The sequence below is a fragment of the Orcinus orca genome, chromosome 17 (assembly GCF_937001465.1).
Source record: "Orcinus orca chromosome 17, mOrcOrc1.1, whole genome shotgun sequence".
Classification (NCBI taxonomy): Eukaryota; Metazoa; Chordata; class Mammalia; order Artiodactyla; family Delphinidae; genus Orcinus; species Orcinus orca.
The window spans coordinates 36,090,316-36,162,404 of record NC_064575.1 but is presented as its reverse complement, the minus strand read 5'-3'; the positions used below and the strand labels follow the sequence as shown (position 1 = coordinate 36,162,404).

General features: G+C 37.7%; 1 long non-coding RNA gene across 3 annotated transcripts; it reads left to right on the top strand.

The window, feature by feature from the left end:
* The first annotated feature begins 16,195 nt into the window (after positions 1-16,195).
* Positions 16,196-36,767, top strand: LOC125961841 (uncharacterized). 3 transcript variants are annotated; one of them, XR_007472915.1, is made up of 4 exons: positions 16,196-16,546; positions 23,119-23,209; positions 25,115-25,162; positions 25,628-25,684. It is a non-coding gene; the product is annotated as an uncharacterized LOC125961841 (long non-coding RNA). The 3 variants fall into 3 exon arrangements; XR_007472917.1 differs by lacking the exons at positions 25,115-25,162; positions 25,628-25,684 and adding an exon at positions 36,723-36,767 and having other exon boundaries at positions 16,198-16,546; XR_007472916.1 differs by lacking the exons at positions 25,115-25,162; positions 25,628-25,684 and adding an exon at positions 34,778-34,848 and having other exon boundaries at positions 16,198-16,546.
* Positions 36,768-72,089: the final 35,322 nt, after the last annotated feature.

The following is a 72,089-nucleotide window of genomic DNA, read 5'->3' as shown; positions in this document are numbered from 1 at the left end:
AAAGCACAAATTATTCTTGATAAACATGCAGTTTATGTGGTGGTGGCAGAAATGGGAGAGTATTAGACCATAATTTAGTATCCTGGTGCAGTCCTTTGTTGATGAACCTATGTTTTAAGTCTTGCAAAGAAAATTGGGATTCTTAGTTAACCCAATAGGTTAGTTAAATTGAGACCAGTTAAAAGGGCTTCTCCCATGTTTACACACATTTTATATAATCATATCAATCATGCATGTATTTTGTATTTCTTTTCTTTTGTCTTTTAGCTTGGTTGAATTCAGTAGCCTTCTGGAGCCCCTTCTCCTGGACACCTACTCAACTATGTGTTGGGAAGACCAAGGTGAATAAGGACTGGACTCTGAATGCAGTGAGGGTCTAAAAGGGAGATAACAAACACTCATCCATGTTTTACGTAGTAAATCCCACCAAGCACAAAAACTAAAAGTACATCGTTTCACATATTAAAAATAGGCCCCTATGTCATTTATTCTTATGCCAGTTTTTCTTCAGTATTTTATGTAAAATTTTACTTGATAATTTAGATCAAGTTTTAAAGATGTAAAAATATCTGGATAAAAGTATGTGCCCTTATCACTAATTGTCAGTCTACATCAGCTACTATTTATTTTAAAGTACTTCATTCCAGTGTGAGGAGGGTTACATTTAAATATTTCTCAGTCTCCTGTGATTTCTGATTCATATATGTAGCTCTGAAATACTGTGAGCAGGGTGCCATTCAATGCTTTTATGGAGTTTTTTTTTTTTTTTTTTTTGCTCGTGAACTGCTATGTGCCAGATGCCCCATTCATAACATCTCTTAACTCTGATAATGAGTAGATGTCATTATTTTGCCTTCCAGCACTTCTGATCAATATCAGGCTAATATTATTTTCTCTCTGATTTTCCTTCATATTTTCAAAATTTATAGCAAACACAAAATGAAGTAATTATTTAATGTTTAACACAGTACAGTTTTTTTTTTGACTGCCCTCTAAGTCCTTGCAACTAGGATCGACTTTATTACAAGTTTAAAAAATTATGAAAATATTTTAGCATAAATATTTATTTAGTGGTACCCTTAACAGTGAATTTATGAGTTTTTTAGGCCACTTTTCAAACTCATTTTAGTTTCAATTAAGATTTGGTGGAATATTTTTTAAACTCATATAGGAAAATATAAGGCTTAAAAAGGAAATGTAAGTCACATTCTTTAGAATTATCTTTCTGTTTATACCTAGTATTTCTTAGTTATCAGAATAAAATTGTGAGCCCAGTGCCTAACACATATTTGGCACTCAGAAAAGTGTATTAAATGAATGCATTCAAACTGAAATAACGTAACTGCTTAGTTAAGGCTTCTCTTGTTTTAGGTGTTTTTTTACAAGATTCTTTTCATTTTAAAAGAGATAATAGAGACTTTAGAAACTGAAAGGTAATGTTAATAGGAATCATAGCAATTATCTCGTCTATCTTCTCCAATTTTCAGATGGAGCTGACAAAGCAATTAAGTGATTTAACCAATGGTAAGTTAAATAGACTTCAAACTTTCAGATGTATTATTAAGCCATGTAGTTAATTTGGTTCAAAGTTTTGATTTTACCAACATGTATTAAGTATGTGTAATGATGAAGGCACTCTAATGAGCGCCAAGCTTAAAAAAAAAAAAAAGAAACACGAAATTCCTACCCAAAGTTTGTAAACTACGGACTAGTATTTGGGAACCACTGAAATTTGATTCTTAGGCTCAGGACTGGAGTCTGGGCGGGAGTTACTGATTTGAGAGTCATTAGTATACACTTGTAATTGAACGCATGCAGTGAATGAGATCACACAAGAAGAGGAAATAAAACAAAAGAAATAGTAGAACTAGTGGATTCCTGGTGAAGACGTATTTATAAGATGATACAAAGAGAATCAAGGGGGAAAAGAGACATGTAAAAGGAGTGAGAATCAGATGATAAATGGTTCCTTGAAAATCAAGGGACAAAGAGAACCAGGTAGTAAATGATGGGAGGTTTCTTGTACCTTGCAGAAAACTCAATTATGATGAAGACTTAAAAGACACTATTAAAATCAGACATTCAGCATCACTGGGGATTCTTGCAAAAGTGCTTTGCTACAAAGGGAGTAACATATGAGCCACAATGAAGATTGCAAATTCTTGGAAAGAAGGAAAGAGGAGGAAAGAAATAACACAAATAAAAGACCAGCATTTTCCAGAATGAGTTCTGCTATCTTCACAGGTTTTAGTAGCTATTACTTGAAAAATATAAAGGAGAGCGTTGGGGTAGAGAGTTCACTTGTGAGATATCTTGAGGAAACAATTTAAAAAGTTAATTTTGCTGCAGGATTTCAGAAAATTTATTTGGCAAATGGGAATGGAGAATATCCAAAAGAGGGTATATTTGGTCATCTATTTTCTTTAAAAAAAAAAAACACTTTTTGGGATTACTATTATATATTAGTCACTTGGGAAATTTTGCTTTGGAATAAAAAGAAAAAGCCAAGATATTTAACACTAATAGAAAAAGAAAGAAGGGAAAGAAACAACAGGGATTCAAAAAAAATTCTCCAGCTTTATTAAGATATAATTGACATATAACATTGTGTAAGTTTAAGGTATACAATATGTTGATATGATACATTTATATATTGCAAAATGATCACTACCATAGTACTAGCTGACACCTCCATCATGTCACGTAACTACCATTTCTTTTTTGTGGTGAGAACATTTAAGGTCTACTCTTAGCAACTTTCAAGTATATTAAACAGTTTTATTAGCTAAAATCACCATAAAGTAATTAGACCCAGAGAACTTATTCATCTTAAAACTGGAAGTTTGTACTCTTTGGCTGACATCTCCTGATTACCCCCAACCCCCTGCCTCTAGTAACCACCATTCTAGTCTCTGTTTCTATGAATTTGACTTCTTAAAAATTCCACATATAAGTGATATCCTACAGAATTTGTCTTTCTCCAACTTACTTCAGTTAGCATGATGCCCTCAAAGTCCACCCATGTGACAGGTTGAAAGAAACCTTGTTTGTGTTGAGGTGTGAATCCCTTCTACTCCAGGATAAGTTTGATTAGATTTGAAAGCCCAAATATTGGAATTTCAATATGTTTAAAGGTTCAGTGCAAATAAAGACCTTCTGAAGTCAAGTGTACACTCAGATAGTGACAGAGCCATGCAACAGAATTTCTATTTGTTTGGGTTTTCTTCACAAAGACATCCAGGAAAGATGCATCAAAGGGAAAACCTAGCAGAAAATCTTAAACCAAAATAATTGGTAAGGCTGATTAAGAGAGGAGAAAGCATGAAGCAAAGAAACTTAGTACTTTTTTCCAGCTTTATTTCGATATAAATGATATATAACATTGGGCAAATTTAGGGTGTACAACATGTTGATTTGATACACGTATATATTGCAAAGTAATTACTACCATAACATTAGCTAATACCTGAATCATGTAGCATGATTTCGATTTATTTTTTGTGGTGAGAATATTTAAGATATACTCTCTTAGCAACTTTCAAGTATATAATACAGTATTATTAACGTAAATTACTATACTGTACATTAGATTCCCCAGAACCTATTTATCTTATAACAAGAAGTTTATAACCTTTGACCAACATATCACTTCTCTGCCACCTCCCAGCTCCTGGTAACCACCCTTTTTTTCTCTGTTTCTACAAGTTTTATGAATTTTGGGTTTTGTTTGTTTGGTTTTTTTTAGATTCCATATGTAAATGAGATCATACAATATTTGTCTTTCAGTGTCAGGCTTATTTCATTTAGCATAGTGCCCTCAAGTTCTATCCATGTTGTCACAAATGGCAAGGTGTCTTTCTCATGGCTGAATAATATGTACGTATGTATATACACCCCCCCACCTCATCTTTATTCATTCATCTGCTGAGGAACACTTAGGTTGTTTCCATATCTTGGTTATTGTGAATAATGCTGCAATGAACATGAGAGTGCAGATATCTCTCCCACGATCCTGTTCTCATTTCCTTTGTATGTATAGCCAGAAATGGGATTGCTGGATCGTGTAGTAGTTTTATTTTTAATGTTTTGAGGAACCCTCTTAATTTTCCATAGTGGCTGCACCAAGTTACATTCTCACCAATGGTGCAGGAGAGTTCCTTTTCTCTACATCTTCGCCAACACTTGTTGTTTCTCGTCTTTCTGATAATAGTCATTTTGACAGGTATGAGATGGTATCTCATTGTGGTTTTGCATTTTTCCGGTGATTACTGATGTTGAGGACTTTTTCAGGTACCTGTTTGACTGTCTTCTTTGAAAAAAATAAAGAAGATTGAAATCATATCAAAAGCCTTTTCGCACCACAGTTGCATAAAACTAAAAGTTTTCCTAGTTTCCTAGTTTCTCCTAGTTTACCAGGAGAAAACTGAAAAATTAACCAATATGCGGAGATTAAACAGCATGCTACTGAACAACCAGTGGGTCAAGGAAGAAATCAAAACCATTTCTTGAGACAAATAAAAATGAACATACAATATACCAAAACTTATCAAATGCATCTAAAGCAGTTCTAAGAGGGAAGTTTTTCGTGATAAATACCTACATGAAGAAAAAAGAAAGATCTCAAATAAACAACCTAATTTTACAACTCAAAGAGCTAGAAAAAGAAGAACAAACTATGACCAAAGTTAGTGGGAGGAAAGAAATAAAGATCAGAGCAGAAATGAATGAATGAGAGACTAAAAAGAAAATAGAAAAGATCCCTGAAACTTGAGTTTTTTTGAAAAGATAAACAAAACACACAGACCTTTAGCTAGACTTATCAAGAAAATAAAAGAGGATTCAAATAAACAAAATTATAAATGAAAGAGGGTACATTACACCTAGATACCACACAAATGGAAAGGAATATGAGAAACTACTATGAACAATTATGCACCAACAAATGGACAAACTAGAAGAGATGAACACATTCTTAGTAAGTACTTCTACTGGTCTTACATTCCTGCTCATTTTCTGGCATTCCAAAATCTTATTTGAAATTTTGGACATAAACATTCTTAGAAGAATCCACTGGTTAACAAAGAAAATTTTGTTTCATACTTAAAATTTTCTTTTCAATTCATAACTGGTTTTCTGTATGTGAGACATATTGTTTTCTTATACCAAGTGAATGCTGTCGGGAGTGATCTTCCATCACTTGTTCCTGTTTCTGGAACGTGGCTTGCTCTGTGGCTTGGCATTTTGGAGCTGTCCCTTTTAGACAAGTCTTGAATAAACCATCTTCTCACATAATTTGGCAGAAGCAAAATGGCATCCTCATGTAAAATGTCACCTGCTCTAGATTGGCATTATTCTTGAGATTATAAGTATTCGAATAATGCTCTAAGATTCCTCTCTGTTTATCTCAGAAATATTACTCCCTGATGGTTTCTAAGAGGATAGATTTGGTTATTTTATTAGGTCAAACTTTAATCCTTGATAGAGAGCAAAATATTGTAAAAACGGAGCCTAGGACAGATAAAGTTTGATTTAGTAATTAAACATTAGAGCTGGAAAGGAAAATAGAGTTCATTGAATTCAGTGATTAGTGAGATGACTCTAGAAGAATTTCTGTTTCAGTACCATTGTGGAGAAAGAAGGTAAGCTAAATTAGGGTTTTTGGTTCCTTGGTTTTCTCCCCTCATAGCATTTCTTTGAGTTTCTTTTTACATTGTGTTCTTCTTTAGTAGATTAACATTTTATTTTAAAACAATAATTTAATATAAATATTTCATATTGAAAAGTTGGAAAATTAGTTTTTAAGGGATTAAATGATTTTCCCAGGTCATAACTCTACTAAAAGATACAATGGGAACTAGGACCATGGTTTCTTGTGTTTTAGTGCTTTTTGATTTTTATTTCATGTTTTTGTTCTATTAAAGATCTAAGAACCCAATTGGAATTCCATAATAGGACATGATGGCTTAAAAAAAATAGAAAGAATGAAAGAAAAGAGTTATAAAGAGAATTAAAATCATCGATAATTATTCTTGCCTACTGCATTTTTCCTTCAAATAATTATTTCTTCACCTGTTTATATTCTTCATACTGTATGTGATAAAGAATTTAAATAATAAAATAAAAATTTCCCCAAAATGTATTCATCTCGATCAGGGTTTCTCAACCTCAGCACTAAAATTTTGGAGTGACACATTTTTTTGTTGTTTGCTGTCCTATGCATTGTATAACGTTTAGCAGCATCCTTGGCCTCAACCCACCAGATACATGGAGATATGACAGTCTTTTACTCAGTCATGATAATCAGAAATGTCTCAGAGAATGCCAAATATCCACCAGAGACAATACTACCCCTGGTTGAGAACGATTGATCTAAATAATGTACAGTCTAGATCCAAACTGAGACACCAAACTGAAGATAATCTTACCATATGTTAGCTATTGTGAGTAGACATTTGTTCCAAGATTTTAAGCAGTCCATTGTGATATTTTAGAAATTCTAAGGAAAACAATCATGGCTGTAAGAAGTGAGGCAGGTGTGGGAGTCAAGCCTTAATGCAAGCAGGTGAAGTGGGCTGCATGAGCTTTGACTATGTGCTTGGTGGGTGTGGAGAGTCCACAAAAATATTTAATATTCTAATATAATTGAACTCAGTTCTTGTTAACTTTTTGTATTATGTGACCCTACATGTAATAGGCAAAAAGAGTTAAATATTTGTCTTTGATGGCTGGACAAGGCAGTCAGACTCTAGAGTAGAGTATGGTGATGGTGATGGGGATTTTAAGCTTGCCACTTTGATGTCCAGATGTGTCTTAGAATGGAAGATGGAAAAAGTCATGAAGAAAGGGCTATCTTGAGGACTAGCTTTCCCTAGTTACAATACAAGGGAATTATTTTTTGTTTTTTTGTTGTTTTTTTTACTTTGTATTAGTGAACAGCTATTAATCCCAGTGTGGAATTGTTCCTCTATCACCCACATAGTTCTCTTGAGTCTCTCAGCACAGTGTCTGATCACTTCCTGGTGTAAAGCATGACTCAGCTTTGCCCAACTAGATTACTTTCATGCTATTTTCTGTACTTGTTCTATGGTCATTGGCATAGAGGTAACTATTACTTTAGCATTTTGACCTGTAATGATTTTATAAAGTAGCTGGGACAGTGATTATCTTGCCTGTCAATGCAAAGAGCCTAGCCACAACAGGAGAGAACTAAGCCACCAAGCAAAAAGATACAAAGGCAAACAGACCCTGAACAATAAAGCACCTCAAGACTTCTTTAATCACCTGGATCCAGCCGTATCTGAAGCTCAGTTGCCCCTTGGACATCGAGCTACATGAGTCAACAAAGTAACTTTTTTTTTTTTTTTTTGGCTTCATCTAGTTTGTGTTAGGTTTCCATCACTTACAGTTGAAAGAGGTCTGCTGAGTATGGAGAATATTCCCATTGAGCAAATGTGAGCAAGGAATTGCAAATGCATAGAAATAAAATGACAGCTATACAGATGAAAGACTAACACGAAACAACAAGAAAAGCCCCTTGAACTTTAATGCAGGAATAATGAACAAATAAAGAGTATGTGTGAGCTATCTCACAAAAACCTGTTCTTCAAGGAGAAGCAAGGCATCAGAGAAAAATGACCTCATAACAGATTGAAATAGAGATGATAATGGAGGAAGAAAATGTCCAGCATCAAACCAGAGAGTGTGTCCTTCTATTCACATACTGTTTGCAAATTCTAATGATGGAGGACCAGTAATTGAGCTCACCTGTGTAAGAACTGTATAATTCATTTATTCAGCCAACATTTACAAATTATCAACCAAGAGGGAAGGATTCCAAGTTGTTAAACACCAAGTCTCTGAACTTCAGTCTTTATCCGAGATGTAAGTCTAGGGAGGGGAAAAAAAATTCAAGAAACCATGAATAGTATAAAAGCTATTGTAGGCAAGTGCAGAGTGAGACAGACAATTCACTCTATTACTTATGGCTTCTTCAATTGTAAGTGACAGAAAAAGGAATTCAAACTAGCTTAAGTAGGAAAAAAAATTTGCATGAGGTTGCATTCAGGGTTGAACTCCTGAGTCCATGCACAGCTGGACTCAGGAGTTCAAACCATGGCACCTGAATTCTATCTCCTTCTCTACCTCTTAATTTTGTTTGCTTCTGAGTTGTCTTTCCACATTGTTGCAAAGAAGACAATTAGCAGATCTGGGTTAATGTCATTAGAGGTCATGACTCCAAAGGTAAAGTTACCTCTTTTCCTCACATGACATTTATTGACTCTACTTTAGTCTTAGGCCCATTTGTGGAGCAATCTCTGTATCTAAGAGGATGTGCCTCAGCCTTGTCCATGTACCACTTCTGCAGCTGGGTGCTGGGACCATGATACTGACAGACCCACCAAGATAAGGTGAAGTGAGAATTACTGAAAGGAAAAGAAGCTATGTAGTCAGTATCATTTATGATGATGATGGTTATGATGATAACCTTCATCATCATTATTCTAGACGACATTCAGTCTCCTAACACATCCTGGGTGGGACCTAGAAGTTGTCATGTCACATCTGAGCTAACTATTAAAGAGTAAGTATTTGTATGACTACTGTTGGTTAGGATGAAAAACAAGAGGATGCATTAGTGTAGAGGATTCAGTGTAATTATGCAGGCATGCTTTAGCAAAATTCACTAATGTCCAAATATACACAAATTGTCATCTACCATTTATTGAGTACTGATTATGTGCCAGGCATTTGCTAAGTAAGCTCTTTAATTTGATCATCTCATTTAATTCTCCCAAATTTTACAAGGTGAATATTACTCTCTTTCTCAAATTGCAAATAATGCTCAGCGAGGTGAAATAATTTACTTAATTAGCAAGTGGTAGAGTTTGGATTGAAACACAGGAAGTGTGAAACAAGAGCTTGGATATTTAATACGACTTTGTACTTAGGGGGACCATACATCTCAGTTTATGCCTCTTGTCCTGATACAATTGTTAATTGCATCCCCTTCTACTTCAAAACATGTTCAGATTTTGACAATAAATTATATAACATGAACACTGCCTCCTTCATGGATATGTTTGAACTCCCATGTATTTTATATACTTGTCTTTCATTCAGAATGATTTTAATAATCTTTTATTTTAGGAGAAGAGCTTCATATTTACAAAGAAGGTGCAAAGATAGTACAGAGAGTTCTGATATCCCCACACCCACTTTCCCTTATTATTAGCACCTTATATTAATTTGTCACAATTAATGACAATATTGATACATTATTATTAACTAAAGTTCATACTTTATTCATATTTCCTTAGTTTTCACTTAGTGTATTTTTTCTGTTACAGGATCCCATCCAGGATATCACATTATGTTTAGTCATCATGTCTCCTTAGGCTCCTCTTAACTGTGACAGTTTCTCAAGCTTTCCTTGTTTTTGATGACATTGGCCCTTTTGCGAAGTACTGGCCAGGTGTTTTGTAGAATGTCTCCCAACTGGGATTTCTCTGATGTTTTCCTCACAATTATAATGGGGTTATGGGTTTGGGGGAGGAGATCACAGAGGTAAAGTGCCAATTTTATCACATAACATCAAGGGTATATACTATCAATGTGGCTTATCATTGTTGATATTAACCTGGATCTCCTGGCTGAGGTAGTGTTTGACGTGTTTCTCCATTGTAAAGTTACTCTTGTAAAATGGTTGTTAACCTTTTCAAATTATGTTTATATGGAGAACATGCACACATTTTAAGTGTGTGAATCCATGACTTTTGACAGATATATTTACCCGTGTAACCACTATCTCTTTCAAGATGTAGAACATTTCTGTCGGCCTTCTAAAGTTGTTTTAACTTGTCTTAATTTAATCTTTTGATTTCATAGAGTCCCTAAAGAATCCTTTCAGTTATGATTGAGTCAGAAGTGCCCCAACTCTTAGCAGACATATCACAATTTTGAGCTGCTCTCAAAATAAATAACCAGATTCTTAACTATGTTTGACTCTATCAGGTTACCTTTTATAGACTGGCCATCTCTCCATATATCTTTCCTGACTGGAATAACTAGGTAATGCAGACTTACCATCCCATGGACTTGAAACCTTGTCCTATAGGTAAGAACACCAGGATGAACAAGCCTCAGAAAGGGAGACTTAACGAAAAATCACAAGGAACCAATCTTTATAACTGCTAAAGTGTGACAGGATGTGAAGAAGGCTGACATGACTGTGACAAATCTGGCTTAAAGAAGACTATTGTGGATAATATCATGGGATACCACCGCATTTTATATTCAGAGATTTCTAAGAGTGGACCTGAAGTAGGAGCAAGACAGGTATGGTCTTAACATCCTAAGTAAGACATTATCAGTATTCGAAAGAGGTTTCTAAAGCACTTTTATCAATTCCTTTTTTAAAGTATTAGTTATAATATTAATCACTGTTGGATTTATAGGGAAATAATGTTTTACAAGAAGCAACATAAATATAAGTGTAAAAGTTCATGAGGCGGCATCATGCAAGTTATTTTATCAAAACTTATATAAAAATCATGGCATATAATTAGAGCTGAAAGAAATGTTAAATCTCAGAGAGCCACAAAAAAAAAAAACTCTTCAGTTTATAGATAATAAAAATGGATGAGTTGAAAAATTTGCCCAGATAATTGGATCTTAACCTTATATATAAACTTTATTGTGGTATAGTTTACATAAACAAAAGTATATGCATATTAAATATATGATTGATGAGCTTATAAAATATAAACTAAGCATAAAACTTTATATACTAAAAACCACCACAAATTAGATATATAACATTTTCATCACCCTGGAAAGGTACCTTATACCCCTGTTTACTCAATCCATCCCCTATTCTCAGACCCAGGCTGATCTGCTCTCACTACATATTAACTTTGACTTTTCTAGAATTTCATATAAAAGATGTCATATTGCATACACTGTCTTTTGTCTTTCTTCCTTTACTTCCTATAACATTTTTGAGATATATCTGTTTAGTGTATATTAGTTGTTCCCTTTTATAGCTGAGTTGTATTCCATTGTATGGATATACCACTTGTATTTATCCTTTTGATGGGCATTTGGGTTGTTTCCATTTTATAGTTATTTTGAATAACACCACTATAAACATTTATACAGAAATACCTGTGGATTGTTATTTCCTTGGGTAGAAGTGGAAATGTTGGGTTGAATGGTAAGTGTATGTTTACCTTTATGAGAGACTGAGAAAGACTTTTCTAAAGTGGTTGCACCATTTTGCATTCTGACCAGCAGTGTATAAAAGTACTAGTTCTGCTGTATCCTTTCTAACACTCACAATGGTCAGTCTTTTTCATTTTAACCTTTGTAATAGGTAGTGGGATCTCATTTTGGTTTTAATTTGCTTATCCCTGAAAACTAATGGTGCTGAACATCTCTTCACGTGCCTACTGCCTTTTGTGTATCTTCTTTAGTGAACATATACTTTTTCTGTATGTGTGTGTAGTATATAACCTTCCTTATGTACAAGTTCTTTGTAAAATATATGTTTTGTGAAATTTTCACCATTTCTGCTTCCTTCTCCCCTATTTTCTGAACGAGTCTCTGTAAGATTGACATTTTTCCTTAGATTGTTGATCACATTCACCAAGGAATGCCATCTGGACCTAGAATTTTCTTTGTGGGAAGGATTTTTTATAGTTACTTTGTTTATCTTATTCAAACAGCTTTGTTGAGATGAATTTTACTTATAAAATCCACTAATTTCAAGGATACAATTTAGTCATTTTTAGTAACTACCAAATTATACAACCATCAACATGAATCAGTTTTAGAACATTTTTATTACCCTAATAAGATCTCTCATGCCCATTTCCAGTTTATCCCCATTCCCACCACCAGCCCCAGGCATGGGAAGGTTTTTCACTGTAAAGGAAATGTAACAAACATAAAGCTTTTAGATTTTTTTCTTTCTTTTTGAGTCAGTTTTGGTAAGTTGTGCCTTTCAATGAATTTGTCCATTTCACTTAGTTATCAATTTTTTGATATAAAATTTTCATGACATTTCCTTATTTTCCTTTCCATGAGTCTAGGGTCTAGAGTGATGCTTTTTCTTTTTATATTGGTCATTTCTCTCTTCTTTCTTTTTTTCTTAATCTGTCCAGCTTAGACATTTTCAGTTTTACTGGTCTTTACAAGGAACAGCTTTTGGTATTATTGGGTTTTATCTCTTTTTGCTCTTTTCTATTTTATTGATTTATACTTTTTATTCTTTCTTTTTACTTTGAGTTTAATGTATTTTACTTTTTTAGTTTCGAATGCAAAGTTTAGATGATTGAATTAAATGTATATTTTCTTTTCTACTATATGGCTTTAAGCTATAAATCTCTCCCTAAGAACTGCTTTAGATAGAGTCAACAGATTTTGACAGGCTGTTATTGTTATCAGTCATTAAAAATATATTCTAATTTATCTGGATTTTTTTTTTTTTTTTTTTTCTTGCGGTACGCGGGCCTCTCCCTGTTGTGGCCTCTCCCGTTGCGGAGCACGGGCTCCGGACGCGCAGGCTCAGGGGCCATGGCTCATGGGTCTAGCCACTCCGTGGCATGTGGGATCTCCCTGGACCGGGGCATGAACCTGTGTCCCCTGCATTGGCAGGTGGACTCTCAACCACCGCGCCACCAGGGAAGCCCCTACCTGGATTTTTTTTAAAATTGTGAGTTAAGTGTGTTTAAATATCAAATATTAGGGGATTTTCTAGATATTTTGTTATTGATTTTCAAGTTAATACCATTGTTATCAGAATGAGTTCAATAATTTTAAGTGTATTGAAACTTGTTTATGGAACAATATGTGGTCTATCTTGAACAATGTTCAAGTTTGTCTTCTGCAGTATGCGACTGCTGTTACACAGATACAGTGAATTTCAAACAATGTATTTTTCAGCCCTACACATTCCATTTATTTTTATATTTTTCACTTCTCTCCTCATTGGGTTCATGTTTCCCTCAAATTCTTGAACATATTTACACTAGCTGTTTATATTTATTTCCTATTGCTGTGACACAACTACCACACATTTAGTGACTTAAAACAATACTCATTTATCTCACAGATCTTTAGGTACTCAAGTATGGGCGGCTTGGCTGGGATCTCTCCTGAGGCTCTTCTTACAGAACTGAAGTCAGAGTGTCAGCCAGGCTGAGCTGTTATCTGGAAGCTCTGGGAAAAATCCATGTCCAAGGTTATTTACCTTGTCAGTAGAATTCAGTTACTTACAACTGTAGGGACGACGTCCTTGTCTTCTCTTGCCGTTATCCAGGGGCCAGACAGCTTCTAGGGCCACTTTCAGACCCTTCCAGATGGCTCCTTCCCTCTCAGCAATAGAGAACCTCCTTCATGTTGAATCCTTCTCACACTTAGGATCTCTCTGACATACTCTTTTGTGACCAGCCAAAGAAAAGTCTTATTTTAAGGACTTACATGATTAGGTTAGGCTCACCTGGAGAATCTCTCTCAAAGCCAACCGATTAATAACCTCAACTACACCTGCAAAATCCCATTCACTATATAATTATGGGGGCTATTTTAGAATTCTGTCACACTGGTTTTTTTTTGTATTTGTGCTGATTCTAAAATCTGTCATTTCTAGATCTGTTTTTATTGACTAGTTTTTCCTCCGGCCTTTTCACATGCCTTATAATTTTTATTGGATTCTGTACAGTGTAAAAATAATGTGGTTGTGTCTTCATTTCACTCTCTTCCTTTAAAAAGCATTGAATCTTGTTTTAGCAGATGTTAGGTTACTTGCAGGTCAGCTAGATCCTTTCCAGGTTGGTTTTTAAGACTTTTTCCAGTGGGTATTTAGCCCTGCTATTAAAGTGTAACCTTTCTGGGTCTCTACTAATTTGTCCGAGTCTTCAGAAAGATTTCTCCCCTCCAGAGGGTTAGCACTTCAGTGTCTCCCAGTGCTGTGTGAGCTGTTACAGTTCCCTAATAGTTGTTATTTTCCTAGGGTCCCATATCCTCATCCTATGTTTTCCCAGTTTAGTGTTGAGCCAAAATTCGAGGGACTACCATACATATTTCTAGCCCTCTTTCTCTGTGTGCCTCCTATCTTGTACTCTTGCCTGCAAGTTGCAGCTTCCTGAGTCTCTCTGAACTCTGATCTCTGTTTTCTCAAATTAGCCCATTGACCATGCTCAGCTTGGGTCTGAAAAGTGGCACCAGGCAGGAACATTCATAGGTCTTGCCTCATTTGTTGCCCCTCCTTTGGGGAACACAGTCCTGAGCTCTTAGCTGCCCAGTGTCTTAAAAGTGTTGTTTAAGTTATTCTAATTTTCTAATGATTAGCTTTGAGAGGAAAATTCTGGGGCCAATTACTCCATAATGGCTAGAAGCAGGAGTCCTCAACTGAGATTGATTGACTGAATGAATGTCTACAAGCGCTTACCTGCTACCTTCTCCCCACAGAAATGAGACTTGATCCCACTTCTGATTTTATTTTAATGGGGTGGAGGGTTGAGGAACTGAAGAATCAAAATCATTATAGGATAGGGACTTCCCTGGTGGCGCAGTGGTTAAGAATCCACCTGCCAATGCAGGGGACACTGGTTCGATCCCTGGTCGCACTAAGCCCGTGCGCCGCAACTACTGAGCCTGTGCTCTAGAGCCCGTGAGCCGCAACTACTGAAGCCCGCACACGTAGAGCCCGTGCTCCACAACAAAAGAAGCCACCGCAGTGAGAAGCCAGCACACTGCAATGGAGAGTAGCCCCTGCTTGCCGTAACTAGAGAAAGCCTGCACACAGCAACGAAGACCCAACACAGTCAAAAATAAATAAAATAAAAAATAATTTTTAAAATGCTGTGAATTCACAACACAATGATAAAAAAAATTTTTTTAATCATTGTAAGATAAATAACTTGCATGGGGAAGATACTAGTATCAACTTACGTTAAATAATTTCAAAGCAGATACGATCATGAGAAATGGGCCCACATCACAAAGAATCAAGATATGCAAAGAATATACGTAATTACCCTAAGGAATATTGTTTGAATATTAAATGAGATGTGAATATTAAAAAATGATAGATGGTCTAAAATTCCATTTAATTCGATTAGTGGAATTAAGCATGGTAGATGGTCTCGTAAGACATTCCCCAGAGAGAACTTTCCAATAATTTAAACATTTTATGTTCAGTTGTTCACTGGACATACCCAGAACGTGATTCATCCAAGAGGAATAGTTCTGGAAACACTGCTGATAGGGATTAGTGTCTAATACATAGACAGACAACAGAGTACAATAGTTAAAAGTGTTGTTGCTGAGATTAGACATGGGTATGAGCTCTGTTTCTGCACCCAAGAGCTAGGTGGCAGAGCGGTTGAAACAGAGATTTTGAAGATAGAGTTCCTGACTTCAAATTGAGCTCTGTGCTTCCTAGCTTTATGTCCTTGGCAAGTCTCTTAAGAACACTGTACCTCAATTTCTTCATCTGAAAAATAGGGGTGATGAATAATAATACCTGCCTTTTATATGTTGGGGATGAGATAAATCCTTAGTTTATTATGAGGATTAAATAAATCAACATGTGTAAACCATTCAAGCAGTACCTGGGGCATAGTAAGTTCCAGATAAGTGTTGGCTATTACAATAATTTCTTGTCTACAATTAGGATAATAATAAAAATAGTAACTTTCATAAATACAGATGTCAGTGTCATTTGGAATAGTCTCTATAACAATTTCTGTCTCCACATTTACTGTGTTTCAGCAAATTTACCTAACAGATGGTGAGTGGGCAATTTTTAAAGGGGCATTTTTTAAAAGAGCGGAGAGGGAAGGAATAGAGACAGGCACATACTATATTTGAAGTTACCTCCACGTGTATTTTATGTATGTATACCCATACAATTAAGAAGTCTTTGGATGTTTTATCTTCAAGAATAATTCAGATACTGGATTACTTGAATATCATAAACATTTAGGGTTTAACAGATTTGTTACATATAGACGTTGTATCATGGATTTAAAAGACGATAGCCAGCGGGCAGCGGCGGGCGGAGCGACCGAGCGGCGGCGAGAGCTGGGCGGCGGGTGCGGGGCTCCGTGCTTCCTCGCGGTGGAAGGCTGGGGTTCGCCAGAGACGCCGGGTTGCTCCGCGTTGCCAGGTTACCGAGCGCGTGCCCCGCGCCCGCTCTTCCGCCCGGGCCGCCCTCGGCGCCGCCTGAGCCGCGGTGCGGGCTGCTCGGGCCCCGGGTCCACGGAAGCCTGGGTCGGGGGCTGCGTGCGGGACTCTCGTCGTGAGTGGACGCTGCGCGAGCGCGCAGGGGACGTAAGGCGCCGACCTGGGGCTCCCCGGCGCTCCGGCTCCGCTCAGGGCGCCCGCTCAGGGGCCTCCGGCGCGAGGCGCCCTTCGTGGTCAAGATGGCGGAGCCCAGGCGGGCCGCACTGAGGTGAGCTGGAGCTGGGCCCGGAGAGGGCTCAGTCAGCCACGCCCAGGACTTGGACCCCGGGCTGGTCTCCCGTCTCCCGGGGAGCGGCGGGTGAGTGGGCGCGGCCGCGCGTAGGTCCCTCTCGTGGGGTGGTCAGTTCTTCGTGCGTCCGCAGACTTCTGTCGTCTGATAGTCAGATCTGGGGTGGCCCAGGTTGGAGGCGAGGGTGCTTGATTGGGGAAACCTGAGGGGTTTAAGGACTCTGTTGGGATCGTTTCAGACCCCAGCAAGAAGCTGAACAAGTTTTCTCCTCTCTTCCCGGCTAAGTTTTCTCCCTTCTCTGAAGACGCCAGCTTTTCTGAATCACCTTGTTCCCCGGGGGGATACAGTTGGTGGTTCTGACCGTGGAACGTAGGACCCGGCGCGGGGAAGCCTGAGCTGGTTCTAGTTACTTTGTTTGCAAAGCACTTGTCTTGTCTTTGGAATTTTTGTGTATGTAACCAACGTTGGGAGGAGCCAGCGTTTTCGCCTCCAAAACACTGCGAGGGGTAACTTTATATGTAAGAAACAAGTGGGCGTTCACATCCATCTCTTTTCCAACCACTGAGTTTTGGTTGTGTTTCCTTTCTTTAAGTTTGTCTCGTTTTGAAGTGATAACAAAACAAACAAAAAAACCATAGCCAGTTACACAAAGTATATAGTCTCAGTCCTGCCATTAATTAGCTATGTTACCTTAAGTCATTTAATTTTTCTAGGCCTCATTTTTCTCACGTGATGTTTTTTCTTTGGAAAAGTATAGTTTCTAGAAGTCGCTAATCTCTGTGTCATAGTTCAGCTTGGAGAAAACCTGTTCTTATCCAAACTCCATGACATTGTATTTCCAGCTCCAACTTTGGACTTTGAGTGAGTTGGGGGCAACTTTTAAGGATATTTTCACACAGCTTTTTTAGTTAATATCAGTCTAGCTGACTTGTCATACTCAGACTTTCTCCCATATTCTTTTACCAGTGTGTTCCTTAGTCATATATATAAAGACTGTTGTGGGAAAAATGACCTCCTGGGTCAGCTTACTGCATGGTTATCGACACAGGGCAGGGAGTAAGATTCAGTGGATTTTACAGAAGCAGATACAGGTTTCATTATCCATGTCCTCTCCCCTTTCGTGTTACCAAAAAAACAGCAGGGTTTTCTTGGAGAACTGCCAGATAATGCCATCCTGCCTCCTGAGGGGCCCCGGGGATGAGTCGCCCAGGGACTGAACTCCAGTAAAGCAGGTGATTGGCTCATGGGTAGGCATCTGACCTCGGCTAAGTCTATCAGACTGCTCCCCAGGACTTTTGTCTCAGAGCAAAATGGAAGAATTGTCTTTTCTCTCTGGAATTTCTAAGCTGGGGAGATATGACTCTGGGACTCCCAGTAACCATCCAGCACAAGGAGAGACTTTCTGTAAAATAAAGTCTTGCAGAGGTAAGCAGGGCTGAGGGATGGAGAGAGAGCTGGAACCCTGCTGATACTCTGGAACGTCCAGATCCAACTGTGTCTGAATATGGCTGCATCCCTGAATTTCTAGTACTTGTTTGTTGAGGTTGTTGTTGTTGTTTGGTTTTTGTTTTTAAATTTCCTTTGACTATTTTGAATTTGTTTTGAGCCATGTGCATTTGAAAGCATCATAGCTAAAAGAGCTAATTTCCTACATTAATGTCAGGTTTGCTGACTGGCATTCCTTAAGTGAAAAATCATATCCGCTATTTTCTTTAAATAAAATCCTTCTAGCTCAGGTTTGAGATATTCAAAACTCTGCCTCCTACCCCCCTTTTTCCAACATTTACTGTATCACCTTGAAGCATTTGTGACCACATCTTTCCCATCTAGATGCAGTTGAGAGAGAGAGCAAAGACTTCTGACATAAACTGCAACCTATACGCCTCCTACCTGGAAGCTTTAGAACATACTTGATTCTTGTCATTAAAGCAAATCTTTTGTTGTTGTCTCCAGGGCACAGAAGCATTTTCATGGCATAATGGAGTACAAAGTACATTAAGCCTAACTCTACTTCTCATCCTCTTTTACTTTAAATAGGCAGAAAAGAACAATCTCAAACACATTTTCCCAACAAATAAAATACATATACGATTATGTTTAGAAGACATTTATGCAACATATAGTTAGACTGATTAATTAATGGACCTTTCGCCAATTGGCACAGTAAATATATATGTTCAATGTGCTTAATTAAAAAGAAGACAATAACATATTTTTACAGGTTAATTATCTGAGAAGAGTATTGTGCCAGCACACTTGATACTACAGTATTTCATGCTTGACAAGTAACCTTCTTTCAATTATATTTACTGCTAAATGTTTCTTGGATCAAGCTATTAAATTATAAGGTCAAAAGTAAAATGATATGAAATTACAATGATAAAGGGACACATATCCCACTTTATGAGAATAGAAGTTGTAATTTCTTTTCAGTACTACTAGTAGTGACCACAGTACTAATTTGAGCCCTTACTATGAGCCACTGTGCCCATATACATTTAGTTCTTACAGTAGTTCTGCAAAGGGCATATAATAATCCACACTGTAAAGCTGAAGAAAGTGATTCTCATAGCTGAAAGTCACATAGCTGGTGAGTGGCAAAGTCTAGATTCAAACTTAGAGTCGTCTGGCAATGCCCAGGTTGTTGACCACTATGTACACTGCTCAATTGTTGCACCAATAAAGAAGTGCTTGAAATAATTATAGATTTGCCTACCCTGAAACTGCAGTGATTTAAAGACATCAAAGTTGCCAGTTGCTTAACCACATCTACTTACAGTAAGAAATTACATTTTATTTCATTTCTAAAACAAGATTAATTCTGCAGGCCCATCGAAACTTGAGCCCACAAATCCTACCTCCAAATGAAAGATGCTTGTTTTCCATTATTCAACACATGGCCCTGTACAGAGGCAATAAATATATAGTCGAATTTTCATTCAAATAAGTGAGAAGAGAGGTTTCTTCTTGTCCTGATTCAGTGCCCATCATTATGGATTATGATGGCTCTTCCCAAACTTTACTTCATTCACTCCACTCTTTCTACAAAACTCCAGTAATGGAATTCATCATTCAGATATATGTGCAAAGCGAAAGGACTGTATTAATACAGTTGCTGAAAGTCAAGTTGATAGAGCACAGGAAATACATCCTAATAAATGCAACATTAATGTTTGTGTGGGCCTTGGAGTGAGGGGTAGAAGAATTTTCAGTTTAATGGAATATTTTGCCTCTTGCTATGAAAGTGCGGCTTAATAGTCTTGTAATTGGTCATTTACAGAATCCTCCATCTCTGGGTTTCATGCTTTCTTTACTCTGCAGCTGTTGATTCCTTCTCTTGTTCTGGATGGAAGAGAGCAACGAAGCCACTTCAAAGGGCTCAGCCTGCCTTTTTGTGTTATTGTTTAGATGAAGATATTTCCATTTATTAAAGCACACTATTTAAACATTTTTATCATGTTTTAAACTTGACTGTGTTCTGAAGGTATGAGCACAGGCAGACATAATGGGGGTGTTTTCCAGGAGAGAACATACCCTTATCAAAGGAATTATCAGAATTTTCATGTATGGATTGAGAATCAAATTCTGGAGTTAGACCTGAATATAAATTCATACTCACAACTTATTACCAGTCTCATCTTGATCAAACGGTTACCACACTTCTCATCAATTTCCTTATCTTTGAAAGCAGAATAAGAGAAGTATGCCTGGTGGAGTTACACATCAAGCTCATCTGATAGAATATTCATAAGGATTTTGCACAAAATATACATGGAAATATTTTAGCACCGAGTTTAGCATGCGATTCGTCTTCAATACATTTAAGAGCTATTATTTTATTATTATTATGCTATCATTAAATATCACTATTACTTAAATGTCATTATTGCTAAAATTGCTGTAAAACTACCGCAATAACCCATGATGAATTCCCCTCTTCTGTTTCCTTTGTTTAAATGCAAAAAATATATATAAATCTAGACAGAGAACACTTTAGTGATCTTATTCAGTGGAGTGAGAATTTCCATGGCACTGATTAAAACAAATCCTGAATTGCATGGACTTAAGATAGCAGAGAGGGGCTTCCCCGGTGGCGCAGTGGTTGAGAGTCCACCGGCCGATGCAGGGGACACGGGTTCGTGCCCCGGTCCGGGAAGATCCCACATGCCGCGGAGCGGCTGGGCCCGTGAGCCATGGCTGCTGAGCCTGCGCCTCCGGAGCCTGTGCTCCGCAACGGAAGAGGCCGCAACAGTGAGAGGCCCGCGTACCGCAAAGAAAAAAAAAAAAAAAAAAGATAGCAGAGAGGCTAAGAGATTTGAAGTTAGACATCCCCAAGTGTGAATTCTACTGTGACCCTCTTCTAGCTCTAAAACCTTGAGGAAGTTACTTAAACTTTCTGAGCTTTACTACTAGTTTCCTCATCTGTATCTTTTTCAGGACTATTTATCAAGCATCTTCCTGTTCTCTATGCTTGGATGTATCAATGAATAAATTAGACAAGAGCCTTTGCCTGCGTGCTCCTTCTTGCATGCTCTCTCCCTCCTTACACTCTCGTGTGGAAACGGATGTTATAAATAAATTCTATGCTTTGTCACAAGTTGATGGGTGCTACGGGATAAGGAAAAGGATGTGAAGCTCACTGAAGAGGCTTGGGTTGGGAGTGCTGGAGGAGTGTACAGGTAGGTTCTGTTTTTAAATAGGGTAGTCAGGGTGGATTTTATAAGTTGACATTTGAGCAAAGACTTGAAGTGAGGGAGTTGTCAGAATGTATGATGGGGAGACCACTCCCTAGGAGCAAGAATAACCAGTCTCAACACTCTAAGGCAGAAATATGCCGGGCAGCTTGGAGGAATATCAAGGAGGCCACCCTGGCTGACTTAGTCAGTGGGGAGGAAGAGACAGCAGGAGGGCTGGAGGTCGGATATGTGATGGGATGGATTGGGTAAGTCCTGGGAGGCCATCACATGCATTGTGTCTTTTACTCTAAATGTAGGCAGCCAGGGACAGGATTTTAGCCGAGGTGTGGCATGAACTGTCTCTTGTTTGAAAAGCATAACTCTATCTGTGGTCTTGAGGATGTGGGGAGAGAGTGGAGTCAGGGAGAATCTCAGGAGGCGACTACAGGATCCTCAAGGTCTATGTTGTTGGCCTGCACCAGGCTGCTAGTGGCTGGTAATTCTCAGAAGTGGCACATTGGGAAGGTTGTGACAGCATTTCGTGGTAGATTGAATGCAAGAATGGAAAGGAAGAGGGGGTCAAGGGTGAATTCGAGATGTAGGGCCTGGGGAACTGGAAAGGTGTGGTTACTGTCACCTAAGATGGAAAAAGTTTGGGGTAGAGCATGTTTGGGGGATTAAAGACCAGTTTTGGAGGTATAAGATTTGAGATGTTTTCGTGACGTCCAAGTAGAGATGCTGAGTACACAGTTGGATACACAAGTCTGCAGTTCTGAAGAAAGGTCTAAACTAGAGATACACTTTAATACAATGGAGATATTAAGAATAATTACATGGAAGCGCTATTTTAAAGATAAAATGAAGTAATGCAATTAGCACTCTGTCTTCTCAAAACATTTAATAACTGTTAGCTAAAATAATTACCTGAAATGAAAAAATACCTATAGTTTGTTTTGTTGTTTGCAGTAAAAGTGAATAAAATGTCACAATTATTTTAATAGTATTTGTGACACAGTAGTTTTAGTTAAGATACCATGACTACAAACATTTACAATAAACCTTTCAGTCTCCTGCTTTTCACTCTGATAGGGTACTTAGAACCATATTTTGTAAGGTTTAAGTAAGTTGTCATAGGGTACCTCTTTAATTAGAAGTAATTCTGAACTGCCTAGTTCCATGCAGTTTTATATACATATATGTATAATTATTATTTTATGATTTATCAAACTCAGTTGAAAATTTGCATCACTGATATACATTAGAATTTAAGCATTTACCCAGGTATTCAAGGAAAAAAATGTACTTGTCTTGTAATTTCCATAGGGGTACTTACTTTCACATCTCCCCTTCACTTTGCAATTGCAAACATGGCAGGGGAAATATTATCTTACTGGTCTTTGAGTTCCCCTTAGCTATCTGCAAGTCCTTAAACAGCCTTTGTGGCTTAACCAAAATTCTCTTCCATCTTCATTCCGCTAACAGATATTGGTCTAAGCATGTACTTATACTAAAAAATGCATGACCACGTTGTCTCTACACATCTATAATTTTATGTTAACACTATCATTATGTAAGCTATACTTGAATTGTACTTATAACAGATTTTATGTCAACACACATCCATTTCTAGTGTTCATCTGGTGTTCAAGGGGAGAGCAGCATGTCGTAAATTTTATCAAAATATAACATCTGAAGACTAGAACAGAGGGTAATTGTGTAATTCTGTATTCACTCTAATTAAGTTCAGTGGAGTTGGCATAATAGAATTAAGATGAAAAAAAAAAGACATCGAGGTACCATGGCTCCCTCTCCTAACACACCCTTTTCGTATCCGAGAGCAGAGACTCAGCACCTTTCTGTACAGAAATGGAGACAGGAAGAGGCCAGAGGATGAATGACAGGCACGAATGAGGTGGAACTTTGAAGAGCAACATGGAAATGAAATACTTCTTTTGTATTTGGTAGGTGGGGAAAATGTACCAGCGTGTATGCCTACTGGGACCACGTTTTCCAGAACAGTTAAGCCCAGTGTCAACTATGCTGTCCCACCTTCCTCGTAAGTAGGAATCTACTGTTACTTGAATCTTTGCTTCCTGTTTCTTGATAGCTGGTTGAGAAGATTATCACAGGAACTGCATCTTGTTAGCAAACACACTGTTTTGAAATGATTGACACTCACTGAAGAGTGGCAACTCCAAGCTTGCTCTCTCTTGATCTTGGACTATTTAAGTCTGGAGTGCAGGAGTGGGTTATGGGGAAAAACCATTGGAATTCTTATATCTTCAGCATAATGGTTATAGCATAATGGTTAGGAGTGTAGGTGCTGGTTCAAATCTCTGTTTTCCACTTGCTAACCATATGAGCTTGGGCAATTTACCTGATTACCTAACCTCAATACTCCTGCCTATAAAATGATGTTAATAATATTTCATCCCCGTAGACTTGTTTTCAATGTTAAAATGAAGTCACTTACACCAAGCACTTAATACAATGCCTAGAGCACAATAAAGTCTATTATTATTACTACTACTACTACTACTACTATTATTATTACTGTCACGATGCCAGTTGCTATTTTTCCTATGCCTTATTCCATTATCTTCTGGCTTGTCCCCCCATTTCTGTCTTGTTTCTGTACAAGGGTAGGTTTGTCACAGAGCATTTTCTTTCCCTAGTGTCTGACTCTTAGTCATCAAGGTGACTGGTCCACAACCCGGCATTCATTGCTGCTCGTTGAAGCAACCCATTTTGAGAAGGGGAGTTGGATATTGATGCCAAGTTGGGTCAAGGAGAGAGAATTTTCTCTCTTCTGCACTCAGCTAAGTGAAATATTCAGGCCTCAGAAGGAGAATCAGGCAAAGGGCAACATGCTTAATCTCATACCTTAGTGATTAAGAACAAGTCAGGCAGGCTAGATTTGAACTCATTTCCGTCATGTACTGACAACGGGATCTTAGGTGCTTTTGTAACCCCTCTGAGGCTCAGTCAACATCTGAAAGAGACGAATAACGTTATCAGGACCTAGCGTATAGCCTCCTTGTAATAAGTGAGTAAATCCTTTTAAAACGTTCAGCACGTTGTTTGGCATATAAAGACGTAATAAAATTTAGCTTCTTTGACTACTACCGCTGCTAATATTATTAAGTAGCTGAGCAGATCCGAGGCCCATTTTTTTCTTAGATTGCACATAATCATTTGGACAACCAGCTCACATTGATCAACCGTTGCTTATATATAAACCCCCATGAACCCAAAGGTGCTTTAACTCTCTCCCAGTCAGAGCCTGTTCTGGGGGCAGAAGCAACACCGGCACTACCCCCGTCATCTTTGCCTTTATTGTCACTACACTCGCCTGCCGTACTGAGCACTTTCTGTTTGCCAGGCACCAAATTTAGCCCTGCGTATGCACTATATCATGTAGTTCTCACACTCAGGTGGGAGACATTATCATCATCCCCAATTTTCAGATAAAGACACTGAGGTGTTGGAAAGGTAAGAAACTTGACCCACAGCAAGAGATGGAGCTGGAGTATTCAAACCCTTCTCTCTGACCTCAAGAACCCTTAAATATTAGCATACTACTACATCCTGGTAAGAAAATCTGCTTCTAGCCACTCTGGTGGGAGGAGAAATGATTCTCAGTCCCCACATTCCTCTATTGCCCATGCCACCCTAGCCTCAGGACTAGGTGGGAAAGGAAGTGATCTCTTCAAAGAGCAGCCAAAGGGAACCTACTCCCTTCTGCCTTTTCGTAATCAACTAACCAATATTTTATTTCCTTCTTAAGAGTCCCCACATGTTCCTTTTGGTACTTAGCTTGGCCTTTTAGAATTCTGACATTCTGTACATGACTCATCCACTGTATTTCATGTTAATTTATTGAGGTCAAGTATAGGGTCTTACTCATCCTGAAGTCCAGTTATCCCCTGTCACATCTAACTCTGTTCTTTTCTTCTTGTAGGACATCTGCAGATATTTATTTGAATTTTTTGAATTGTTCTCATCAATAGTAAGTACATTAAAAGTTATACAGAAAGTGCTTTCTTATAAGGAAAACCATCTAAATAGATTTCTAGCTCTTTACTTTTTATAGCACTATTGTAGAGATTATAGATCTCCAGATAATATTTTTTAGATTGAGTTCTTCATATCATCTTATTTTTACATATAATGATAAATCTGAATTTTCTCTATCAAAGCTCCGAGACTTCACTGGCTTGTAACTTAGCTTGTTGATTATGTGTTATTGACTTTTCCATTTACAATGATGTTTGATCCTGGTAAGGATGGGGCTGGGTGGGAAGGTACATCTTAGGGCCATCAATTGGTTTTGTAGAGAACTAACATAAAGATCTAAAGTCTCATCATATTTCTGCAGAACTCATGAATCATTTTATTATAATTCCATTCATTCAGGGAGTATAAAACCATTTTCAAATTGTTATTCCTAATTTGTTCATCTTCTCTTCCTTAGTGAGAAGAGAGCAGGCTGAATGGAAGACAGTCATTATGACCACTGGGGCCACTAGGGTAGGCATCAGTCCCAGAGTTTTGTTTTCATCTCTCCGCTATTAATATTGGCTAATGCCTTGAGTGCTTACTTGGTGCAAATTACTTAGCTGACCATGGCAAATGGGTTGTGTCATTTCATCCCCTGATAGTCATACAATTAATGTATGTATTATTATGATATCCCATAATGCATACATGGAACAGAGCCTCAGAAGTAGTTATTTGCTCACCAAATTATGGTAGATGTGGAATTTGGACTCAGGTCTGATAGACTCCTAAATCACTCCTAGTGATTTTTACCACTGAATTAAAGTTGTATACCTCTGGAGAGTAGATAGTTTCTAAAATTTCCTCAGCTCTAACATTTTATAATTAAATTTTTGTCTGATGGCAAGCTTAACAGTTAAGATGGGTAGGAAGGAATGCCAGCCTGTTGAATGGAATTTCCCTGAAATAAGCCTGTTTTATGACACCAGTTCACTCATTCATTCACTCAGCATGTATTGAATGTTTGCTCTGTGCAAAGGCATTTTAGGCATCACAGTGGAGTGAGCGCTCCTTCCATAGACTCTCCTGCAGCACTCAGAGAAGTCTTGGACTGGTTTGCCTGTTATGGAATGGGGCTTGGTGATAGAAGCCTGGTTTGTCCTCCACTGATAGAACTAAGACATACTCATATGAGTTTAGAGGCATCTTGAAGCCGTGGGATAGTAACACACATGAATCTTACCGTTTTTGCCTGGGATTAATGATATAAAGGCTTTGGATTTGGGTATGGAAAATGGGTGCAATTATGGGTGTGTTGGTTCTACATATATACGGACATCACGTGTCATCAGCCTGCAGCTACCTGCCATTCCTCACTACTCCTTCTTTTCACAAACCAAACAAGTACCTTCTTATCTCTCCTGTGGATAAGCTCTTGACAGTGGCACTAGGGCCTCCCTCAATAAGTACATCATTGGCTAAACCAGTGGTTTCTCAGATATGCTCATTGAACAACCCTTAAGGTGAATTGACGTTCCACTGCCAAGAATAGAATATGGTGTTCTTTAGAAATGGGGGGAAAAGATAGGCCACCAGATGTACTTTCTTTAATTTAAATTGTTTATATATATGAACAATTGTTATATATGTGTATGTATACTTGTTCATATATATGAATGATTTAAAATTGAAGAGATAGATATATACACACACATATATATATATGTATATTTAAATTTTGGCTTCTGTTAGCAAGTAGTAAATTAAATTATTAGCAGATCCATACTGCAGGGAAATAACCAATCAGATTTCATTCAATAGCTTGCTTTTTTGTAGATTTATGGTTGTGATTTTATATCTGCAGGTATGTTTGCTGAAGAAAATATTTCTGCCACTTTACACAAAATTAAATTCATTTAATACCAATGCGGCATGTCTCAAATGTCTTAATACAGTTTTAATCTTGAATCGCATCAGAAGTATGAAATTAGAAACATACCCCAAAATCATTTGAAGATATAATTACTTTCATTTCCCTTATACTTTTGAGACTTTTGAAAAACAAGTATTTAGTTGTACTTATCTGTTTCTGTCTCTCTAAGGATAGCAAACACTGAAACACAATTCTTTTTAAAAGTCCGTATTGAAAATATATTGTCCAAGATGATCAAAACTAAGGAAGTGGCAAAGAAATTCAAAAATTTAAACTTTCAAAGGGTGCTTTTTTTGTGAATGTGTAGTACTTGTTCTTCTGAAGGAATTAATCTTTTTAAAAATTTAATTAACTTATTTTTTATTGAAGTATACTTGGTTTACAGCGTTGTGTTAATTACTGCTGTACAGCAAAGTGACTCTGTTATACATATGTATATACATTCTTTTTCATATTCTTTTCCATTATGGTTTATCACAGGATATTGAATATAGTTCCCTGTGCTATATAGTAGGACGTTGTTGTTTAGCCAATCTATATATACCAGTTTGCATCTGCTAATCCCAAACTCCCAGTTCATCCCTCTCCCACCTGCTTCCCCCTTGGCAGCCACCAGTCTATTCTCTATGTCTCTGATTCTGTTTCTGTTTCACAGATAGGTTCATTTGTGTCATATTTTAGATCCCACATATAAGTGGTATCATGGTACCTGTCTTTCTCTTTCTGACTTACTTTGCTTAGTATGATAATCTCTAGTTGCATCCATGTTGCTGCTGCAAATGGCATTATTTCATTCTTTTTTTTAATGGCTGGGTAGTATTTCATTGTATATATGTACCACATCGTCTTTATCCATTCATCTGTTGATGGACATTTAGGTTGTTTCCATGTCTTGGCTGTTGTGAATATTGCTGCTGTGAAGATCAGGGTGAATGTGTCTTTTTGAATTATAGTTTGGTCTGGATATACGCCCAGGAGTGGGATTGCTGGATCATATGGTAGGTCTATTTTTAGTTTTCTGAGGAACCTCCATAGTGTTTTCCACAGTGGCTGCACCAACTTACATTCCCACCAACAGTGTTGTAGGAGGGTTCCCTTTTCTCCACACCCTCTCCAGCATATGTTATTTGTAGACTTTTTAATGATGGCCATTCTGACTGGTGTGAGGTGGTACCTCATGGTAGTTTTGATTTGCATTTCTTTAATAATTGGCAGTGTTGAGCATCTTTTCATGTGCCTATTTGCCATCTGTATTTCTTCTTTGGAGAAATGTCTCTTTAAGTCTTCTGCCTATTTTTTTGATTGGGTTGTTTGCTTTTATTGTCATCAAGTTGTATGAGCTGTTTGTATGTTTTGGAAATTAAGCCCTTGCTGGTCGCATCATTTGCAAATATTTTCTCCCATTCTGTAGGTTGTCTTTTCATTTTGTTTATGGTTTCCTTTGCTGTGCAAAAGCTTGTAAGTTTGATTTGGTCCCCTTTGTTTATTTTCATTTTTATTTCTATTGCCTTGGGAGACTGACCTAAGAAAACATTGGTATGATTTATGTCAGAGAATATTTTGCCTGTGTTCTCTTCTAGAAGTTTTATGGTGTCATGTCTTATGTTTAAGTCTTTAAGACATTTTGAGTTTATTTTCGTGTATGGTGAAAGGATGTGTTCTAACTTCACTGGTTTATATAAGGCTGTCCAACTTTACCAACACCACTTGCGGAAGAGACTGTCTCTTTCCCATTATATATTCTTGCCTCCTTTGTCAAAGAGTAATTGTCAAAGATTAACTGAGGTGTGTGGGTTTATTTCTGGGCTCTGTATTCTGTTCCATTGATCCATATGTCTGTTTTTGTGCCAATACCACGCTGTTTTGATTACTGTGACTTTGGAGTACTGTCTGAGTCTGGGGTGGCTATGCCTCCAACGTTGTTCTTTTTCTTCAGGATTGCTTTGGCAATTCTGGGTCTTTTATGGTTCTGTATGAATTTTAGGATTATTTGTTCTAATTGCGTGAAAAATGTCATGGGTAATTTGATAGGGATCGCATTAAATCTGTAGATTGCTTTGGGTAGTATGAGCATTTTAACAATATTAATTCCTCCAGCCCAAGAACATGAGATGTCTTTCCATTTCTTTGAATCATCTTCACTTTCCTTTATTAATGTCTTACAGTTCTCAGTGTATAAGTCTTTTGCCTTCTTGGTGAGGTTTATTCCTAAGTATTTTATTTTGAGGGTTGTGATTTTAAAAGGCATTGTTTTTTTACATTCCCTTTCCGATATTTCATTGTTGGTATAAAGAAATGCAACCAATTTCTGTATGTTAATCTTGTATTCTGCTACCTTGCTGAATTCGTTTATCAGTTGTAGTAGTTTTCATGTAGAGTCTTTAGGGTTTTCTCTATATAGTATCATATCATCTGCATCTAATGACAATTTTACCTCTTCTTGAAGGAATTAATCTTGAAGTTCTACTAAGACTTTTGGGATACCTGTTTTAATGAGCCACTACTTCCTGCCTGAGATTGCACTACGCACCAGAGATTCTAGAATTAGCATAATAAAACTAATAATGCAAACAACAGCAACAAATCTTCACAAACCTTCCTTGCAAGGAAGTAAAGTCCACTGGAAAAACAGACAAGTGAAACACACATTCAAAATGGCAGTGATTCTCAAACATTTATGTGCTGAAAAATCATGACAAGCATGATAACCAGGGCAATTACTAGACCCCTTCTCCAACTGGTAAGGTGTAAGGTCCTGTAACTCTATTTTTGGTGAATGCCTCCAGGAGAGTGTGAGACAGATGTTCTCAGTTGTCGTCAACCTTTAGTGTGCATCAGATTTGCCTGAGAATATTGTTAAAACACAGATTGCTGGGCTCCAGTGCCAGAGTTCTAACCAGTTCCCAGGTGTGGCTGATATTGCTGGCCCAGGGACCACATTTTGAGAACCACCTTTCAAAACTCTGCAGTATGCGGTTGTGTGTGTTGTGAATGCAGTATGCGGTTGTGTGTGTTGTGAATGAGACGGGCCCAGAGAACCAAAGGAGGGCAAAGGGACTCTGCCCTAAATTAGCCAAAGGTAACAATAGCAGCTACAATTGATTGACCCAAGAAAAAATTATAAGAACCTTACCTGCATTTGCTCATTTAATCCTTTCAGTAAGGTACGTAGGTGCTACTTAGTGTTGCTCTTTTACAGGGGTGTCCAGAGAAGGTAACTACTTTGCCCACATCCTAAACTGGTAAGTAACAGATTAAGAATTCAAGTCTAGGAAGTCTGATTCCAGAGCCCACACCTCTACCCTTTCTGCTTGTAGAGAGGAGTAAAGGGTTGTCAGTGAAGCCTTCCTGGGGGCCCTGGCCTCTGAGTGTAGATAGGATGAGTGGACATAAAGATCATTATTTGTGTGTGGTGGGGGTAGGGGAGGAAGTATGAGGGCTTCCAGAAGAGCCTGCCCTCCCCATACATCTGCTATAAGCAAGTCTGATGATCAGGAGTCTGGAACATGAGTATGACTATGGGATACTGAGAAGGGTTCTAGAACCCTGGGGTTAGAGTTCTGGATCAGTTAGTAGGTAACAGAAAGTGAATGAGTGATTTACCTTACTTTCCACGGGTAGCAGGAAGTTTGGAGATAGTCCCTCTAGCGTTAGTCCAGCTGCTGAAGGGCATCACCAGGGGACTGGGTTGCTTCGCTCTTCCAGCTTCCACATCTCTAGCACATCCACATAGCTTCAAAGTGACCCCAGAATCTCCAATAGTGTTCCAACAATTTGGGCAGGAAGAAAGAAAATGAAAAAAAAAAGAAATTAAGTACGAAAAACCAGGCAGTGTCTAACTCAGAGAGCAAATTTTTTTTACCACAGATGGTCAGCAGACTTGCACTTAGATCTCATCAGCTCGGATTTTAAACTGGCCACCTTAGCCTTAAGGATAATGGGGTCTCCTAAACCAGGGCTCTGATAGTAAGGAATAAGGAGAGAGTGGTACTGATTAGCAGTGCCTGCTGTCCCAAACAAATATTATCCCAAACTATTTTTTTTATCCTATATTTTACTTTAAAGAATGGAGGGGAAACATTATGTATCTGTAAATAGCCTTTTAGAAAGGGTACAATTATATAGTTATACAACCCCCTGGAGGGCTCCTTTCTTCTAAAATCTCTTTAAAAACTGTTCAAGGTTAAGGACATTTTTATCTTAATTTAGTCACTTGCAGTCGATTATCTTGGAATGACATCCTCTCTCTGCAGATGTTCTGTCAGGCTTTAGAAAATTCTAGAAGTGGACAGAGAAGTGTTATGGTACATGTATTTGCAATAGGCACGTCTTTGAAATGAAATCCATTTAGGGACCAAAAGGCATTTCATGTCTTTGCTATCCATTTTCACATATTTGCCTTTCCAGAATTCCTTTGAGCAAATCTGTTAGATGTAACCCATCCGTTTCTCCCATCTGAATTCTTTATTGCTAAACATTCTTCAGTATGCTCTCACTCCCCTCTGTCAAAGGCGTTTCTCTGGGTCCTCACCCTTCTCATCTCATATGTGAATGCGTATCTTAAACTGAAGCAACAGTCTGCTATGACTTCTCCATAACTTGAAGAACCCGTCTTTGTGGGAAAAAAAGTAGACTTACTAACTTAAAAGGTAAAATGCGTGCAATGTTTCTGAGAATTAAAAACTAAGATAAAAACATAAGCAATGGAAAAAACTTACAGTGGATCCTTTTCAAAGACTTTATTTTACAGAGAAGGCAACTGAGGTTTAAAGAAAAAATGCGTTAGTTAAACACTAAATAATAAACCTTAAACCTCAGTGGAGCAACACATGGACAGTTCATTTCTCACTCACTCAGGAGTGTAGTATGGACTTTGGTGGTCTGAGGGTCAGTTTTCTGCTCAGTTATTCAGGGACCCACCACCTTCATCAAGTGGCTCTACGTTTGTCCTATAAAGGAAAGGAGAGAGGAAGCTGCAAGCTACAGTTATCAACTCGTTATCCTTCAGACATAAACTCTTCAGGTCACCTCTGGTCACATTCTTTGGGATAGAACCATACCCAGATGCAAGCGGAGATGGAGAATGTTGTTCCTATCTTGATCCTAGTGATGCCTCTGCAGGCTGGAGGAGCTAATTAAAGTGTAGTCAACAGCTCGTTGTTTCTGCCACAATGAGTGATTAGCCTAAGACTGGATTAATTATGTGTGTGCGTCACATATACATATAATACACACAAACATATATATGTGTGTGTATATATACATTTTTTAGCATGAGTTGACACATGGAGCTTCTGCCGTATCAAAAGAGTACAAACTGCCTCTTGTTGCTTTTTCTTAATTGAAGTTGGCTACTACTATCTATTTCCCTTCATTTTGCTACCTCCCCCCCGCCTTTCAGTATTATATGAAAATTCTGAAAGAAATAATTTCAAAGTTTCCAGTGCTTTTAAAGGTAATAGAATACTCAGACCTTAACAATTTTCCTGTGTGAAACTTTTGCCAGACTAAAATAGTTAACTTATGAAAAGTAAATTTACATTGATACAAAAGAGAAAATAAGCTGATTTTTTTTTTTACACAAATACCCTGAGCCAGGGTAGAAAATAAATGGAAAACTGGAGGAATTTAGATCCTTTTGTTGTAAATTTAAATATTTTTAATTGTAAAAATAATACAGGCTCATTGCAGAAACTCCAAAATTGAAAGGATTTAAAGAAAAAAGGAAAAATAACTCAAAATCCCATTTCTGATAAATCATCTCTGTAACATTTTTGAGGGTATCTTTTGAAACTTTTTTGTGACGGGGTGCATATAAATACAATGCAAGTATAAAATACCTTTAATTATTATATCAAACTACAAAACAGTTCTATAACATTTTTATTTAGTAATATAAGTATGATTACTCATCACCTAATAAAAATCTGCAGCATCATTTTTAATGGTTGAACAGCATTCTATTATTTATTTAACCAGTCCCTACTGTTCAACATTTAGATTATTCCTGTTTTGCTTTGCTAAACAATGAGACAAGCATCCTTGTTCATATGTCTTTGAGCATTTGTTTATTTCCTTAGAATGGACTTCTAGAACTTGAATGGCTGGTTGTCAGTTCTGGTACATACTGACATATTTTCTTCCAGAAAGGTTACCGTGCTTCTTATTTCTACCAAGAATTTAACATCCAATGTGGTTTCTTACACACACTCATCAGTACCAGTATTATCAATGTCAATACCAGTATTATCAAGTTTTTTAAAACTTTGTCATTCTAGCTCAGTAAAATATGACACCTGAATTATATTATTTGTATTTCTTTGATTAATAATAGCAAGGTTGAACATATTTTCATATCTTTATTGGCTGTTAATACTTTTTAGTTTGTGACTTTATGACATCCATTTTTCATCGATGTATAACAACCTTTTATATATCAATGTGTTTATTTTGTTGTTTGTTGTAAATGCAATTTTTTTCTCTTCATTTATTAATTTTTATTTTGTGTGTGTTGAACTTCTTTAATACTGTCAAGTCTATTCAAAAACCCTTTAATGAACACAACAAATGTGGAAAATCAGTCATTCTCCTGCATTTTGTAATCAATGTATTTCCTTTTGGGCAGTATGGAAATGTAGGTTCTTATTTCATCCTATGGTTGGAAAGAATCTGTTCCCTCGGAAAGGGATTATAGTCTCCATGATGCAGTAATGGGAGATTTTATAGGGTAGGCAGGGTCTACAGAAGAAAAAACCCTAAATCATACTCCATTGGTGGTTGCCTTGTTTATAAAAATGGCATTTGAGGTTGTGTGACTGCCATCAGGTAAGCAAAATTAATTTTTAGCATGAAATACTCCTATCAGCAAGAACAGCCTAGGATAGGCTAGCAGTAAGAAGTGAGGGGTTATGGGATTGGGGCATAGCCTCTGTTTCCTCCAATGCAGCTGGAAATTTAAACTCTGGGGCTCCTGCTTGATCCAATCAGCCCAGCTAGTATGTGTTGCCAGGTAGGGTGAATAGACTCAGAAGTACAAGAGCTCATCCTTGGTCCCCTCTGGAAATGAGCAGAGAATACTGTGTCAAGCAGAGGTGATCAGTCCATGGTCTGGAGACTTGGATCTCCCCACATAGTCCTTAAAGTCAGGGTGAGACAAAATGCCAATACAAATTATATTGATGACAGTATCAATGAGGTGACATTGAGTCCTTTGACCCAACGTGTGTCTGCAGTGTGCCATCCATTAGTAAATGGGCAAAGCCATTTGACAGATCTATGTGATATAGTGAATGAATCTGACACTCACATTTTGAAAAACTGAAACTGTATCCATTTGTCAAGAACAGTGGCTACTTGTTCTGCTTTATTCCCCCTGGTAGAACTAGGTAACATTGCAGGCAGTAAGACGTTCTGGCATTTCACCCTGGAGTAGCCCCCAAATTGAAGAAGCTGTCTTATCAGTAGTTAGCTCCTTGTCACCAAGAATACTAAAGTAGATTTGTATGATTAGCAAATTAAAGAGACTATAGTGCCTACCACTACTGTATTCACTAAGGCACCCAAGTTATTCTAAAGAAATCCCAATAATACATTAGGACCGTTTTGAATATTTTTATTTGATTAACCATAATCTTCTAGTTATAACATCCATCACCATTTTGACCACTGAAACTTGGCCTTCTTTTCTTACAGCCTAGCCCTGTGGTCTTGGGCTAATCACTAACCTGCTTAGATACAATTTTCTTCTGTATGAAATAGAAACAATATTATATGCTTTGAAGGACTGCAGGAAGATGAGCTGTAATGTTTATCAAGTGCCTAGTAAGTAGCCTGGCCCATAATAAATACTTGGCTAATTGTAGATGTTTCATTTTTAGTTTTATTTCCAAACATTGCTCTTTACTTTTGGAACTCTAAAATTTGTTTTGAGAGTGGAGGACTTGTTGTTTGGATTCCTCCAACACTCTCTGTATATTCTGTACTTCTATCCCTACATCATTTATATTAATGGAATAAATGATCTTTGGTCTGGTGATTCCAAGGTGACGAGGAGCTAAGTGGAGGTTCAGTATACACCTGAAAGTATGGATTTTCATGCCCAGTGCAAATGTGGGAAAGGCATTATTCCCACATTATAAAGGGGGTAAAGACCTCCAACTTGAGGAGACTCTGGGTTGAGAGATGAGAGATTTACAGGTACTGTGTTTATCCTACAGGGTACCACAGGGGCTTTTATGTTCTGTAGCAAGAATTTGCACCTTATACCCTTGTAGTTAGAAGTAAAACATACCACATAACATATCTAGTAAGCATTAGAGTTAGAATAAATACCATTTATTTAACGTTTCCTTTGTGTTAAGCATTTTACAGTTACAACATATGGATGGATACTATATTTTAATGGTTAAGAGTGTAGTTTTTTGAGCTAGATAATCCTGGATTGGAATCTCATCTTTATTACCTCTTTTTTCCCTGTTTTATCGAGGTATAATTGACAAAATTGTAAGATAGTCAAAGAGTATATCATGATGATTTGATATACATATGCGTTGCAAAAGGATCCTTCCCATCACGTTAATTAATACATCTAACAGCTCATGACACCTTTTTCCTTTTTTTCTTTTTTTGGTAAGAACACTTAAGTTCTATTCTCTCAGAAAATGTTAGTTATACAATACAGTGTTATTGACTGTAGTAACTATGTTATACAGTAGATCCTCAGACCTTATTCATCCTGCAGCTGAAAGTTTGTACCCTTTTACCAGTCTTCCCCTCTTTTCCCCACCCACACCCCAGCCCCTGGCAACCAGTTTTCTACTCTCTGTTTCTATGAGTGTGGCTTTTTTTCTTTTTAGATTCCATATATAAATGATATCATTTGTATTTATCTTGTCTGGCTTATTTCATTAGCATAATGCACTCCTGTTTCATCTATATTGTCACAAATGAAAGGATCTCCTTCATTTTTTTAAGGCTGAATAATATTCCATTACCTCTTAAATGAGTGACTTTTGGTACATTGTTTACACTTTCTAAGCCTCAGGGTTTCTTTTCTTCTGTAAAAAAAAAATATATATATATACTAACAGGTTATTTTCTGATATGTGGAATGTTTGTTGAATCAACAAATAATTAGTTGAGATCATAAATGTGACACTTAGCACTGTATTAACATTTATTAATACTCTCCCTGTTAATTTCTACAATAAATTGTATAATAAGTAACAATAATAATAGTACTACTAGTAGTTTTAGCAAATGCATAGGATGTGCCAGGCATCATATCCTGTACTACCCTCCTTCATTTGTACCACAAGTTACATGTGGACATCATCTTCCATGCTGTTTCCTTTAGAGAAAATTGAAGCTCAGCAAGATTGAGTAGCTTGCTCCAGATGTGAACTCAGGTCTGAATCACTCCACATATAGGTTCTTAATTATTCCATGTCTTTAATTCCACATCTGCATTTGTTTGTTGTTGTTGTTTTTAACTTTCCAAGCATCTGATCTGAAATTCCTTTCTCTTTGGGGAATTTTCCACTTTGTGGGTCTTGGTGAGAAACAGAGCCTTCCTCTTGTTATACAAGCTGAACATGTCAGATACACTGTTTACTCACATGCTCAGTCTCCCTTACAGATGGAAAACAGTCGGGCGACCTCGGGTTGGCCAACTGCACCCCCTCTTGGTTTTTTTTTTTTTTTTTTTTGCGGTACACGGGCCTCACTGTTGCGGCCTCTCCCATTGCGGAGCACAGGCTCCGGACGTGCAGGCTCAGCGGCCATGGCTCATGGGCCTAGCCGCTCCGCGGCATGTGGGATCTTCCTGGACTGGGGCACGAACCCGTGTCCCCTGCATCGGCAGGCGGACTCTCAACCACTGCGCCACCAGGGAAGCCCCTCTCTTGGATTTTGAATTACAAATAAATGATGTAAAGAAGCAAGGCCAGCAGTGTTGGGTCAATCTCCTGTTTCCTGTTCCTGCTTGGTAGCAAGGCCAGCTAGGACTTATAACATCACTTTGGCCTGATCCTATAATTGCAATAGCATAGGCTTGGCTTTCGGTTGTTTAGTCTGCTTCTAGTTACTGAGACCTAACCATAAACTTCCAAAAGTTTCCTTTTCTGCTCAAATTAGCCATATCTGGTTCCTGATGATTACAAATAAGACCTTTCCTGATATACAATGGTGACCTACTTATCCAGGCAGACGTAACATCGTCCTGGCAGGGACAGAGGGCAGGCAAGTTCCTTGAACAGCTGAACAAGAAGAAAAAGACCTAAGAAGGAAGAATTGAAGCCAGTTCTGCTTGTGTTATAATTCTACCCGCAGCTGCCTCTGTTTCACAGACCACGTGCGAAGGACCAGACAAGCAAAGTAGACCCAGGGCTTCCAACCCAGAGACCAGCTGAGCTGTACACTGGACAATCTAGGATGTGAAAGACTTCACTCAATGTCTTTGTCACTTGACACATTGTTCCTCTCTTTGGGAAGTAGCTTCTTTGTGTGACAAGAATATGCTAAACCGACACTTAAGTGGACAGAGTTGAAAGATGCCAAAATTAGCTACAGAAAAAAAGGCATAAAGACTTGTATTTTCTGTTATTTGAAGGTGTTAAGACCCCACATAGAATATGAGTCCTTTAAAGGAAAGTTGTGAATGGCCCAGGCAATGTTGAATTTCCATGTGGCAATATGTCCTTGATCGGTCATGATGATGATGGTAGCATCAGTAGCATTTATCAGTGTTTCCTGGGTGAGAGGCACTTTATCCTAATGACCTTTTATCCCCATGACGACCCTGTGAAGTAGGAAATACTGTTTCAGCATCTTCAGGGTTTTTTGTCTTTTTTTTTTAATCAGGAATTTACCCTAGATCACAGTTGGGTGGTAGAACGATCAGAACTGGACACTAGCCTTTCCTGAATTCCCAGAGTGTGGTCTTAGCAGTTGTATTGCCTGATGCAGAGCCATGTAAATGTTGCCAAAGCAATGAAACGTGTACCTATTTCTAAGAGATTCTAACTCAGAAGCTCTGGGGTTAAGTGCAGAGCAGTTGAGTGTGATTGTCTTTACAGACAGTAGATAACTTAAGAGAAGTTGTTTAAAAGTATATTTGCATATTACACTACACTGTCATATCTGTGATTGGTTAGCTATTGAGTAACTAACACAAATCCCAGTCCCAACTCTAATCTCATTCATCTCTTGTATGATATTTGACCTAACTGAGGCAGGTTTTTTTTGTTCTTTCCCACAAACACACATCAAACATCCAAAACATGCTTACCATTTGTGAGCATATTCTCTTAGTTATTTAGGAGTGGAGTAAGAGTGAGAGAGAAGGGCTTCCCTGGTGGCGCAGTGGTTGAGTGTCTGCCTGCCGATGCAGGGGACGGGGGTTCGTGCCCCGGTCCGGGAAGATCCCACATGCCACGGAGTGGCTGGGCCCGTGAGCCATGGCCGCTGAGCCTGCGCGTCCGGAGCCTGTGCTCCGCAACGGGAGAGGCCACAACAGTGAGAGGCCCGCGTACCGCAAAAAAAAAAACAGTGAGAGAGAAAAAGACACATAAATATGAAATACAGTCATCATTTTATTAATATCCTTTATGTGTGTTTTTAATATCCTTTATGTTGTTAATCCCTCTTAGTATTTACTGCCATTCACTCATTTGTATTATTTGGGGTATAGCAGTTTATTCGCACAGCATTTTTACATATGGCTTATCATTTGTATTCTATTTTAATAACACTAATAATTATAGACTATTGACAAACTCATCAGACCCTACATGTTCATTTCAAAATCTTGAAAATAAGGTGGAAAATGAGGTGTAAAGTGGAAAATCTATGTGTATGTTTTCATTGGTGGAATGAGGAGCTAACTGAATATCACTCCTTTAGCTTTTCCTTCAAATGGTGCACTTTTTCCTCCATGCATAGGAGTCCCTTCCATTAGGTAAACAGTAGTCTTGAGGGCAAACCTCAGAAGTAGAAACAGGAGAACTTTTCAGTTATGGTAAAATCAAACATAGTTTTCTTCAGTAGTGAAAAAAAAATTCTTCATGAGAAGTTCAACCACCGTGAGTTCCATGGTGAAAAACTTTCCCCTTATAGATGCAACTTGCCCCAGAATTCTGAGAAATGTCGGTAGTAGAGAGGGGTGTTGCATACACCTGTTTCATTTCCCTCTGACTTTTCCTTCTCCTTTCTCTATTGACATTAAAATCTATAGTGAAAGCACATAGTAAGCAGTCTAGGACAATTGATATGACATTTGATCTAAATCTCCAAAGTCTGTTTTAGATGGGGATGCTGTGAGAGTCACAGGAGGGGGAAAATCTAGAATTATTCTTATGTGATCACATGCACTAAAATAACAAAAGCAAATCTTATTTCTAGCTAATAACATAGCATTCCTTATGTGATGTCATATTATGGCAGAAAAGAAATATATGCGTCTATTTTCTTCTATATTAAAACTGCTAAGGAGTGGGGACCAATGAACTAAATCAATTGTTTTGGGTTCAACTTGTAGATTTTAGTAGCCATCCTTCTTAGCAAGTTTTCCGAAGCAAATGTAGTTCGTTTACTATCACCACTAAATGTGCAGTTGTGTAGATTTGTGGAAAAAAGTATTATCAAATATATATACTTTAAAATGATTTGTGTAAATTTATCTATTCATATTATTCTCCCCAAGTAAATCAAAATATACTATATACTATGTTTTTCTTCTATAGCTTAAAAGGGGAATGTATGTTGAAACTTATTCAAATATTTATTAGGTGTCTACTAAGTGCCAGGCACTCTACTAGGCAGTAGAGATGTTGTATTAGAGGTGGAAAATGTCCTTGACCTCCAGAACTGATACTCTTGTAAGAGAAATACCGGGTCAAACTAAGTCAACAGTTTCTTTGCTACAGAGCTTTTCACGAGTCTTGTGAATTATGAGTCTCTGATAAGGAGATGTAGTGGACAACAGATCCCAAATTTATTTGAAATCTTTTCCTTCATGGACTGTCTCATAGGATTTATGATCCACTGAACACACCTTGAGAGACACTAGTATTCTGCAGTGGTTAGTTAATTGTTTTCTATTAAACAACTATATACTGAATCCATGATATTATTATCTGGATTTTTTGGAGGATACAATGATGTACATGGCCACTGTGATGATAAGGGGGTCCAGTTTAATTAAGAAGAGAAACCACAGGAGCTGTAACTTAATGTAACAAAGAAATACACACACATATACATATATTTATATGTAAATTACTATTTATATAGTATACAATGTCTTCTGAAGAAGATAGAGTTGTTTGTAACTTGGGATCTCACAGGAGGTTTCACAGAGAAGGTAGACCCTGAGCTGGGCAGAATTTCAGTAAGTTAATTTGGTTCTCACCGTACGATAAAATCAGGTATTTGCACTGGTCAATCTGACCTTGATGGAACAGCATTCCATTTGCAGGGAATAGTGTGATCAAACATGCAGTGGTGGAGATGGCCAGATTGTAATATTCCAGTACCTGGAAAGTGTTGAAACATCTGCTTTCTCCACGGTCTAGAAAAGTGAATCTCAAGTGAAATGCAAGTATAATGGAGGCCAGTGCTCTTTGCTTTGTACACTGCTTTGATTCTACAGCATGCAACAATGTAGTGATCTGTTTCAGATTGTCATTATTCTAGAGGGTTCTTAGTAACAGGAGTGGAAAAGGAAGACCTCTCTTCCTGTGTTTCTGCCCTATGCTCTTAAGCCAGAAAAGGTACCAACATCACTGACCTGACCTTGTCTCAGGTATCTATCAGGATCTACTAGAATCATTCTAGTGAAAGGTAACTAGACGTCCAAAGGACTCAAAAGATACACTATAACCTTTGTATACTTTATATACCTGGTGAAACAAAAATGTCACCTGAGTGGTCCCCCTCCCTGGAAATACCAGTATGTTTTTCCAGTGCATGGCAGAACTTTGCAGGTAAAACTGGGATAAAGGTGAAGAACAGTCTTAAAATTCTAGTCCTTGAACAGCACCTAACACAAAACAGGTTTTCAATAATCTTAGCAACAATATTCACAAATAATGACCATCAGCGTAACTGCTCTTTTGTGCCAAAATACATTACCATATTACTTTTTTTCCTTCAGCTTTACAACTTGGGTTCTATTATTGTTTCCATTTTACAGATTAGGAAGGTGAGGCTCAGAGATGCTAAGTCACTTGGGCAAGGTCCCAGAGCTTGTAGGAGATAAACCTGCAGCCTTACTGTTGGATCCTACAAACCAGACCATAATTTAAGTCCTTCAAAATATACCTCAGAACATTTGAGTAAATTAATGAATAAATCCTCCTAGTCAGACTGACCAGATCATTATATTAGGTTCAGCTATAAGTGGAGGAAAGTCATAATCATAGTTGGACAGTTAATACTGTAATTTACTTGCTTTGAATTTTCTAAATGACGTTTAGCTGCTAATTTCATGATGATAACCATCGAATAAAAACAGGTATATTTTGATGTTTGGAATAAGATCTCATATTGAGTAAAATATATGTTGATTCCTAGACCTATATGATGTGAGTAACAGATGACATTGAGATGCCATCTAGAAGTACTCCTGTGCAGTTCATCATGTCAACCCAGCTAATAATTTTAGAATCTTCAGAGTGAATAATATATGCAGCCATAAAGCATATTTCTAATCAATGCAAATAATATTTTTCCTATGCTAAACCCAGAGTGAAGTTATAACACGCATCATAAGATTAATGGGCCATGTTTTCTTTATCACTTTGCTAAATTACTTAGTCTGGAACCATTCAGAAGGTTGCGGATTGGAGCTGAGCAGTAGTAGTGAGACTGTGCCTCTGATGATGAAACTATTTCCACCCCGACCCTTACTGCTCCCTTCTTGGGAAAGAAGGCAACATTTCTCCTAGAAAAAGTCACAGGTTTATATGCTGGCTTGAATAATACGTTTGGAGGAATAGTGTGTCTTTTAAGCAGAGTCTATCTCGGCATATAAAATAATTTTTACCTACCATTTAATGAAATTAACACTCACTTTGAGGCTAGGTCTTTTGCCATTTGACTCCTGGATCACGTCTATGGATATATTTTTTTCTTGAGACGAAGTGTGAACCCAATATAGTATCCATCATTCAGTCTATCTAGCTGATGTACATCCTCTGAAGCACAAGCTCCCTGAGGCCAGGCACTTTATCTGCTCTATCAGTGTAGCCCTGATGCCTAGTGTCTAGCTTTTGGAGATTCTTAATAAACATTTGTACTGAATAAGGTATGTATATGGTGAGCAAAAGTTGGCTTCCCATTTTACAGTCAAGAGTATCCCACTCATGTTCTGTGAACACTGGATAGCAGAATCTTACTATGTTATTTTTCTGTTCCCTTTGCAAGTTTCCTGAAAGGGCATTCCTGTCCTTAGAATGTCCATCTCCTCCCATCTTCCTGGAGAATAACTCTTCTTTCTTAAATAGTTAGCCCCCTTATTGACTCTTTAAGATAGAATGTATTACCTCCTTACAAACAGAAAAATGCAGTGCTTTTTTTTTTATTGGACATTTATCACCAGAAAATTATTCTAACACCTGAAATTCTGGACCTAAAATGCCTGGACTAGTGGTTCTCAAAGTCTGGTACCCAGACCAGCACATCAGCTGCACGTAGGAATTTTTAGAAATGAAAGTCTTGGGCCCTGCTCCAGACCTACAGACTCGGACACTCTGGGGGTGGGGCCCACTACCTGTTTCAGCAAGCTCTCTTGGTGATGCTGATGCATACTCAAGTTTGAGAGCCACTGCTTAGACCTAGAACTTAAGGTTTAGGCTTTGGACAGATCTGAGTCCTAAACTACTGAGACACTGGAGTGACCATGAGCAAGTTACTTCTGGGAACCTCTTAGCATCTGTGTGCCTTGCTTAGCTAATAGTGATTTTAATTAATTAGAATAATGCACACGATGTACTCAAGCATACTTTATGTTCCATAAATTCTAGCTGTTTACCATTATCATCAATCAGAGCTTACTGACACATCCTGAAGACATTCTTCTAATAAGTGTAATAATGTGGTTTGTAAAATTAACAGCTTAGAAGAGCATATTACGAAGTTCATCAGACAGGGTCTCAGCAGGAAATCAGGGGTACATCAATAAGGGTAAATTGAGCCCAATGTAGAGAATCAAGAGATAGTGTAGTGCCCTGGGTTCAGTAAAAGTGTGGTTACTTTATAGGAGATGGAAGAGAAAGGAAGCCTTGCTGGAGAGAGAGTCCTCCCCAAAGATGCTGTGATGCCCCACGGAGAAGCACTATACATTAGTTCGGGGATGCAATTTGGCAAGAATTAATACCCTAACTTCACTCCCCTCCTTCATTCCCTACAGTCTTCTATTGGTACTCTTCATTGGTGAGCCAAACGGAAGCCAGAGCAAGGACACTTACTAAGATAGGCTATGCAAGCCATCCATATAGAGTTGGGTGGAGAAAGGATGTGGAAGGGCAAAGAGGACATATTTCCCGCAGGTGTTGAGCGAGCTGTAAAATCACTCGCCCTTCTAACATCATTGCCATTGCAGGAGCACGGAGGAGCAAGTGGTTAGTTCTGACCTGGCAGATCCAGGAGACTGCAGGACAGAACTGGTATATGAGTTGGGCTTTAAAGGTAGATTTGAATTTTAATGGAGAGTATGGAGTAAGAAATGGTGAAGAACCAAGGGAAAGGGAGATTCATTGCAAATGGAGAAAAGAAAAGTGGCATAAAGACAAGAAAAGTCAAGACTTATGGAAGAGATAGCAAATACTCTGCGTGTGACTGGAGCAGAGAATGGGTAGACGAAGGCTGGAAGTTAAGATGAAGTCATCCTTGAGTAACATTAAAGTTTCCTCCTTTAACCTCAATTTCCACCTTCTACTCCCCTCACTAACATTGGAAAATTAAAAGTGAATTTGACTGGGCTGGTGACAATGGCAGTATGAAGCAAAGAGAGGAGAATAAGAGTAAAAAATTTAGTAGTACCTTGGTGAAGCTGGGTAAATGATGGGTGGTGGTGTCACGTCAAAGCATGGGCAAGTGATTGTGACAAATATAGGCTTATTTCTTGACTATATGACTTCAGTTAAGGTACTTAAGCCCTCTAGGCTGCAGTCTCCCAACCTGTAAAATGGGGATAAAACCTTGCTTCCTCCAAGGTTTCTGTGAGGATCTAATGAGCAATGGAAGTAAGAGTTGAGTCCAGTAATCAGTTTTTAATACATATAAACTAATGTGAGGATAAGGGTAAGAATACTTGCTATCATTTATTGAATACTTATTATGTGTCCAATATTGTGCTAGTCTATTTACATATCTTTTCTCACTTAGCTTTCTTTTCTCTTATCTGCCTTTCTATAGGCAAGAGATAACTGATGGCTCAGTTATGAGGAAACGCAGTTGTGAGGAAAATGTCAGAGGGAAAATGTACCAGAAAGTTAATTCCTAATGGATCTGTCAGCCTTAAACAGAGCATGTCTGTGCTAAACTGTGTAAAATATCTGTGCTAAAACTACTCAATTGGACAAGTTTTGATAAAGTATTAACTTAATGAATAGGCATAAACAGCTTGGAGATTTTTGGAGGGTATGTGGTAATATTAGTATTGGTGTGATGACTTTTGAAAGTTCTATGGCGTATAGAATTCAAAAAGAAGACCCGGAAAGGGGGAAAACTCTCTCTGAAAGTTATTGGGGAAGTCTGGCTAGTAAGACTCCAAAAGGGAGAATCAGTAAGAGGCCAGGTTATTCATAGGCCTTCTAAGAATGTGTCCATGAGAAATATTTACAATGATTGGATGCCGGAATAAAGGAGAACACTGGCTCCATAAATGGTAACTTATTTTACACAAACAGGCTAATGATAAAAATAATGAAAATCTGATGGATTTTTGAGAGTTTCATTGACCAAACTGAGACAAAATTGCATAACAGCTAGATGCTCATAGGTTTAATCAGTTCCCTTTGGAGTCAAGCAAAGATAGCACCTGAAATGGTAAGGGACGTTTATGCAAGGTCACAAAGATTTTTGGTGGTGCATTTGGGATATAAACCCATTACCATAAGAATTCCTTCAGAGGTCAAATGTTTGCTTGTCAAAAATAGCATGAACTTACTTCCAGGAAAAGTTCTTAAGAAAAAATAATTTGAGTAATGAAGAACACTGATGTAAGAGTTAATTTAAGAACCCAGAAATAGAGGTAAAGAGTAAAGCAATTATGGGTTAAGAGTCTGCATAAATTCCCCTGGAAGGGGGATATGGTCAGAGATGGCAGTTTGAAAACAGTGAGTCACCAAAAGTAAAAGTTTAAATTACAAGCTGTTTTGGGGGTCTTCAAGAGAGATTTTATAGATTGAACAACAACAGCAGCAAGATTAAGGTATAACGCTGTCATGTAGACTGCAGCCTGAAAAGAAAGCATTGCAGAAAAGCCACATCATCCTGAATTTATATTTCCGTGCATTTGAACAGATTGGAGAGCAGTAAAGTTGCTTTAAGAGCGAGTGATTTAAGTCAGCCAGCTTGTGAATAATACGAGATATTTTTGCATTTACATTAACTTATGTCCATAAATAATGAACTTTAACAATGAACAAAATCCATAATCCTGATAATGCTAAGAAAACTGGAAAGATACCTTTACCTTGAAAAGGCAGGATAAAGAAGACAGCATAGAAATTTAGGGAGATTGCAGTTTTGGAAAAATTTTATTAACATTTATTAGCTGCTACAGCTTTGAAATGTGATGATCTAAAGAAAGAAGTAGACTGTTGATTTCTAAAAGGTAATGTGTTGGCTGAAAGAGAAGAGAATCTTGTTGAGACCTAAAGTGTTCTTTTAAGCATATATTTCAATGTCATTTCAAAAAATAAACACATTTCCCATAACAAAACAGTGAGGTTAATGGAATAATGCAGGTGAAAGCTTTTTGGCCCGAAGGAGTTCCATCCTTTGGAACAAAGTTTTATTGTTGAACACACCATGACCCAGGCCTGTGAGTGCCAGCACAGTGACTGTTTTTACAAGATCTGGTACAATATGCACAGTAGTTCTGGCCTTAGCAGTAGGCAAGGATCATTCTTTTTGTATCTTCCTGATTGCTTCCTCTACAGAAATGGGATAATCCCTCCTCTTCTAAACTGGAAAGTAGTTTCTTCCCTCAATAAAACTAGTTTCTTCTCCAGGTTGAGCTTTTCCAACTCTTAGAGGTCTAAAATGAATGATATGAAACATACTGTATTTGCATCTATTTTTATTTAAGAGTTATCTAAGGAGATTTATCTAATTAAATAGGAATTTCCTAAGAGATGCCAAAATAAACAATCAACAAGTTTTCTTTAAAGATCATATATATTATATAACAAGATCCACCTAAGAGTTAAAATATAAGTAGGTATACAATTTAACTATTTGAAGATAATTTTTCTTCTTACCACTGAAGCAATAAGCAGGTAGTAGTACAATTTGGGGAAAACAATATTTCTGGCTTTTGTTTGTTTTATTTTAATTTGTGATATTCATGAGATCTTTTGTGAAGCCTTTGGGTATATAGTAAAATTCATGGGTTTTTAACTTTGTATTGACTCGTATTTTTGTAGATTTTAAATTTTTCTTCTGGCTTTAATTTATACTATCTCCTTTTACTTTTTCATTTAGAAATAATGTATTTTTCTCAGGATTGCAATCTCAGTGCAGTCCTCTACTTTTCTATTTGTTGGACGTTCTCTTAGACGTCTACATTTTTGTCTAGTTAGTACATTTCTAGTTTTTTATACAATTGATAAGAACTCTTTAATCTTATGAATTCTTTATATTTACTCTTTGGAGACAAGACTTATAGGGATTTCCTTGGGCTTAAACTAGAAAGAAAAACGAATTTGCTTATGAAATGTTGAAGGCTTTGTTACAAAGTGGGTTAACATTATATGTATGTTTGAAATAAACTACTTCAACCAGAGCATCTAGCTGTTAACCTCCAGATTAATATCTATCATAAAATATGTGCATGCTTCCAACACATGGCATTGCCTCCTATTACTGCATGTCCAGGAGAAATTGTTTTGTCTTGTAGCAAAAGGCATTAGCTCTTTGCACTTTTTTTTTTTTTTTTTTTAATGACAGCTATCCAAAAATCAAGCTGAACCCTTGTATGTGAGGACAGAAAAGGACAATTTTTAGACAGGTCTAATATCCAGTTGTACCTTTCAGTCACTTAGAAGGCTTAGACCCCTGAAGCCCAAAGTCACAGGTTTTTAAGGATTATGGTGGTATATACCTCCAGTGTATAGAAAAAAAATGCGTTGTAGAAAATCCAAGTTAAATTAGGACTAAAATCCAAGTTAAATCTAGAACTAAAGTTTTACTGCCCCCAATACGTGTAAACTCTAGGTTACTGCTCTGTTGTCCATTTCATCAGTTGCAGAATATTCAAGTTAGTCTTTCAATGCTAACAAGAACATAAAAATGCATTATGTCTAAAAGCAGAACATGATTCCCGAGCCAGATCTGCTCATTACCTGAGAGTTTGGGGGGCCACCCAAGCGGCATCTACTTGTTTGCTACTGACCTTCAGTTAGACTTGCTCAAGAATTGTTACAATGTAATAACATACACCCTTATGTACTCTTGAGTTTATTGAAAACACACAGCAAATGTACACACACATACACACCAGCACACCAGCACGCACCTACTCTAGAGCCTAGAATTTTAAGAGTCAGAACTTTTTATTTGCTTCTGGATTAAGATGGAGCCTGTATTTCCTCAGCATGCTAATTAGAAACTCTATAAACAATTCAAAACCAGCTTCTTAAAATTCTGTTTTACAAAAATTGATGTTAAATATTGTCCTTAGAGAGTTCTACTCTGACTTTTCAAATTGTTTTTTTCTCCCTTCATGGGATAAACAGTTAGGGTTTCTTTTTGTTTTTTATCTCTCACTGTAAAAAATTCTATCTTAAAAGCTGATTTATTATTTCTTCCTTAGCATGGACGACATGGGAACAAAGATGATATTTCATCAGTCTTGTTTTTATTTAAGTTGAAAGGTTATATATTTCTACTATCTACTGCAATACTGCTAAGTATTTTTATAGTGCTTGTAAATCTTATGACATTATTTTTTTAGTTTGTATTTAAGGCATTTACTCAAAAGGGACCATATGCCTCAGTTCATGTCACTCTATCATCAGTGTGTATGGTCACTCTATTTTCTAATACTTTTAAGATTGGTTTTGGCCCTGACGTTCCTCTGCCAGATTTATTTCCTTTATTTTCCCCTATATAGCACCATTTGGGCCATTTAATATGTAATTTCCCAACTCACCTTTCATAGTTATTTTAAACATATGTATATATTTGAAATACCGAATTGTTTTGTATTTTCTAATTTTTGCAAAAGTAGTATCGACTAAAAATCACATCCTATTCTTTTATTTTTTCTACACAAAATTATTGTTTTAAAATTTGTGTTGCTCCATAGAAATTATTGCTTCTGGCCACTGTCTAATATTCCACCATATGTTAATACCATGTTTTACTTATCCATTACCCTGGTGATACATACTTAGGCTATTTTCAACACTTTATGTCCACCATAAAGCATTAATACACTCTTTCCACATGTCCCCTTGAGTAACAGTGCAGAGTAACAGTGCAGCCGTGGAATGGCTGAGGTAGAGTCATATATATGCCTTATTTCACAGATTCCTCCCCAGAAATGCTGTACCATTTTCCCCTCACCAGCAATACTTGGAATTTCTCTCTTGCCATATCCTTTGTCACCACATGCTGTTAATCTGCATTTTAAAAAATTAATTAATTAATTAATTTTTGGCTGCATTGGGTCTTCGTTGCTACACTCAGGCTCTCTCTAGTTGCAGCGAGCGGGGTCTACTCTTCGTTGCGGTGCGCAGGCTTCTCATTGCAGTGGCTTCTCTTGTTGCGGAGCACAGGCTCTAGGCGCGCGGGCTCAGTAGTTGTGGCTCCCAGGCTCTAGAGCGCAGGCTCAGTAGTTGTGATGCGCAGGCGTAGTTGCTCCACGGCATAATTTGCATTTTAACTTCTGGAAATTTGGCATGTGTGGATTCATATGAAGTAAGGTGTTTTAATTCTGCATTGCTCTGATTCTAGAAAAGTTAGGTCTTCATATACTTTCTTGCTATTCATGTTTTCCATTCTATGAATTGCCTATCATGACCTTCTCTCATTTTTCTATTGAGTATTGTGTGTCTTTAGAGATGTAGAAGTTTTTGTATTCAGATGTTGAGTCCTTTCTTGGGTTTTAGATAATGTATATGTCTTCTACCCATCAACTGTTTTTCAGTCTGACTTTGGTATCCTTTATTGTACATAAAATTCTAATTTTTTATTACAGTATAATTGATTTACAATATTATGTTAATTTCAGGTGTACAACATGGTGATTCAATATTTTTATAGATTATGCTCCATTGAAAGTTACTATAAAATATTGGCTATATTCCCCATGCCCTACAATATATCCTTGTATCTCGTTTATTTTATACATAAGTTGTCTGCACTTCCTAATTCCCAGTCTGTATCTTGCCCCTCTCGCTTCCCTCTCCCCACTGGTAACCACTAGATTGTTTTCTATATCTGTGAATCTGTTTCTGTTTTGTTGTATCCATTCATTTGTCTTATTTTTTAGATTCTACTTATAAGTGATATCATTACAGTATTTGTCTTTGTCTGACTTATTTCACTAAGCATAATACCCTCCAGGTCCATCTATGTTGTTGCAAATGGCAAAATTTAACATTTTTTATGGCTGAGCAGTGTTCCATTGTGTACATATGGCACGTATTCTTTATTCATTCATCTCTTGACGGACACTTAGGTTGCTTCCATATCTTGGCTATTGTAAACAATGCTGTTACAAACACTGGATGTGGGTGCATGCATCTTTTCAAATCAGTGTTTCTGTTTTCTTCAGATATATACCTAGGAATGGAATTACTGGATTATATGGTTGTTCTGTTTTGTTTTTGTTTTTATTAACATCTTTATTGGAGTATAGTTGCTTTACAATGGTGTGTTAGTTTCTGCTTTATAACAAAGTGAGTCAGCTATACATATACATATGTCCCCATATCTTCTTCCTCTTGTGTCTGCCTCCCACCCTCCCTATCCCACCCCTCTAGTGGCTACATCAGTTAACATTCCCACCAACAGTGTACCAGGGTTCCCTTTTCTCCACATCCTCGCCAAGGCTTGTTAGTTTTGTTCTTTTTTATGATAGCCATTCTGACATGTGTGAGGTGATCTCTCATTGTGGTTTTGATTTGCATTTCCCTGATGGCTAGTGATGTTGAGCATCTTTTCATGTGCCTGTTAGCCATCTGTATGTTTTCTCTGGAAAAATGTCTATTCAGCTCTTCTGCCCACTTTTTTAAATCAGATGTTTTATATTAATAAATTTATAATTTTAATATAGTTAAATTCATCACTTTTGCTTCATACAATGTATGCTTCTTTATTTTTCAAAGATCTATTTCATCTCTTACCCTGAAATCACAAATATATTACCTTGCAATTTCTTTTATTCTCTCTAGATTTTATTTTTCACATTTAGATATTAAAACTATTGTATTTTAGTTTTGTACATTAGGTGGAATTATATAACATAATGGTTAATAGAATGATTTCTGTGGGGTTTAAGTTCCAGCTCCACCATGTACTTCTTAGGCTAGTCATTTTATCTCTCATACCTCAGTTTTTCCACCTGTAAAATGAGGATAATAGTTTATGCCTTGTGGATTTTCTTGTGAAGATTAGGTGAGCTATATAGGACTGGGTACAACATAAGTGATGTCACTAGGTTAAGATCCAGTCTCATATCTCTTTTGAAAATGAGACTGTTTCCCCAAAAGCTGTAATTCAGCTTCCTCCATTGGACTATGATTCCATCTCTTTCATGTGCCAACTTCCTATCTGTATATAGCTGTATTTCTAGGCCACCTGTTTGATTTGTTTTCTTGTTTGCTGTTTCTTCCAAGGGCATCACACAGTTCTTATCTATCATGACTTCCCAATAGATTTTAATGTATAGGGCACATTCTCCACTTTGAGCTTATTTTTCAAAACTACCTTAGCTGTATGGAGAACTTTATTCTTCCAGATACATTTTATTTTATTTTACTTTAATGTTTTTATAGGAGATAGAGCAATCTGCTCTTTTTTTTTTTTTTTTTTTTTTTTTGGCTGCGTTGGGTCTTCATTGCTGCGTGTGAGCTTTGTCTAGTTGCAGCGAGGCGTGGGGCAGGAGGCTACTCTTTGTTGTGATGCACAGTCTCCTCATTGCAGTGGCTTCCCTTGTTGCGGAGCACAGGCTCCAGGCTCGTGGGCTTCAGTAGTTGTGGCTCGTGGGCTCTAGAGTGCAGGCTCAGCAGTTGTGGTGCACCAGCTTAGTTGCTCCGTGGCATGTGGGATCTTCCTGGACCAGGGATTGAACCCATGTTCCCTCCATTGGCAGGCGGATTCTCAACCACTGCACCACCAGGGAAGTCCCCCAGATACATTTTAGAATCACTTTTTTATGCTGTCCCTCAAAAAAAAAAGCTTGGCCTTTTATTACAGTTGCATTTAATTTTATAGATTAATATAAGGACATTTATATTATTATAGTAAGTCATCTCATCCATACCTGTGATATATATTTCTTTTACTCATGTGTCCTCTAATAAAGTTTTCATTATGAAGATTTTCTGCATAATTTATTAGGTGAAACCCCATACTCTCTATAGGTTTTGTTAGTGTGGTAAATTCATGTTGTATTGTATCTAGATATTGATGCTATGGAGGAACGCAAGTGATTTTGGTGTATTAATTTTTTTCCAGCCCCTATGTTGAGCTCTTTTCTTAGATTTAATAGCTTATTGATTTTCCTGTGTTTCCAATGAAATACATAATCAAAGCAATCTATAAATATGACATTTTTATCTGTATTCTTCTAAATCTTCTCTCTCTTTCTATTTCTCTCAATACACAGCTCCAAAAAGGTTGGTTCCAATAGATCAGTAATGTTAGAAATCTTTATCTCAATTCTCTCCTTAAAGGAAATGCTAATTTTTTAAAAAAATTAGTAGTATAATAATTTTTGTTAGTGTATACATGTGCCATGTATTTTTGGTATATAGCCTTTATCAAGGAAAGATAGTTATTATTTGGATCTAGTTTTATAAAATTTACCCTACCCAATAGATTTTGAACCTCATGGGATGCTTTTTATCTCTTCTATCTAAAAAGAATGATGATATGATTTTCTCCTTTTATTTAACTAATATAGTGAATCACATGATTTGACTGGCTGATACTGAACCAACCTTGCATTCTCAAGGATAAACCCACTTGACCAAATCGTATTATAGTATAGATTAGCTTTTGCTATATTACAAACCACCTCAAAACTTAGTGGCTTAGAGAGATCAGCTTGGTGCTTTGTGACCACCTAGAGGGGTGGGATAGGGAGGGTGGGAGGGAGGGAGACACAAGAGGGAAGATATATGGGAACATATGTATATGTATAACTGATTCACTTTGTTATAAAGCAGAAACTAACAAACCAGTGTAAAGAAATTATACTCCCATAAAGATATAAAAAACAAAACAACAACAACAAAAAACTTAGTGGCTTAAAATAGCAATTACTTGGCAATTTGGGACTGGCTTCATCTGGGTAGTGTTTTACTTTTGGTTTTATCTGGGCTCCTTCATGCAGTTTTAGTCAACTGATGGATCAGCTGAGTGAGAGCTGGTCTGAGACAGCCTCACTCACAGGTTTGGTGGTTGGCATGGACAGTGGGAGCACCTGGTCCACTTGTCTTCAGAACCTAGTGGGCTAGTCCTCGGCAACTGAGCCATCAAGCTCTTTTGCTATTGTCTCATCATGTGGGTTGAGTATGCCAAAGCCCAGTCCTGCTGAAGTGGTGACTCAGGAATGAGGGTGTCAGAAGGGGATTGTACCATAATTTTTGAAACATCCTATCACAATGTTTTTAATATACCTTAAAACTCTGTGGAATAATAGTGTATTTAGGTTTTTCACTTATATTTTTAATAAGGAAAATTTGATTGTAATTTTTTTTATATTGCCCCTGTTTGGTATAATATTCTTCTTGCACCTCTAGCCCCATTATTCTAGCTTGGGGTAGTTAAAATGTATTGAAGGGGATAGAAATGAGTATTGCATCTTAAATAAAATAGTCTTGGACAAGTGGTTCCCACTTATCACTGAGGTTGTTCAACAGGCTGCACTCTCACAGTGGACTGTTGAACCCTTATGCACACCAAGCATTACATCTCACTTATACCTTACTAGCATTCTTGTGCTGGTTCCTTGATTTTAATTTAAAAAGTAATAAGTACTTGAAAAAATACAAAGTAAGAAGCAAAAACCCTGCATCACCCTAGTCTCTTTCCCTCACAGGGGAAGCAACTATAAAGTTAAGATGTCAATTAAAAAATATTTACAAGATGAAAATGATTCTTAAAAGTCCTTGGGGGCATTTAATCATTGAAGGGTATGCTGAAGAAGGTAAGTGACAGTTTGACCTCCAATCCAGAGACTATTGGCAATAAGTGTGAACAGTGCTCTAACAACATGGCCTAATAGAACTATAGAACTAAAGAAAAAGCTAGGATTAGGATTATTGGGCCCAAATTCACATTGTTCCTAATGAAGAACCTTAAAATCATGAAATATTGACTGATCTCTAATTCTAAGTCATTCCAGAATGCTATTTTCTATGTCGAGGAGTGGAGTTTGAGAGGGAAATAAGAAGGAATAAAGTCCAATTTGGTTTTAAAGAATCATGGAGAAATGAAGATTATTTCTCTCATAATTTCCCTGTAGATAGAGCTCTTCTATGACTGACTGTTTCACTAAAGCAGGGAAATACAGGGTGTTATCCAGCAAATCATATCAGTTTACTTCAAGTCAGTCCTCTTCTGGGCAAACACATCTTTAACTTCATTTGTATTATATAGTATTTTAAATTATGAATTGTTTTGTCTTCTCAGGTCAGCTTCTTTTAGCCACGTGGGTTTGTTCTCTGTTTATTCCTTCCTCCTTCCCTCTCTTCCTTCTTCTCTCCTGTCCTCCCTTTTTTATTAGTGAATTGGAAAGACGATTTCCTTATATACGCTCAACTGTGCAATAGCAAACCCCCAAAATATAACTAACGTTTGATGAAGAAGACAATAACGAAAAAAAATTATAGTGGAAAAATCTTAGGAAACTGGAAGGAATTTGGGGGTCTTTCTGTCTCGAAGTAGATGTGGAATGTGCATTTCAGGTTCTCTTTTTTAATGCAGGGTTGCTAGTTGAGCCTTTATTTTGTTTCCAGAAAAACAATCAGCTTACATATTTTTTTTTACAAGGTTTTCTTCACCTTTGGAAATTAGTAATGATTAAAAAGAATATTATATAGTTAAGTGATGTCTAATTTTTTTCCTCATGGGTTCACCGTAGTTCAGGTTATAGCCCTGATCTGTTTAATCCTCCAAGAATCCTGAGAGGGAGCAAAGGGGCAGATGTTCTTTCCTCATTTCACAGATGAGAAAACTGAGGTTCAAAGATTCAAAGTGAGGTTAAGTGCTTCTGCCAAGGTCATTCTCTGAGGTGAAGCCGGAGCCAGGAATAGCACCTCATCCTCTTGTTTTCTCTCATGTGATTCTCCATCCGCTGACCCACTCTGACTATAAAAACACACTGTACCAAGCCTCACACAATCCCTGAAACGTCCTTTTAGTAGGACACTATGGTAGTGACAAGATTGAACAGATATAAAGAATGCTGTAAAAAAGGACCTGTGTTTTTTGTTGACTCCATCCCATAAACTTCCACAGCCACACTGCATGAGAAACATGAGACATCCATTAAGATCATATTCCCATTAGTTCCCAAAATCTAGCTAGAACTAGATTTTGCAGAAATTGAAGACACATCTTGTGGCCTGACTGCTGAAAATGAGTGTCTCAGGAGTCAGAGAGGCATTGCTGCTCAACGAAGTCAAGAATGCCCTTTGCTAATTGTTTCTCCTCCATTTCTGAGGGAATTTAAATTCATGATCGGCACCATATATTATACTTCAATAACTATTCACCATCCATCTTGTACGTATTTGCAGGAAAGAATGTTGCCCAAGTCATTATATCCCGCCATGATTCACAGTCGTATGACCTTAGGTGGCAGCTCAGCAGGAGCTTACCGGTGCCTTAAATCATCCCTGTTGTGGACATACAAGAGCGTGACCTCCGACTTCCCAAGCTGTCTCTTCATGAAATGAAAATGGAACTGCAAGTTTAGGGGAAAGTTTTGAAAGTGTCTGGCTCTTGTAGTCATCTAATGAGGTCCTCATTTCTAGCTGCTAAGCATGCCCTTTAATTGGTGGTCACTCGAAAATCAATGATAATGTCCAACTCTTTGGAGCTATTTTTCTCTCTGCTTTCTATCCTGCAAGTGCACGATAAAAGAAACCACCCATTCAGCCATTATCTTGTGTCACTTACTATTCAGAGATCAGTCTTCCTTTATGTGCTCTTTCAGGAAAGACCTGGGTTGTATTTTTCACTTGCATTTCAGGCAGAGAGTAGAGTCCTTGGCACAGGTTAAGTCCTCAAAAATGTTAGATGGGTGGATGGGTGGGCAGTGGATTGCAGCACATGAGCAACTACAGTAGCGTTGTGATACATGACAAGGAAATGACCTCAGTTGGGGAAATAAATGCCTAGCACATATGCCACCACTTTTCCCTTCCATCTTCCTTACAGTCCTTACTAATCTATTATGACATTTTTTCCCATTGGTTCTAGACGTGACCTCAGGATCCTTGTGGAATATAAACAGTCCTGTGCAATGTAAACCTTGTATAATGTAAACAATGCTTTACTGTTTGATTTGAGTTGGGACACGAGAAGAATCCTATTTTCCGTCCATAACATAGACGTTGGGAATAATAGCTAATGCTTATGTAAACATATAGATTCATAGGATAGAAAAAATAATTTTTAAGAAATGACCTAGTACAGACTCAGGGGGAAAATATATGTTACCTTGATTATAGAAATTTGGTTCAGCCACTCAGCTTCAGCCTTCAAAAATCATGTCACTTTTTATTTTAAACCAACATATGAATCCAAGGTATAGCAAAATAAACCATAAACCTTGCAGAACAGGGCCCTTCTAGATACGCTCTCGTTAGGACCTGATCCTCCATGGTTGTATCTACACAGAGGGGTAATGCCAGGTCCCCTACTGGGAAGTTGAATTGGAGGAAGAGATAGACATAGAGGTACTATGGATAATTCTAGACTGACATGGTCATCAGGAAGTCCTATGAAAAATAATTTCTGGTGAGTATAGAGTAAATCAGCAATGAGAAATGGAGAGGATGGGAATTAAGTAGACTCATCACTAGTCCGTGGTTATTACCGGTCTACCAGTTTAGCAATGAATTACTCAAGGTAATTGATGCTAGGTAGTCTAACAAACACTCCTGAAAGCCAAGTGTCTTAACTTAATAAATGTTTATTTCTCTTGTCAGAGACCAGTGTGAATTAGGTGGTTCATTCTTAGCAGATTGCTTTCAAGTAGTGAATCAGGAACCCATGCCCCCTCCACCTTGAGGTGTTGTCTTAAATGCATGACTACCTAAACTACAGCAGAAGGGAACATGGGCAATCATGCATAATATCTCCTGGCCAGGCCTGAAAGTGGTAGACCCATACCCTTTCAACAAGAATGCAAAAACTTGACCTCTGCCTGGCTCCAAGGGAGGTTAGAAAAGGTCATTGTTCTGTGTGTCCAGGAAGAGGAGAATGAAATGCATCTCACTGTCTCATCCATAGCTGAAGGCAGGTAATCTGTGAGAGAGAGCAATGTTTGCAGATGGTGATACATGAAGATTGAGGAAGATTGACTTCTCAATCATTGAGGAGTACTGTTCCATCTAACTGAGTTCTGAATGGTAATAAAGTCATCCACTGAAAACTTACCAATCTAGTTTGTGTGCAAGATATTATGAATTATAGTCTTACCGTTAATTTAGCAGACCCACAAATATTTACATCTACCAAGCACCGTGCTGGCAACTGCAGCTTACCAGTACTTCTTTACTGGGCCCTGGATAATTTCCAGTAGTTGGTATCGGGATCTAAGCTATCCACTTCATGTGGACACTAGTCCCCTTGTAGCCCTCTCACAGGAGCCTTTAACCATTTGTGGCCAAAAACAAAGGAAATGGGCAAGAGTTACTGCTCTGCTTATCAGAAAGTGTCTCCTAAAGTCTCGTCTCCTAAATCATTTTTCTGGCCCCTTTATAGTAATTCTTTCTTTATTCACATTTCTTGGCCTACTGAACGCTATAATCAAATCCTCCCTCAATTTTCTTTTTTCTGAAGTATATAAAACTACATTTTCTTCAGCCTTTTTTTAAACAAATGATAATTATCTTGTTTATTTGTATTTGGAAAATCTAATGAGATCACATATTTAAAAATCACATACTATCAAAAGGTAAATAGTAGTAGTAATTCCTTCTGGAATATTTTTGCCCCTCATCCAACCAACGTTAGGTCCCTTACCCCCTTTCTTAGCAACTGTTATTAATTTCTTATGTGTCTATCAGAAGTTTTTTGTGGCAGAGGTACATGTGTATGTTTCAGAGGTTACTGTTGTCATGAATTCACAGAAGCCAGAGCCTGGAAAGCATTAAGTGGTCCTGAGCACCCCATTTCCAATGAGAGAGCGTAGCAGTGCTCAAACGGCTGGGTGTCCTATAATTCAACTCAATTCTGGCACTATCTACCTGTAGATAGCATCAGATCTCACATGTGAAGGAAGGGCTCAGTCCAGCAGGAATGCACACACACACTTCAGGTGCCAGTCACCAAGTATATGTTGTCACCTGTGCTTCTGACCCTTGTACCACAGATCAGAGGTTCCAACGACCCCCTTCTTAGCTTTAATTAATTTGCCCAAGTGACTCATAGAACTCACAGAAATATTCTATTAACTAGATTAACCGGTGTATTATAAAATGATAAAACTCAGCAACAGCCAGATAGAAAACATGTATAGGACGAGGTATGGGGAGAAAGCATGGAGCCCACTCTCCCTAAATCTCCATGTGCTCACCAACTGGGAAGCTCCCTGAACCCTGTCCTTGGGGGTTTATGGAGGCTTCAGTACACAGGCGTGTCTGAATAACTCATTGGCCATGGGCGATTGAGCTCAATCTTGAGTGGCTCTTCCCTGCCCTGAGGGCAAGGGGGTGGGACTGAAAGTTCCAACCTCTAATCACAAGGTTGGCTCCACAGGCTGCCTGCTCCCATCCTTAGGTGCTTTCCAAAGATCACCTTCTTAACATAACAAAAGACATCATTATCATCTCATCTCTTAGGAAATCCCAAGGGTTTTAAAAACTGGCAGAAACTGGGACAGAGACCAAAAATATAATTCTTATTACTCCTAAAGCACAGTTATCTAGGTAAATGTTTGTATCACCCCAAACAGGCAGTAGTCACCAGGGAAAATAAGTTAATTGCCAGTCTTTTCTATTAATTTTTAAAAATCAGATTTAAGAAGAGAATTGTTTTAATGGCCAGTGAAAATGTCTCTTACTTTAGCTCTTGCCCTTTTCTACTTATTATTTATTTTTTCAATTTTTAGTTTAGTTTTGAAAAGTGTCTTTAAGTTATTTCAAGGTTAGAAACGAACCTTCCAGGGTTAAAAAAATATTGCGTCTCTTGAAAGAGATTATTTTAGACTTAGTGAAATGGATTTGATGCTAGAGAACATGTGACATCATACATTTGACCTTTTTGAAATGATTTACATTATATCAGCTACATTTTAAGTCCAGCAACTGTAACCAAAAACAAGAAAAAAAAACCCTACTAATTAAGGCAACTTTGCAGATTGATGGCATTAGATTATCAATTAAGATCTCAGTTTTAAACCAGATTTTTCCTCTAAATAGTGATCCAAAGAACACTAGTTTTACAGTCATTCTAATTAGTCAGACAGCCTTCTGATTGTTTAGTGCCTTCACTTGAAGTTTGTTAAATATTTTGAATATCACCTATGCTCCCATGGGACATTAGTGAATGTGAAGTCAACAAAAAAGAAAAAAAAGTAAGAAAAAGGATTTTGTAGTAAAATAAAGTTGAGAAATCCTGGGTTCAGGAAATTTAAACATGTTTCTTGACTGGAGGACTTTTGAGATGTGGAATGAGCTATAATGTGCTCTGTGAATTTCACTGTTAAGTAGAGTTTGGTCTGAAGTGTTTTTAAACTTTATTTGGCTCTACAACCCTTTGTCAGTGGAACATTTTAAAGGACTCTTTGTTTCTAGCAACTTTGGAAAATGCTGTTCTGGTCTCAGTTAAGCCCTTGAAATCTTAGCATTTGGAAGGAGATCCACACACAAGCTCATCCAATTTCTGGTACAGAAATCTACCATGTATCCATGCTATAGGCTCACTCAGCTGTGGATGAGTATTTTGATAACAAAATGCTCACTACCCATAAATCAGCTGATTCTATAGTCGGAATGCTGGTCTGTTAGGAGGTTTTAACTTTTTAAGTGCCTTTTACTCTCAGAAAATTTTAAGTTTTAAAATTTTGTCTATTGGACCTAGATCTGATCTCTGGATTAAGATAAGTCCTACTCAAGTAAAAGAATCCTTATTTTTCAAGGATGATTTGTACATAAAAAAAAAAATCCATATACTTCAAATCATCTGTAAATAGTGACTGAAGAGTAATTGAAAATACATTTGAAAATAATTTTCATTTGAAATTTATGTCAAAATATGTTATTATATAAACGAATCCAGTATATTTTCTCTTATAGCTAGTAAAATTTAGGTTAAATTTTAATTAAGCACAAGTGCTACAATTAAAAAAAAGAATTACATTCTGTTTCGAGTGATTATTTCAGCAAAACTGGTTTATGGGACAGTAAACTCTCCTTCCCTGCATGTTCAATGTTAGCAGCTCAAACAGGCTAATTCTGGTAAAAATTAAACGGTTTTCCAAGGCCTTCTCTTAATTATTTGATACTCAATTGTTTTTTCTTTTACTTCTATTGTATCTCTTCTTTAAATTGTTAACTACACATCCTCATTTATCAATGGCTTTGTATGTTTAACCCAGCAGATCTCTGGTATTATTTACAATGGCTTCATGATACTATATCTTTAAAATTCAGAATTTCACTTTAAAGTTGATTTGAATTTTATTTCTATTATACGGTATTATGTTTATGTTATGAATCCATCAGTGAGTAATTTTCTGAAACAGGATGAGCAGTTTGCTGACTTAGAAGGGCTGGAATCTATAGACACCTTAACATTAGGATGTAGATAACAAATAGTTGGATGACAAGAAACCCTGTTATATGAAAACAGGAATAATAATGAGTGTTCCAAATCTTATCTTTTCTGTTCTTACTTTTCTCCAAAGGTTAGTTCTAGAGTCCTTAATTCTCCATTCAGTATTAAATGATTGACTATTTGCAGCCTTCCCACCATTCTCCCCACTTCTAGGTCTGAGTTGGATAAACCTTTTGGTTTCATCCTTTCTTTGTGAAGTAGTGTTCCTAGTCAAGCCAGAAGGCTGTTCCATTAAAGGTTTAGCATTTTAGTGATTTTAGTAGTAATGGTAAGGATAAGTGGTCTTCAGCCCGTCACAGTCTTCCACCCAACCTTTCTTCAGATGAATTTCCTGCAGTAGAAAAATTAGACAACCAGGCTGAATGATTGAGTCCCTGACTATGACTAGCAATGAACTACTCAGCCCTGGCTTCCTGAGCATGCCATCCTTCAAAAACAGCCTGCCAGATGGAATCTCAATCCCCTAGCTTGGCATTCAAGATACTCATACTCTAATCCACCAAAATCCACTTCCAGTAGTTCTCCCCACTTCTTTCATACAGCAAATATCCATTCACCCAACTGCATTCACTCATCTGGAGTACAAGTTCTTTTCCTTATATTCCAATATATCCCTATTTCACCTGCCTAGGAAGTCTTTCAAATTCTTCACAATCTTAAATCCTACATGGTCTTTACTTTCCTACCTTTACAACTTGACCTTAAGAAAATTTTTGCTTTCCAAGATCTATAAGTCAATCAATCAATAAACCATTAATAAGTTCATAGGCTGCTTCAATACAGTTCTCCTCAATACAAATATAGTTGTCAATCCTTAATAATAACCGCTTATATTTGATCACATAGAAATGTATTTTAACTCACATATTTGTTATCTAAAATGATAGTATAGCACTCTTCATTTTGTTGGTTATTTTCACATGTTTTAATGTCAGTATCACCTCTTTGAAGACTTAAAGTATATGTTGTCCATTTTTTCAGTATTTTAGTATCCTGCCCTGTTTTACACTTAGTGGGTGTTCAATAAATGACTTCAACACTTCACAGAATGGAGAAAATTTTCCCAAATCCTACAACCGTTGACCCTCTCTGACTTTGCACATCACTTGTTAATGGCAGCTGGGTAGTTGTGTTTGATAGAAATTCAAGAAAAAATTTCTCCATGTTTCAAGACCAAAGCCACAGTCATATGAGGACCTTAGTCAGCATCATGAATATATTCTTAAACATATACAATGGAGAATTGCACTTTTATGATTTTGTGATGAACCACATGTAAAACAGTCATTCACATTTTATTTATTTATTTATTTATTATTATTTTAAAATATCTTTATTGGAGTATAATTGCTTTACAATGGTGTGTTAGTTTCTACTTTATAACAAAGTGAATCAGCTATACATATACATATATCCCCACATCTCCTCCCTCTTGCATCTCCCTCCCACCCTCCCTATCCCACCCCTCTAGGTGGTCACACAGCACTGAGCTGATCTCCCTGTGCTATGTGGCTACTTCCCACTAGCTGTCTATTTTACATTTGGTAGTGTATATATGTCCATGCCACTCTCTCTTTGTCCCAGCTTACCCTTCCCCCTTCCTATGTCCTCAAGTCCATTCTCTATGTCTGCGTATTTATTCCTGTCCTGCCCCTAGGTTCTTCAGAACCATTTTTTCTTTCTTTCTTTCTTTCTTTTTTGGATTCCATATATATGTGTTAGCATATGGGATTTGTTTTTCTCTTTCTGACTTACTTCACTTTGTATGACAGACTCTAGGTCCATCCACCTCACTATGAATAACTCAATTTCGTTTCTCTTTACAGCTGAGTAATATTCCATTGTATATATGTGCCACATCTTCATTAGCCGTTCATCTGTCGCTGCACACTTAGGATGCTTCCATGTTCTGGCTATTGTAAATAGAGCTTCAAAGAACATTCTGGTACATGTCTCTTTTTGAATGATGATTTTTCAGGGTATATGTCCAGCAGTGGGATTGCTGGGTCGTATGGTAGTCCTATTTTTAGTTTTTTAAGGACCCGACATACCGTTCTCCATAGTGACTGTATCAATTTACATTCCCACCAACAGTACAAGAGTGTTCCCTTTTCTCCACACCCTCTCCAGCATTTATTGTTTGTAGATTTTTTTGATGATGGCCATTCTGACTGGTGTGAGGTGATACCTCATTGCACTTTTGATTTGCATTTCTCTGATGATTAGTGATGTTGAACATCCTTTCATGGGTTTGTTGTCAATCTGTATATTTTCTTTGGAGAAATGTCTGTTTAGGGCTTCTGCCCATTTTGGGATTGGCTTGTTTGTTTTTTTGATGTTGAGCTGCATGAGCTGCTTGTATATTTTGAGATTAATCCTTTGTCAGTTTCTTCATTTGCAAATATTTTCTCCCATTCTCAGGATTGTCTTTTCATCTTGTTTATGGTTTCCTTTGCTGTGCAAAAGCTTTTAAGTTTCATTAGGTCCCATTTGTTTATTTTTGTTTTTATTTCCATTTCTCTAGGAGGTGGGTCAAAAAGGATCTTGCTGTGATTTATGTCATAGAGTATTCTGCCTATGTTTTCCTCTAAGAGTTTTATAGCGTCTGGTCTTACATTTAGGTCTTTAATCCATTTTGAGTTTATTTTTGTGTATGGTGTTAGGGAGTGTTCTAATTTCATTCTTTTAAATGTAGCTGTCCAGTTTTCCCAGCACCATTATTGAAGAGGCTGTCTTTTCTCCATTGTATATTCTTGCCTCCTTTATGAAAAATAAGGTGACCATATGTGCGTGGGTTTCTCTCTGGGCTTTCTATCCTGATCCATTGATGTATATTTCTGTCTTTGTGCCAGTACCATACTGTCTTGGTTACTGTACCTTTGTAACATAGTCTGAGGCCTGGGAGCGTAATTCCTCTAGCTCTGTTTTTCTTTCTCAAGATTGCTTTTGGTATTCAGGGTCTTTTGTGTTTCCATACAAATTGTGAAATTTTTTGTTCTAATTCTGTGAAAAATGCCGTTGGTAGTTGGATAGGTATTGCATTGAATCTGTAGATTGCCGTGGGTAGTACTGTCATTTTCACAATGTTGATTCTTCCAATCCAAGAACATGGTATATCTCTCCATCTGTTTGTATCATGTTTAATTTCTGTCCTCAGTGCCTTACTGTTTTCTGCATAAAGGTCTTTTGTCTCCTTAGGTAGGTTTATTCCTAGGTATTTTATTCTTTTTGTTGCAGTGGTAAATGGGAGTGTTTCCTTAATTTGTGTTTCAGATTTTTCATTATTAGTGTATAGGAATGCAAGAGATTTCTGTTCATTTATTTTGTATCCTCTGCTATATAACCAAATTCATTGATTAGCTCTAGTAGTGTTCTGGTAGCATCTTTAGGATTCTCTATGTATAGTATCATGTCATCTGCAGACAGTGACAGCTTTACTTCTTCTTTTCCAATTCGGATTCCTTTTATTTCTTTTTCTTTTCTGATTTCTGTGGCTAGAACTTCCAAAACTATGTTGAATAATAGTGGTGAGAGTGAACAACCTTGTCTTGTTCCTCATCTTAGAGGAAATGGTTTCAGTTTTTCACCATTGAAAACTGTGTCGGCTGTGGGTTTGTCATATATGGCCTTTATTATGTTGAGGCAAGTTCCCTCTATGCCTACTTTCTGGAGGGTTTTTAGCGTAAATGGGTGTTGAATTTTGTGGAAAGCTTTTCCTGCATCTATTGAGATGATCATATGGTTTTTCTCCTTCTATTTGTTAGTATGGTTTATCACATTGATTGATTTGCATATATTGAAGAATGCCTTCATTCCTGGGATAAACCCCACTTGATCATGGTGTATGATCCTTTTAATGTGCTGTTGGATTTTGTTTGCTAGTATTTTGTTGAGGATTTTTGCATCTATGTTCATCAGTGATATTGGCCTGTAGTTTTCTTTCTTTGTGACATCTTTGTCTGGTTTTGGTATCAGGGTGATGGTGGCCTCGTAGAATGAGTTTGGGAATGTTTCCCCCCTGCTATATTTTGGAAGAGTTTGAGAAGGATAGGTGTTAGCTCTTCTCTAAATGTTTGCTAGAACTCGCCTGTGAAACCATCTGGTCCTGGGCTTTTGTTTGTTGGAAGATTTTTAATCACGGTCTCTATTTCAGTGCTTCTGATTGGTGTCTTTATATTTTGTTTCGTCCTGGTTCAGTCTCAGAAGGTTGTGCATTTCTAAGAATTTGTGTGTTTCTTCCAGGTTGTCCATTTTATTGGCATAGAGTTGCTTGTAGTGATCTCTCATGATCCATTGTATTTCTGCAGTGTCTGTTGTTACTTCTCCTTTTTCATTTCTAATTCTATTGATTTGAGTCTTCTTCCTTTTTTTCTTGATGAGTCTGGCTAATGGTTTATCAATTTTGTTTATCTTCTCAAAGAACCAGCTTTTAGTTTTATTGATTTTTGCTCTTGTTTCCTTCATTTGTTTTTCATTTATTTCTGATCTGATTTTTATGATTTCTTTCCTTCTGCTAACTTTGGGGGTTTTTTGGTTCTTCTTTCCCTATTTGCTTTAAGTGTAAGGTTAGATTGTGTATTTGAGTTGTTTCTTCCTTCTTGAGGTAGGCTTGTATTGCTACAAACTGCCCTCTTACAACTGCTTTTGCAGCATCCCGTAGGTTTTGCGCCATCGTGTTTTCATTGTCATTCGTTTCTAGGTATTTTTTGATTTCTTCAGTGATCTCTTGGTAATTTAGTAACATATTGTTTAGCCTCCATGTTTTTGTATTTTTTACAGTTTTTTTCCTGTAATTGATATCTAGTCTTGTAGCATTATGGTCAGAATAGGTACTTGGTACGATTTTAATTTTCTTACATTTACCAGGGCTTGACTTGTGACAAGTCAATATATGATCTGTCCTGGAGAATGTTCCATGAGCACTTGAGAAGAAAGTGTATTCTGTTCTTTATGATGGAATGTTCTATAAATATCAATTAAGTCCATCTTGTTTAATGTGTCATTTAAAGCTTGTGTTTCCTTATTTATTTTCATTTTGGATGATCTGTCCTTTGGTGAAAGTGGGGTGTTAAAGTCCCCTCCTATGATTGTGTTACTGTTGATTTCCCCTTCTATGGCTGTTAGCATTTGCCTTATGTATTGAGGTGCTCCTATTTTAGGTGCATAAATATTTACAATTGTTATATCTTCTTCTTGGATTGATCCCTTGATCCTTATGTAGTGTCCTTCTTTGTCTCTTGTAATAGTCTTTATTTTAAAGTCTATTTTGTCTGATATGAGAATTGCTATTCCAGCTTTCTTTTGATATCCATTTGCATGGAATGTCTTTTTCCATCCCCTCACTTTCAGTCTGTCTGGGTCCCCAGTATGTGTCTGAAGTGGTTCCTTTGTAGACAGCATATATAGGAGTCTTGTTTTTGTATCCATTCAGCCAGTCTGTGTCCTTTGGTTGGAGCATTTAATTCATTTACATTTAAGGTAGTTATTGATATGTATGTTCCTATTCCCATTTTCTTAATTCTTTTGGGTTTGTTATTGGAGGTTTTTTTCCTTCTCTTGTGTTTCCTATCTAGAGAATTTCCTTTAGCATTTGTAATAAAGCTGGTTTTGTGGTGCTGAATTCTGTTAGCCTTGGCTTGTCTGTAAAGGTTTTAATTTCTCCGTCGAATCTCAATGAGATCCTTGCTGGGTAGAATTATCTTGGTTGTAGGTTTTTGCCTTTCATCACTTTGAATATGTCTTGCTACTCCCTTCTGGCTTGCAGAGTTTCTGCTGAAAGGTCAGTTGTTAACCTTATGGGGATTCCCTTGTATGTTATTTGTTGTTTTCCCTTGCTGCTTTTAATATTTTTTTCTTTGTATTTAATTTTTGATAGTTTGATTAATATGTGTCTTGGCATGTTTCTCCTTGGATGTTTCCTGTATGGCACTGTCTGCGCTTCCTGGACTTGATTGCCTATTACCTTTCCCATATAAGGGAAGTTTCCAACTGTATTCTCCTCAAATATTTTCTCAGTTCCTTTCTTTTTCTCTTCTTCTTCTGCGACCCCTATAATTCGAATGTTGGTGTGTTTAATGTTGTCCCAGAGGTCTCTGAGACTGTCCTCAATTCTTTTTATTCTTTTTTCTTTATTCTGCTCTGCAGTAGGTATTTCTACTATTTTATCTTCCAGGTCACTTTTCTGTTCTTCTGCCTCAGTTATTCTGCTATTGATTCCTTACAGAGAATTTTAAATTTCATTTATTGTGTTCTTCATCATTGTTTGTTTGCTCTTTAGTTCTTCTAGGTCCTTGTTAAACGTTTATTGTATTTTCTCCATTCTATTTCCAAGCTCTTGGCTCATCTTTACTATGATTACTCTGAGTTCTTTTTCAGGTGGACTGCCTATTTCCTCCTCATTTGTTTGGTCTGGTGGGTTTTTTCCTTGTTCCTTCATCTGCTGTGTATTTCTCTGTCTTCTCATTTTGCTTAACTTACTGTGTTTGGGGTCTCCTTTTTGCAGGCTGCAGGTTCGTAGTTCCTGCTGTTTTTGGTGTCTGCCCCCAATGGCTAAGGTAGGTTCAGTGGGTTGTGTAGGCTTCCTGGTGGATGGGAGTGGTGCCTGTGTTCTGGTGGATGAGGCTGCATCTTGTCTTTCAGGTGGGCAGGACCGCATCCTGTGGTGTGTTTTGGGGTGTCTGTGACCTTATTATGATTTTAGGCAGCCTGTGTGCTAATGGGTGGGGTTATGTTCCTCTCTTGCTAGTTGTTTGGCCTAGGGTTTCCAGCACTGTAGCTTGCTGGTCGTTGAATGGAGCTGGGTGTTAGCGTTTAGATGGAGATCTCTGGGAGAGCTTTCGCCTTTTGATATTACGTGATGCTGGGGGGGTCTCTCGTGGACCAGTGTCCTGAAGTTGGCTCTCCTGCCTCAGAGGCACAGGCCTGACACCCTTCAGAGCACCAAGACCCTGTCAGCCACACGGCTCAGAACAAAAGGGAGAAAAAAGAAAGAAAGTAAAAAATAAAATAAAGTTATTAAAATTAAAAAAATTAAAATTTTTTAAAAATTAAAAAGTAATTTAAAAAAAGAAAGAAAGAAGAGAGCAACCAAACCAAAAAAGAAATCCACCAATGATAACAAGCACTATAAACTATACTAAAAAACAGAAAAACAAAAGACGTACAGACAGAACCATAGGACAAATGGTATAAGCAAAGCTATACAGACAAAAATCACAGAAAGTCCACCGCCTCAATTTTGGGATGATTCATTGTCTATTCAGGTATTCCACTGCTGGGATAGATTTCCCTTTTTCTTCTTTGTTTGCACAGCTCCTGGGGCTCAGCTTTGGATTTGGCCCCGCCTCTGCGTGTAGGTCACCTGAGGGCGTCTTTTCTTCACCCAGACAGTACAGGGTTAAAGGAGCAGCTGCTTCGGGGGCTCTGGCTCACTCAGGCCGGGGGGAGGTTGGGGTACGGAGTGCGGGGCAAGCGAGCCTGCCGCAGCAGAGGCCAGCATGATGTTGCACCAGCCTGAGGCGTGCTGTGGGTTCGCCCGCGGAAGTTGTCCCTGGAATTCGGGACCCTGGCAATGGCGGGCTGCAAAGGCTCCCGGGAGGGGAAGTGTGGACAGTGGCTTGTGCTTTCACACAGGATTCTTGGTGGCTGCAGCAGCAGCCTTAGCATCTTATGCCTGTTTCTGGGGTCCGCGCTGATAGCCGCGGCTCACGCCCATCTCTGGAGCTCGTTTCGGCAGTGCTTTATTAATCCCCTCTTCTTGTGCACCCCGAAACAGTGGTGTCTTGCCTCTTAGGCAGATCCAGACATTTTCCTGGACTCCCTCCCAGCTAGCTGTGGCACACTAGCCCCCTTCAGGCTGTGTTCACGCAGCCAACCCCAGTCCTCTCCCTGGGATCTCACCTCTGAAGCCCGAGCCTCAGCTCCCAGCCCCCACCTGCCCTGGCAGGTGAGCAGAGAAGCCTCTGAGGCTGGTGAGTGCTGGTCAGCACCGATCTGTGCGGGATGCTCTCCGCTTTGCCCTTCGCACCCCTGTTGCCGTGCTCTCCTCCGTGTCTCCAAAGCTTCCCCCCACCCACTGCTCCCTGTCTCTACCAGTGAAGGGGCTTCATAGTGTGTGGAAACTTTTCCTCCTTCACAGCTCCGTCCCAGAGGTGCAGGTCCCATCCCTATTCTTTTGTCTCTGTTTTTTCTTTTTTCTTTTGCCCTACCCAAGTACGTGGGGAGTTTTTTGCCTTTTGGGAAGTCTGAGGTCTTCTGCCAGTGTTTAGTAGGTGTTCTGTAGTTGTTCCACATGTAGATGTATTTCTGATGTATTTGTGGAGAGGAAGGTGATCTCCACGTCTTACTCCTCTGCCATCTTGAAGGTTCATTCCTATTTTAAATACTCTTCAGAGCACAATGTTTTAACTTTTATTTCTCTAAACATAATTATTTAATAATTAAGAGGTGTCAAAATATTACAGTTGGTTTTTCTTGTCATTCTGTTTGTTTGTTTGATCCCATATTGTATCTTGGAGATTTGGGGGCAACTTATATTCTGTAGCAGTATACAGTATATATGCACCATGTTTTAAAAATCTGATGTATAAATATTGAGTTTTACTGTCACCTAGATGGCAGATATGCAAAAAATAAATTCATTAAAATATTTCTAATGTCCTGGTTTTAAAATAGGGAGCATTTTCTCAATGTTCATGTCCTCACATAGTCATAAAGTTTCCTACTTTAACAAAAGTCACTTGGTTCTCTAAGCGCCAGTGAACTTGAATGTTAAATTTACAAGTTCATGCTAATGTGTTCTCTGCTAAATTTGGGAAATTTTCTTTCTGTGTATCCATTGATATTTCACTATTTATCATGGTGGTGTAAATGCTTGGGTTAGCTTGACCTAATGGCATCCAAATTCATGGAAATGAATGTGGAAATGGGACAATATAATTAAATATCTCAATTAATGGGCTTGATGCTCCTATTTCATTCTTCACACAATCATATTAAAAGTAGGGTTTTTTTTAATAACGTAAGACTTGGTTCTATATATAGTTCAGCCAGAAGTAAAATTATTCCTAAATCACCCTGTCTCTCAACCTAATGCATCAGCTTCAGCCTGTACACATGACAGTCAGACCTTGATTGGCTTTTTTCTCTTCCAACTGGTGGTGTAGACAGCAAACAGGAACCCTGTCTGAGAAGAGTTTGTGTATAGACCCAGAGAAAACTTTTAACATGGCACTGTTGTTTATGTTATGATCAACCAAATTTATTGATCCAGTCATTTATTTATTTGTTCTTACAAAGTCCTGTATTCATCCATCCATCACATTTCCTGAATACTTACCATGCACCAAATACTGAAAGTACAGTAATAAGCAAAACAGACATAGCCCACGTAGTCCCGGATTTCATAATTTGGAAAGCACAGCTGGACTAGAGTTACCCTTAGGAAAAATACGTTCAAATATAATTAGATAATCACACAAATATGTGAAATGAATAATAAACATATGATGCTGTAAAAGCAACGAGACCCAGTATTTTCAGGAGGTCAAAGAAAGGCTTTTTTGTGTCAGTGCCATTTGAACTGAGATGGGAAGGACGCATTAACTAAACAATGGCGGTGATGGGGAAAGTAATCACTAGCTATCTGACCTCAGACAGGTTACTTAACCAGTTTATGCATCAGTTTTCTCATCTATCAAATGACAGGGTTAATAGTACCTACTTTATAGGGTCTGGTGAGGATTTGGTAAGAGTTTAGGACTATGTTCACTCCATGGGCTCTATGTAAATATTACATATTATTTTTACATGGCATTTTTACCCATAGCTTGCTAAGTTAGAAACATACTGAAGAAAATAAAAATAAATAATCCTGAATGTTGATTTCAGATTTATTCAAAGTAAGATGCAAGTGATAAATAAAACTTTCCATACAAAAAGTCACAATTCAGGTAGGGAGACAACATGGAAAATGTTGAAAGCGATGAAAATGATGATGTGAACTGCATACAATATATGCATTATGAAATGACACCTAGAAAAACTGGAAATCAATGAAGTTGTGTTAATTGCTATTTTTTCTGGAAAGGGAAGATGGATGCTTGCAATAAACTTAAATGAAAGATTTTTTAAAATGGTGCCCTGGGAACAGAGAGGCACAAAAGCATGCTCATAATTTTGTGGCTTGGGCTGAAGCATTTCTCAAATGTCCTTGAAAGTTTCCAAAGACAGTCTTTCCTCAGGAAAGTATTTCTTCTGTGAGTAAATAATGTTCTTGCCTAGAAATGAAATGCAGTAATATATTACATTGCAAGTGAACTGTTAGCAAGACTGGCAGCAGAAGTTCAGAAACAAATGTCACATTGCAATCTAGAGTTTGAGGCTCTGTATCTGAACTTCCATAACTTCTAAAGGGATGCCCTTTGTATGAAATCAGAATAGTCCAGAGAAGAATTTTGACTTCTCTTTACTTAACTATTAGAAGGATTTATTTGGAATTATTATTGTGTCATGCATGTTCCGCCTTAAATTTTCTGTGGTTGAGTTGCACAATTGATAAGCTAAGGTTTCTTTTCACCATAAAAAGTCTCCTTTTAAGGAGTCCTATAATAATGACATTTAAAGTACTTGCTTGCTTTTGAAGAAAGCTTCATGCTTGGGCTTTCCTGGTGGTGCAGTGGTTGAGAGTCCGCCTGCCGATGCAGGGGACACAGGGTCGTGCCCCGGTCCGGGAAGATCCCACATGCCATGGAGCGGCTGGGCCCGTGAGCCATGGCTGCTGAGCCTGCGCATCCGGAGCCTGTGCTCCGCAACAGGAGAGGCCACAGCAGTGAGAGGCCCACGTACCGAGAAAAAAAAAAGAAAGCTTCATGCTTTCCAAAGTGCTTTATAAACGCATTTCTATGAGGCAGGTGGAACATGTCCTGTCAACAGTATTTTACAGAAAAGAAAATGGAGGCTGTAAAGGAAAGCTGCTTGGTCAAGGTCATTCAGTGCGTTAGGCAAGTTTTCAGCACAGGAGTACTCACAGATGAGCAGGGAATCCAGCAGGGAAAGCTTAAGGCTTTAGTCTATCTTTACACAAGTATTTTTGCATAAATGAAAAATTTGCCCAAAATGAAGTGCATTAGGTGCCTAGTACTGCCTTCTTTTCCTTTGAGTCTAGTCAGGGATATAGACTGAGCACATCCTATCCCAATGAAGATAACTTAGATTATTCTGAGGATGATCACTTGGGCTTCAGAATCTGAATTCCAGCTTGACCCCTTACATGAAGGAAGTTACTTAATCTTTCAGAGCCTGTTTCTCCATCCCTTAAATGGTAATTTTAATGTTTTCTTATATGTTTATCAACTCATTCACTTAACAAAGCACCTGCTAGATCTCAAGTACTCTGCTAAGAATGGTGAAGCTTTTCTAGGAAGCCAGAAGGCATCCTTCAGTGGATAGCGGAGGTCCAGAGAGGTTAGAGTTAACACTTGAATTTGACAGTGGGAGAAGATGAAAGAGTCACACGGCAAGGAAAAGAGAAAAA